This window comes from Brassica napus, chromosome C3 (assembly GCF_020379485.1).
Source record: "Brassica napus cultivar Da-Ae chromosome C3, Da-Ae, whole genome shotgun sequence".
NCBI lineage: Eukaryota > Viridiplantae > Streptophyta > Magnoliopsida > Brassicales > Brassicaceae > Brassica > Brassica napus.
The window spans coordinates 53877936-53929020 of NC_063446.1; the positions used below are offsets into that span (position 1 = coordinate 53877936).

The following is a 51085-nucleotide window of genomic DNA, read 5'->3' on the forward strand; positions in this document are numbered from 1 at the left end:
TAAACAGGAACACACATGCTCATGAATCATATCGATTAGTCTACCATTTGGTCCGGCCATATTCCATGTAGACCATATGACTCCTATCAACTATAAGGCCATGTGCCCACAAGGCCACACACCCACCTAGACCATGTGCCCACAATTATATGAACTACGAATGGCTTGATCCCTCATTGAAAAGGTACGTATAAGGAAGCTACGAGCCAGCTAATGATGCATATTGGCCCATACTCATATGGAAATAGACTAAAGAAAATATCTCCTAGTTTATCAACAATCAGAGCAAGAGAAAGCAATACGACATGTTGTCTCCTTCTTCCTACCATTCCTTAGAGCTAAGCACAAATCACTTGTACCAAAATTACCCTTAACAGCAGGTCCTATCTTCAGAGAACAAGATTGTCATGCTCAATTCAGTCTTATCGGAGATTCCAAATTACACAATCACTTGCTTCCAGATCCCCTTAAGCCTTTGTAAGAGTATACAGTCAGTCCTCACACGTTTTTGGTGGGATACAAATATAACAAAAGGAAGATGTGATGGGTTGCTTGGAAGAAACTAACACTACCAAAGCTGATAGGAGAGTTGAGTATCCAAGATATTCAACTTTTCAATATGGCTCTACTTGCGAAATAAGCTTGGAGAATTATTTCAAACCCCGGCGGACTACTAGCTCGAGTCCTTCTATAAAATATTGTAAACATGAGCACTTCTTAACCGTCAAGCGACCTTCTTCTTCCTCACATGGTTGGAAGAGCATCCTAATAGGCCAGACCTCCTCGCTCCACACCTGGGTAAAGCTATAGGCAATGGTCATATGACGAGAGTGTGGCGTGATGCTTGGATAACCCTTTCTACAATCTCCACACCACATGGTCATGCAAAAGAAATAAACCAGGACCTTTCCATTAGCGACCTCATCATCAATGGATATAATAAATGGCATAAGAATTAAGTGGAAAAGGTGTTTCCACTTATCTCTAAGGACAATTTAAGTCTCAAACCGAGCCTCATGGGAGCCAGTGATTCCTTTGTTTGGCGTCATACAAAAGATGGCATATATTCTATAAAATCTAGCTACATCATTGCAGCCTCTTTGCTCGATCCGCGCCGACGTTTCTGCAACTAAAACAACCACCATCGACTAGAATAAGACAATACGGGCAGCAAGTGTGGTATAAAAAATAAACCTATTCCTTTGGAATATCGTGCAAAGAGCTATCCCACTTGGTCTAAACCTACAAAGTAGAGGCCTACCAAATAATAATTCATGTCAACATTGTGGAGATCAGAATCAGCAATCACATGTTTCTTCATTGCCCTCTCTCGATGATGATATGTGAAGCTATTCTTTTCAAGCAGTGTTTCAACCAACGATGTTCTCCACCTTGATGCGGCTCTTACTTTTGGTTTTACTCTCACTGGACTACCTTTGACTAGTGTTATCTTTTCATTGATATTTTATGGATTTGTTGGTGAATTTAGACAACGATAAATAAACTATTGTTTGAAAACAGAAGCTTCTCATTTGACAAAATCATAACTTCATTTGAAATTCCTGAGAATGGTAGGATGCACAACCATTAAAGCCGACCTCTAACGTAAACCGGAAACCCCGCCCCTTGATCAATGCCGTGCGAAGGTCCACATGGGCTTGAGGCAAATATAAAAATGGGGCCCTTTACTAAAAATTTGTAATATATATTTGAAATAATAATAAAAATTAAAAAGCAAATCTGAACAATAAGACATAATCTTTTTTCTCTCTTTTTCTATAAACTGTTTCACCAAACTTTCATAATTTAGACTCCCAATTAGTTATCTAAATATAGATATGATTGCTAAACATTCAACTATTTTGTGACATAATTAATCGTACATTATCTTTAATTTGGATATATTATTTTAGCAGGGGCGATTGAAGTTGGAACGTCAACGTGACTTTATAGATTTTTTTTTTTTTTTATTTTGGAAACTTGACAATAAAACAAAAGAATATAGCTTTTATGTAAAAGCATCGAAAAGCAACTTGGGGGATTTGAACTCTGGATGATAAAGAATAGTGTTGACTAAAATCACTATGCTACACAAGAATTTTGGAAATTGGAGGCCCTAAAACGTATATATATTTTTGGAGCCTAGGGTAAAAGTTTTTTTGATTACACATGAAGCACGCCTCTGCCCTTGATCCATGCATGTGATAGATGATGACATTCTCTGTTTTAAGCATCGTAGAGAGCATCTGACAATGTTGCAGATTGTTGATGTATTTTTTTAGGGTCAGAAGAGATTTCATGAACAAAAGGATCATGTCTCGTTAACTTGGTTGCATCCCCTCTTGCGGCAAAAGCCTTAACAGTATATGCAGCTTATCGCATGCTTTAGAGCTGGATGTCTCAAAAATTTGTATATTATTAGATTGTCAGATGTTTGTTTAAATAATCAACTTGTTGTGCCATCTGGTGGAGATCTACGAAGTTATTCGGGACATCAGAATCCTATCTTCTCGCTTCGTTTTGCCTTTCTTTATTTTTATTCCAAGAAATTTAAAGATTGTTGTTGATGCCATTGCAAATACTATCACATGTTCTACAAATTCACATATGGCCTAATTTATTGGGTTTTTGGGAGCTTACTTTAATGTAATTGGTGTTAAGAAAAAATATAATAAAGTTAAATTTTTGATGGTGTTTCAAAAAAAAAAGTAATGATTTGAAAGGTGATTATTATTATTACTGTTTTATAGGACCCTTGTTTTATTATTATTACTGTTTTATGGGACCCTTGTTTTATTGTTATTTTGATTTTGTATGACGCTAATAATTATAAGTACACCCATGCATATGTATAAGCACGTTTTGCTATCAAATAAACAAAGACAGAAGGGAAGACTTTTAACAAAAAATAACGAAAAATAGACGGGAAAGGAGGCTTATTTGGTTAATTGAAGATGACTTCTTTAAGAAAGAGTAAAGACAAAAACAATGACGTTTGCTCATTTGCTCACATAATTGTTTAGAATCTAAACCGTTCCTTTGTGAATCTCCTCCAATTGAATCACGGGATCCTCATCCATTTTCATTTTCAATTATACACTACCATCACACACAAACATATATAAATATAAGTATATGCGTAAAAAGTTAAATTTGAAATTTCGTTACTCTTTCTTTTTAGCAACTGAAATTTCGTAACTCTAGTCTATATTATACCCGGTGTTTAAAATCCTTTTCTCATGTGGGTGTCAAAATCTTTATTTTGTTTTTCCTATCTAGCTTGGGACATCATTATTAGCATATATATATCTTACATAATAAAAAAATGTGAAAACCTTGCAAGTGCCATCGCACAATTTTGGTGGAGCTCAAATCCACCAAAAAGAGGTATCCATTGGACTAGATGGGAAAATATGTGTGCACCCAGAGAGGAGGGAGGAGTCGGTTTCCGTATGATACACGAATTCAACCTTGCTCTTCTAGCGAAGCAGCTTTGGCGTCTAGTTCAATTCCCAGATTCACTGGTGGCGAGAGTTCTCCGGGGAAAATACTATCGTCTGAGCTCGCCTTTGCTAGTTGGTGCAGTGGATAACCCATCTTATGTGTGGACGAGTATTATTGCGGCGAGGAAGTTATTACTTTTAGGTATCAGAAGCAAAGTGCACTCAGGCTATGAAATTGATGTGTGGCAGGATCCTTGGATGCCATCTACTCCGGCAAGACTGGCCCGCCCCAGAGCCCCAGTAGTACATCCATAGATGACGGTCAGTAGTCTTATTGATTTTGAATCAAAAGAGTGGGACGCTCGGCTGCTGGAACAATATGTTGACCAAGAGGATATACAGATGATTCAGAGTATGGCCATAAGTCATACTCATCGACGGGATACATTTTGCTGGAGCTACACCAAAAATGGGCAATATACAGTCAAATCAAAGTACTGGGTAGCTACAAATATACTGACAGATGTCGAGGAAAAAGAAGTAATGGAGCCCAGTATAACCAAACTTCAAGCCTTTGCTTGGAAAGTGAATGCACCACAAAAGATTTCTCATCTAATATGGAATTTAATTTCAGGGCAGGTTGCGGTCACAAGAAATCTGGTCCGTCGTAATATGCGATGTGATAACTATTGTCCGAGATGTGGAGAGCCTGAAGAAACTGTTACTCATGCGATCTTTGAATGCCCACCAGTAGTACAATCATGGGAACTATCATCAACACCGTCAAGCTCTCAGACTTTCCCTACTTCGAGTATCTATACCAATATGGATTATCTATTTTGGAGGAAAAACAGTATTATGCAGCCAGCCGATGACAGAGACCCTTATCATTGGATAATCTGGTACATATGGAAGGCTAGAAATGATAAGGTCTTCAGAGGTATAGATAGAGATCCACTGGAATTGGTTAGATATGCAGAGAGTGAGTGTCAGGCGTGGTACAATGCAAAGGATGCAATACCTGCACCTCCACGGCACAAATTGTTCAGGAAACACAAGCCTTAAGCTTGGAGAACATCTGTATGGTGGATGGATCATGGACTTCCACTGATCTTTTCAACGAGATTGGATGGGTGTGGAAAGATAGCATGGGGAAGATTCAACTTATGGGTACAAGGAAAATAAGGAGGCGAGAGACAGCTCTACATTCTGAATTAGAAGCGTTGAGATGGGCAATGGAAAGCATGATTCAACATTCGACATGTCAGAGGTTTGGGACGGATTGCAAGGACCTGATTGCAATGGTAGCGGATCCACAAGCTTGGCCAAGCTTCTCAACTGAGCTGGAGATCATTCAAATTCTCAAAAGATGTGTTTTCAAGACTTCAAGATTGCTTACTTTCTAAGGGCGCAAAATGAGATTGTTGATTCGCTAGCCAGGAATGCTCGTTCTTTTCATAGACCCCTTTGTTTTATTGGTTGTTCTATTCCGGTCTGGTTATCCAGACCACCTCAAGTTTGGGTAATAGAACAGCCGTTTGCTGCAAAAACAAATGTATACTTACAATTTCCTAACAATGCGAATTTGAATACAATTAGAGACAAATATAAATAAAATCGTCCAAGAAATACTCATCCTCAATAGTTCTGTGAAAGATACAAAAGTATTGAAATTGGATGGAATACTATAATCTGAATTAATTATGCAGCGTTTTCCCAATCGTGTACCATTGCATCTTTGCTATGCGTTTAGACATGTTAATTAGAGCCGAAATCTGAAATGTGGAGCCCGAATTCTTTCAGCTCTATAAATTATCGGATTACGGCTTAGTTTTATAAACATGAACATGAGTTTTTGGACAAGCATATTTGAACTTTAGATGTTAAGAACTTAAATCTATTTGGACTAGAGCCAATCCAAAAAACCCCGAAATTTTATTATTAATTTAAATATATCATTTTTGTAACTATAGTCATTCTTGATACCGACATAATTTTAAAAATTATGATCCAAACTATAGCAAATCAATATCGAAGATGTGAATGTATTTTACTATTTGAATATTACAAGAGTCACATTATAAGGTTAACAATTGTTTTTTCTTGTTTTTCATGTAAAACATGTTTTCCAGATTACAAAATGTAAAACGTTTGACTGTGTTTGGCACAAATTTTGTTTCCTGATATAATTTTAATTTATTTTAGTCTTCTTAAAAAAATTTTTGTTAAGTTTGATTTGTTTACAGTATGCTTTTAAAGCATATGAAAATCACACTTGTTAAAAATAAAATTTTAACTGGTTTTAAATTTGGAGACACAGAGTTGATACCAATTTATTTATGAAAATTAGATGTTTTAAATGATGAGAATGTCTGATATAACACATTCCAAGACATTATTTAAGATGTGATTTGTTTACGTGTCTTCACGACATACATTCGCACAAATTAAAAATGACATTGCTTCTAAAAAGTGACATGGCTTCTAAAAGAAAATGACATGACATCATGCTAATTGTGACATGGACAATTTTTTTTTTTGTCATCAACTTTATAGACTCATATTGACTCTGTAAACCACGCTGGGAGATCTTGATCCATGTGAACTACAAAAGACGTTTCCTTCCTAGCACTGCGGGCTAAGCTATCCGCCTTCTTGTTCTGCGTTCTTGGTACATAGATAATCTCTGCGCGGAAAAAACTCTCTTTCAGGCTGTTTATATCTTCCAAATAACTTGCAAATGCTAGCCATTCTTCTGGTTCTGAAACCATCTTCACCAATTGAGAACAATCCGTTGCAAACGTAACCTGAAATTGTCGTAAGTTTTTCATGCATTCCATAGCCCATAGTAAAGCTTCCATCTCTGCATGAAGAGGAGATAGTGAAGCCCGGACATTCCTTGCCCCTATCAAGGCCTCAAATCCTTCTAAGGTACTGTACCATCCTTGACCTGAAAAAATATCATTCTCTTTTCAGGAACCATCCGCAAAACACCATCTTCCTGGAATTGACGGAAGAATTGTAGCCTCTACCTGTGGAGTCCTCTTTTGGTCATTCAATATTTGTGCCTCAGCCCAGAGTTTTGATTCCGTTTCTGCCAGTTTAAGAGTATCCAAAGGATCCACATCAATATTACTAAAGACTTTATTATTTCTTCCTTTCCATATGTACTATAGTATCCATGCAAACTGATGATCCTCCATCTGTGGAACAATTCTCCAAAAGAGATGATCTATGTTCACAAAGAGAGAGCTTGTTGGGAACATAGCTGGATTTGTTGGAATCTTTGAAAGAGCTCATGCTTGAAGAGCCCCTTCTTAAATCGCTTTATCATAAATGTTTCTGATTTGTAGCCCCTTTGTAAACCCTATATATATGATTCTCATCTTTGATGAATCCAATCTGCATCTTCTAGAAAATGTTTCTTTCTGCCTCTCCAGTTTCTCAAACCGGCGTTCCGGCGTCCGTCACTCAACCTTTGAGTCTCTCCGTCTTGGTCATAGTAGTCAGAGCATAGCCTTTGGCTTCCTCCGCTTCTGGGATTCCCTGAACTTCAAGAAAGACAAGGAGTTTGTGGGAATCACGGTTCTCTTCCTTGATGAAAATGTAAGTTAATCTTCGATCTATCACACTTATTTAACATAATTATTTTAATTGATTTCCTAATTCTTTGTTGAATAATATTATTTGCAGATTCCGTGATTTATGAGTTTACTCCCGTCAGACGTGCTAATCATTACATGCCATCTTTGAAAGAATGTTCCATTGTGAAAGTCGATCATTTTGAGGTTGCTAGGTGCTCAAGCATGTACACGATAACTGATCATCCATTCCTCATTCGTTTCATCTCACTAACCATTATTGATGAAGTCATCACAGGTGCTCCTCAGATCAATCTCCAGTCAAGATTAGAATGTTCAACAATTGCCAAGTGATTGCGAACACAAACCTAGAAACTGGTAAACTAGCATATTTGGCAGCTCCAAGCAAGATTACAATCAGGAAAATTCAGGTGGAATGACATACCAACAACTGAAACTGGTAATTAGTCAACAACTTATCCCATATTTTCCTTATTCCTAAAAAAATCACTATGTTTCTGATCTATTTTTTCATCTACGCAATTTTAGCCTCTGTCATGGATAGCTCTCTCCCAAGGATTGCATTGACTATGGTTTCTGGGAAGAAAAAGATCTTACTCCTGAAAAAAAGACTGTGACAACCCTGTTGTAAGATTTTAGTTTGTGCAGAACAAAAAACCTTGATTTCTTTTCTATTTAGTATAGTGATAGTTGTTGACAATCATTAGTCATTTGCCAATATGTTTTTTGTGCGGCATTTCAGAACTAATTTCTCCATTCCAAGCGGAACAGCAGATGAAAGCTAATTTTTCTTGAAGCTCCTCGACTTCAAGACAAATCAGAAGATAGATGTTGGTGGGAGGTTGATCAAGGGAATACTTCAAAGAAGTGAGACGGCCTAGCCAGACTTCATCTTTTGTACAACCTGAGCAAAGAGTGGAACCTACAAAACACAAGAGAAGAAAAAAAACACGAAATTAACATATTCAGACTTTCTCTCTTGCATGTCTAACATCTGGCGCCGACAAAACTCAACACCCACGGCAGACGAAGTTGATGCAAGTAAACCTCTCATCAATCATGCTTAAAATCAATCTACGTTTTTCAATCTCACAAACTAAGAAACAATTTTACCTACATGAATCGGGAAATTAGTTCCCACATTCCCAACATAAAAAAAAAGAGGAGTTGAAGTCCTAACAATTTTCTCAGTATCAGACTAAACCACAGATTCAAGGCCCAACTATTTTGAAACCCTAACATCTTAAAATCATGCTTTTAAAAAAAAATTATATTTGGCCTTATTTCAGACTTTTTTGTCAACCCCAAATCATCTATAACAAAGTCCAGAAAAAAATATATAAAAAAATAATTTTCTAAGTATGTAATTCTAAAAATGTTATAAGTTTTTTTAAATATATTACAATTCTATTTTTTTTTTCTAAAAACAATTGGTGAAATAAGAGGAAAATTTTATTTTATTGTTATTTAAATTGTTAAATTTCTAAATCCAAATTTATTATCTTTTTCCATGCACTATTTGATTTATATACAAACAACTACCTAAGTAAACACTAACAAGTTCCATCACCTTCAACTTTGAACATATAAGATATAAAAATATCAACATATGACTTCGTCATTCATTCTTATATCAAACTCATCAACCTATGTAATTTCCAAAGTCTCATCATCACATTATAGACAAAAAAACAAACAAACAATAAAATCCGGTAAACAAAACTATACAATGCATCTATAATGATGCCGACTCCGCGACTATGCACCTAGTATAAATAATTGTAAAGTGCGGTTTTGGACAAAAGCAGCTGGTTATCGTTTGCTAGAGAATTACTGATCGTCTTTCATATAATTTTCAGTACTTTGAAAGCCTCATGCGGTATTGCCTTTTACTTTGAAAAAAATTGCCAAAATAGAATGAAAAACAACTTTTTTATTTTTTTAGTATACAACTTTTTGGGTCCCATTCTTGTCTCAGTTACCATTTTCACATATCAAACTTAATAAAATAAATAATTTTATAAATTAAAAATTATAAAAAATAGAAACAATTGATAAAATATTCATATACACATACCGTATTTTTAGGCTCTAAATCTTGTTAATTAAAAATTTTTAATTATGTCGTACGGAAAAAAATGTCATCGTCTATAAAACATTTGTTATTCATCAAAAGATGATTTCTTCATAATTTTTCTTGTGATTTTCACAAACTTTTATTCTATGATAAAATCTTATCAAGGATTAATATTGGAGCTTTTGTTGTTTAATTTTTTTTATTTTTATATCAAAAATTATTTTTAAGTTTTATTTCTTTTTATTCTTAATACGCTTTAGTATTTAAAATATTTTATCAAGGGTTAATTTTGGGATTATGAGAAATTTATACTATAAGAACAGCTATGGTTAGTTTTATATTATAGGGACAAAGAGTATTTTCTTTATTCTATTTTGATAATTTTCTCTTTAACTTTTACAAAACTGCAAACTTTTTAAAAAAATGTGATTGGTGTAATAAGTGCAGGTTTTGTCAATAATGCATCAAATTCCGCGATGAAAAGTTTACAATTCGAATATGCTGAGTCATTGGAGTTTACACACTTTTTAGACAAGCCATCCAAATATGGTGAGTTATTGGAGTTTAGGTGCGTTTTTCTTCCTTTTTTTTATTTAAATTATTATTATATACTTTGTAATAATACAGTTTAATTAATCATATTCATCAATTTAACTGATGTATGTTAATATATTTACAAAATTGGCAGATCAAAGGGTATGAAAGTTGATAAACTTTACGCATGTAATATACATTAGATTTTATTTAAATAAAAATTTAGTTTTTATTTATAAATTCAAATGAATTATATTGCATTTTACAAAAACTATAATAATCTTTAGGAAATTTTAATTTGATAAATATTTATTTTGACAAACTTTACACATTAATATATTTTATATGTTAATATTATTTAAATGAATTTATTATTTTTCATTTATAAATTAAAATAAAGCTATATTTTTCATTTAACAAAAGTATACAAAGTTTACAATGTCTTTTATTTTCTGACTGAATCAGTCAGCCAAGCCGTAATTCATTTATGTCCGGTGACATATATTGTTAAAAATTGTATTCCAGTTAGATTTAATATTGGTCAAAAATCAACCAAATTCATCAAAATTAGTGACATGGTTTAATAACAAAACTCAGTTTTCTAATTTGGTTTTTAATTGAAATCTTTTATAATCACATTAATATTTAAGAGGTTTTGCAAAAATTACTCAAGAATTGAAGTCAAATGCAAACAAACCCCTTTTTGTCAAAAATATTTTTTCATAGTCTCTCCATGCAATCCTTAGGTTTTTCCAATATTTACAAAAAATGCTATTATAATTTATTTATTTTTATTTTCAAATGATACAAAAAATTATAAACATCCTAAGCAGTTCTTCATATTTACAACACTGACACTATCATCAATTTCTCCAACTACCACAAACAACCATGTTGAAGCTCTTAAAGTCCAAGCATTCAATTTACATCTCCTTTCTTTTCATATTACACCAACAAAACTTCATTTTCTCTCATTTTCTCACCACTTTCATCTAAAAGCTCCCATAAAGTTCATTTTTCATAAACCCAACTTTCATATTCTAGTAATTCTTCAATAAGAATCGTCAAAAAACTTCTTTTTGCTCAGAGACTAGACGTTGGAGAATTTTGAGCTTACACTGAAAAAGTAACTATTATATGGTTTTCATTACTATTCAAATGTGTGTCACGGTAGTAGATTGTTTTGTATGTCTACGCGTATGTGTAAACTTAATAGGTGGTTTGCTTGTCAATGCACAAGTTAGTTTTACAATTGACCGAATTTATATTTTTCAACGTAAACTTCACCTTTAAAAACAAAAAAGTGGATATGAAATTAGTTTGGCAGTTGACCGAACTTTTGATTTTTCATAGTAGACTTTATTGGAAGTCTGCATCAAGTAAACTGCGTTGAAAGTCTGCAAGAGGTCAATTTTGCATTTAACCAAAACTTTGACTTTTTATGTAGACTTCGTACGAAGTTACTGTACAATAAAAGGTTAGTTTTGTGGTTGACTAAAATGTTAAAAGATTGACCAAAAATAATGAAAGTGTAGACTTCATATGATGCTTACGTAGAAAATTCTGTTGAAAATGAATTTGTGTATTATTCGTTAAGATTTTACACGATTTTATTGTTTTACAATGTGTTAGTGAATCCTAATGATCTTTAATGAATTTAAAAAGTTTGTTATAATTATGGAACTATCAAATTTTTGGTTTGGCTATGTTGTTAGCTAATAAGTGTAGACTTCTTTAAAAGTCTATTTCTGTAATTTTTATCAAACATGAAATATTTGTTTGCTAATTTTGTACACCGTTTTTTACATGAAATTGTTAATTTACATATTCTATACAGAGAATGAGTGGTAAAACTCTTTGTGGGAGTTTGTGGTCGATAATCTAAAAGGAGAGATAATGTTTTTTTTCTGCATGATTGTTGTACACATGGTGAACTTCTTGAAATTGGAGAAGAAGATTATGATCTGGAAAAAATCGAGATGGTAAAGTTAACATATTTCTTACCAAACCTAATGTTACAGGAAATGGCTCCGGATACTCTTCATATGCATGTCACGAATGATAGACAAGTGTGGAACTTGATCGAGTTATCTAAGACGCATATTTTATGCCTTTGTGTATCAAGCCAATGCCAAAAATAAGTTGGAATTGATGAGAATATGGATGTGGCTGATGGTGATGGTAATAGTTTGCGGATGAATATTCTGATGAAGGGTTAGTTGAGATAATATTGCTGATGATGCTCAAGCAACTGAAATATATTCATGAGACTTATTGAAAAGTCTTTGTGAGTATTTTACTTTCGAGACTTTTGAGAAGCTTTAATAGATTTTCTTGTTATCACGTATGTGTTAGTTATTGTCTTTTTGCTGATAGTGGATTCAATTATTATTTTTATTATAGTATGGTGAGATAAATTTGATAGCTAACAAAAATTAATAACTTCATACATACAAGTGAAACGCAACTAAAAATAGTAATTTACAAACAAATACTTTATAATGATAAATTTATTTCAAAGCAAATTTTATAAGATTGTTCTAGAGTTCTCATAATTTTGATGGATCATACAATAAAGCAGAAATAGAGTTTGAGAGGTATTTCATTGAGTTATAAGATAACAAACAATGAGAAGTTTATAACTTTATATTGTTGGATATGAATGATTGAATAAGTTGTAACCTGCCTGCAAATGAAAGAGTTATGTTAGACCAGCATAGCATTTTTCCTCGAATATTGTCTGTCAATGGCTCATAATCATGGCTGGTAAGGGATTTTGTGGTCAACGACATATTCATGTACCATATAGGCAAAGCACCTACTCCAATACACAAAGCCGATGTTGTATTTAAAATAGGGGACATATTTCTTCCAGAAGCATAAAGTGAGGACTTAGCAACATTGATACGTAATCCTGACATACTTGCAAACCGGTTCATGACCCCAATGACTCACAGGAGCGAGTCTGATATGCCATTTGTGAAAACCAGAATGTCGTCGGTAACACTTAGGTGAGTGAGTTTGACCCCATGTCATCGGCATATCCAATACAGTTAATTTTTGGAGTTCTACATTCATCTTGCATGCTAAGTCTCTTGACACTATAGAGAGTATGTGTAGTGTTTTTTCTATGGTATGGATCGCTTACACAAACTCAAAGGGCAAAGGTGTGCTGGGGGATCTCTGGTGTCCGAAGGACGAGGGTAGACTAGGGATTCAGAAGCTTTGGGACTCATTCACTATGACGCTCATATGGCAGATACTCCCTTAACCGTCCTCTCTTTGGGTTAGCTGGGTAACTCATTATCTACCCATGTACAACTCTTTTGGGATGTTAGAGATGATTCAAAAGGATCCTGGATATGGAGAAAACTTCTCAAATTAAGGGATATGTCATATCACTTTCTAAGAATTGACACTAGAGATGGTAAGAACTGCCACTTTTGGTTTGATAATTGGATGGAGAAGGGCCAATTGATTGATATCTCAGGAGCTACTGTTACTACTTATCTAGGTGTATTGAGACATGCCCGAGTCAGTGATGTAGTGAACTCGGAAGGATGGAGCATTAGAGGTCAAAGAAATCAAAGTTTTCACGAGCTTCACCGTAGCATAATGGCGATTGACCCTACTAAACCTAAGAACGGTACAAATATAGTGTTGTGGAAGCATGGGGATAAGGATTATCAACCTACATTCTCAGCCTCAAGAACTTGGGATCAGCTTCGAGTAAAAGGGTCAGAGTGCCATGGAGTAAAGTGGTCTGGTTCTCACAAGGAGTCCCTCATTTTTCCTTCATCACTTGGTTAGCCATTAAAAACAGATTATCTACATGGGACACAATGAGGCAATGGGGTATGGTGCATGGATGTGAGCTTTGTGGAGAAAGAGATTAGACAAGAGACCATCTCTTCTTCGCTTGACCATATTCATACACAGTTTGGGAAGGGCTTGCACGTCGGCTAGTTGGAAATGGAATCAATCCAGATTGGCAATGGACAATCAAGTGACTGCAGCGTATATGAGAGAAGGGAAGGGAAGGGATATCATTCTAGCAAAGTTTTTGCTTCAGAGTACAATCTATTATGTGTGGAGAGAAAGAAATGCTAGGCGCCATCCATCAGACATGAACAGCTACTGATCAGATGCAACGATTGATTGACAAGGCCGTAAGGAATATGCTCGTCTCACTTCCATATAAACCGGATCACAAATATGAAGGACTACTAAAGAGATGGTTTCAGGTCACCATCTAGCTCAGATCATTCTTTTTACTATCTATACCATAAGATAGAGAGTTCATATTCTATAGATTGAATTTTGTATATAACATTCTTTTTGATAGATCATCAGAAAAAAATTTATTTCTCTTTTTGATTTGAATTTTGCTTACTATAATTTATAGAACCATGACAAGTTTTCGTGGTTTCATTGTCTTTGTGCATTGATGGTAATTTATATTTATTAAATTATGAAAATATATATTCATCTCTTTATCTATTGATCTGTTTGTTTACCATTGTTCAAATTTTTCTTACGATTTGTTCTTCGGTAGTCAATATTTTTTTCAGTTCAATCCTTTAAATGAATTTTGCTCAACTTTATTTTTCATTTATTTTGTTCATGAGGTGGTCATTTAATAAAAAAGTAATATATTGTTACGAAAGTCAAAAGCAGCGGCCACCGAAAATGTTGAAATAATTAAAGATGTGGGTCCCCTGCACTATTTGCACAGTAGATTTTTTCTCTATATATACGATCGAGTTCGATCGTTTAGAAACACACCATTTCACTCTTCTCTTCTCTCTAATAATAATCTTTCTATCAGTGTTAAAATTTCTACGGGTATAAAATTTTGCCCTTATTTAAATTCCTGCGATACAAATAAATTCCAGTTCTTTTTATAACACGTTATCAGCACGATCACTCTGCGATTCGGTAAAATTTATTTGTATCATTTATACCCTATTATAATGGTCGGTATACCGCCTCTACTATTACTTATATCATGTTATAATGGCCGGAATACAGCCTATATTATTTACTAGTAATTTAAATTATTTATTGGTCGGCCGAGCCGCCTTATATTCTGTTTATTATTTATTGGTCGGCCGAGCCGCCTTATATTCTGTTTATTATTAATTGGTCGGCCGAACCGCCGTATAATTTATTTATTATTCTGCATTGATCGGCTGAGCCGTCGCATGATTTGTTGTCATAACATAAATATTTCATTGTCATAATTTTTACTTTTATGAAATTTTATAGATTTGATTGACCGTTTAATACGATATTTTCAGACTAATTTTTGGTGCACTCGATTTAACCCCAACGGTCACAAAGAAAATTTTTCAAAAATTTCCCCTTTCTCCAACGGTCATGAACAGTAATTTTCATCTATAAATACAACTCATTTTCACTCCATTTCATCATCCAAAACATTTCATCTTCTCTCAAAAATTTCAAATCGCTCTCCTCCGATTTTTCATTTCAAGAAAGATGATTCGCGCACTTTTGTTTTTATGTGTCATTTTTATTTGTGTTTCTATTTATGGTTTATTCGTTGGAGAATTTACTCCAAGTGAATTTAAGATGAATATCGGTTTAATTTTTTTTACATCGCTTCTCCTTGTAATTGCTTGCATGATCAATGTAAACGGTTCCTTTTAATATTAATAATATTCTAATAATTTTTATTTATGTGCTTTAGAAATACAAATGGCAAAAATCGAGAAACTTCAGTTTCCGGCATTGGAAGTAACTGGGACAAACTACACGGCATGGGTTACAAACATGGAGCTTCATCTAGATTCCGAGGAAATACTCGGAACAATAAAAGACGGCAATATATCAACCTCTCATGAAAAGGCTAAGGCCGTGATATTTCTGAGAAGGCATCTAGATGAAAATCTTACGCATGATTATGCGAGAACCAAAGATCCCTTAGATCTTTGGAAAGCTCTGAAGGAGAGGTTTGATAACCAAAAGAAAATTACTCTCCCCCATGCACTCGATGAGTGGAAAAATCTACGATTTCAAGATTTTGAAAAAGTGGAAACGTACAATTCCGCTATATTGAGAATAGCGGCGCAATTAGATTATTGCGGTAAGCCTGTCTCGGAAGCAGAAATGCTCGAGAAAACTTACCAAACGTTCCACAAAAATCATTATGTTCTACAAGAACAATATAGAAATTGTGGGTATACGAGGTTCTCTGAACTCGCTGTGGCGCTTATAATAGCGGAGAGAAATAATGAACTCCTCATTAAAAACCACAATGCCCGACCCACGGGAACCAAAGCATTTCCTGAGGTAAATGCAACGGATATAAAAAATCCGGAAAAAGGAAATTATTCCTATCGTGGGCGTGGTCGTGGCCGTGGTCACAATCGTGGTTTTGGTCGTGGTCGTGGTTATCGATTTAACCGCAACCATGAAAGGAGTAACAACCCAAGAGGAAGGGGATCCAACACATGGAATCGATCTGATCGGGTAAAAGGGAAAGAAACCCAAGAAAACCCTACTCATAAAAATGAGAACGTCTGTTACAGATGTGGATCGAAGGGACACTGGTCTCAAGTATGTCGAACTCCTCGGCATCTATGCCAATTGTACCAAGAATCTATTAAAGGCAGAGCAAAGGAAGTAAATCTCAATGAACACCTTGTGGGTACAACATCGACATACCTCGAATCCTCTGACTTTATGGGAGATTTCGACGAGGCCACTCATCAAAATAATTGAAGTGCTTGTACTGATCAAGCTTAATAATGCCTAGTGATGCCATAAAATATTATGTATTTCACTTTCAAAATAATGTTGTATTTCAAAATATCTAATGTATAATTATTGTGTACTTGTTATTGATGAATAATATGTTTACTTATGAAAGTTTATTTTCTTTATTAATATTAACTGTGTGTTACAGAAATGGATAAGAAAGCAAATGGAACAACAACTAAACAAATTGGTAGAGAAGTTTGCATACCAGATAGTGGCACAACGCACACTATACTGAAGGATAAGAGATATTTCTCTACTTTAAAGTCAGTAAAAATGACTATAAACACAATATCAGGTCCTACAGACCTGATCGAAGGAATTGGCAAGGCGAACTTTATGTTGCCTAATGGAACAAAGTTTTCCATAGATAATGCCTTATATTCTCCAAATTCTAAGAGAAATTTGTTGAGTTTCAAAGATATATACCGTCAAGGGTATAACACTCAGTCTGCAACTGAGAATGGAAAGAAGTATTTGTATATAACTTCTGAAAAATCAGGCAAAGGCCTTGTACTGGAAAAATTTCCAGAACTTCCTTCTGGATTGCATCACACTTATATTGATGCTATAGAATCACATCTTGTGATAAAAAGAAATCCAGAAGATGTTACATTATGGCATGATCGCCTTGGTCATCCAGGCACTACAATGATGCGAAAAATCATTGAAAGCTCACATGGTCATTCAATAAAAACCCAAGATATATACCAAAGTAATAAAATGACATGTGATGCGTGTGCTCTTGGGAAATTAATCATAAGACCATCACCAACCAAAGTTGACAAAGAATCACCAAAGTTTTTGGAAAGAATCCAAGGTGATATTTGTGGACCAATACATCCACCGTGTGGACCATTCTACTACTTTATGGTATTAATCGATGCATCGAGTAGATGGTCACATGTTTGTTTGTTATCATCTCGAAATATGGCATTTGCGAGATTTCTAACTCAGATAATCAAATTAAGAGCACAGTTCTCAGATTATCCAATTAAAAGAGTTAGATTAGATAACGCTGGTGAATTCACATCCCAAGCTTTTAATGATTATTGTATGGTATCAGGGATTGAAGTAGAGCATTCTGTTGCTCATGTTCATACACAAAATGGTTTGGCAGAATCATTAATTAAACGGCTGCAACTAATTGCAAGGCCATTGATCATGAGATCAAAACTCCCAACCTCTGTATGGGGACATGCTATTTTGCATGCAGAAGCACTAATTCGGATAAGACCAAGTGCATACCATAGATATTCCCCATTACAGTTAGCATTTGGAAAAGAACCAAATATCTCTCATCTAAAAATCTTTGGTTGTGCGGTTTATATTCCAATAGCACCACCACAACGTACAAAGATGGGACCGCAAAGACGGTTGGGAATATATATTGGCTATGATTCTCCATCAATAATAAGATACCTAGAACCACAAACTGGTGATGTGTTTACGGCACGATTTGCCGATTGTCATTTCAATGAGAAAGAATTCCCAACTCTAGGGGGAGACAATAAACAAGTAGGAAAAGAGATCAAATGGAGTGTACCATCGTTATTACACCTTGATCCTCCTACGAAACAGTCAGAACTAGAAGTTCGACGTATCATGCATTTACAAAATATAGCAAATCAGCTACCTGATGCATTTGCTGATACCAAAATGGTAACTAAATCACATATACCCGCTGCAAATACTCCTGCTCGTATTGAAATACCACAAAATGGTGGAACGGCAGTTGATACACGTGAATCAGGAACACGTTTAAAGCGCGGTAGACCTATTGGTTCAAAGGATAAACTTCCTAGAAAACGTAAGGAATGTGAAAAGCATGATACTCCCAAAATAGCGGAAAATATTTTGGAAGAAGCGAATTGTGAATCGAACGACAATATAGAGCATCATGAATCTGATGGAAATCACGAGATTTCTATCAATTACATCCATAATGGAAAGATATGGAAACGAAATGAGATGGATGATATTGATGACGTTTTCTCATACCTTTTAGCAAAGGAAATAAATGAAGAAAACGAAGATCCAGAACCAAAGTCTGTATATGAATGTCAAAAGAGACATGACTGGATAAAATGGAAAGATGCAATTCAAGTCGAATTAGATTCGCTTAACAAACGAAATGTATTCGGACCTATTGTGCTCACACCCAAAGATGTAAAACCTGTTGGGTACAAATGGGTGTTTGTCCGAAAAAGAAACGAGAAAAACGAGATTACAAGATACAAAGCTCGTCTCGTAGCCCAAGGTTTCTCTCAAAGGCCAGGAATTGATTATGAGGAAACTTATTCTCCTGTTATGGACGCAATCACATTTAGATTCCTGATGAGCCTAGCGGCCAATGAAAATTTAGAAATGCGTCTCATGGATGTCGTTACGGCATATTTATATGGATCATTAGATACTGATATCTATATGAGAATCCCAGATGGATTTAAAATGCCAGAAATGTTAAGTTCCAAACCTAAAGAGTTATGTGCAATAAAATTGCAAAGATCATTATATGGGTTAAAACAATCTGGACGAATGTGGTATAATCGTCTCAGCGAACACTTAACAAAAGAAGGATACACGAATGATCCTATATGCCCTTGTGTTTTCATAAAGAAAACAACATCCGGATTTGTGATAATCGCGGTGTACGTTGATGATCTTAATATTATTGGAACTCAAAACGAAATCCAAAAGGCATCAAACTATCTGAAAGGAGAATTTGAGATGAAAGATCTCGGGCAGACAAAATATTGTCTAGGATTACAAATTGAGCATTCTCGAAAGGGTATATTTGTACACCAGTCTACATATACCAAACGAGTATTGAAACGCTTTAACATGGATAAAGCAACTCCTCTTAGCACCCCGATGGTCGTTAGATCACTTAATGTTGAAAATGATCCGTTTCGACCATCTGAGGAAAATGAAGAAATACTTGGTCCTGAAACTCCATACTTAAGTGCAATTGGAGCTCTTATGTATCTTGCAAATTGTACTCGACCTGACATATCTTTTGCCATTAATCTTTTAGCGAGATTCAGTTCGTCTCCTACGCGAAGACATTGGAATGGAATTAAACATGTCTTTCGTTACCTTCAAGGAACAACTGATTTAGGCTTGTTTTATCCTAAAAGTTCAAAAGGCCAAATGATTGGTTTTGCAGATGCAAGTTATTTGTCAGATCCACACAAAGCTCGATCCCAGACAGGATATGTTTTTACAATTGGAGGTACCGCCATATCTTGGAGAAGCAGACACTTGTTGCTACTTCTTCAAATCACGCTGAGATCATTGCACTCCATGAAGCAAGTAGAGAATGTGTATGGCTAAGATCAATAAGCCGACACATATGTTCAAGCAGTGGGATTGACGAAAATACGGAGCCAACTATTCTATATGAAGATAACGCTGCATGTGTTGCTCAAACGAAGGAAGGATATATCAAAAGCGATAGAACCAAACATATACCTCCGAAGTTCTTCTCATACACACAAGAGCTCGAGAAGAATAAAGAGATTGAAGTAAGATATGTTCGATCATGCGACAATGCAGCCGACCTCTTCACAAAATCACTCCCTACCTCGGTATTCAGAAAACACATCCATAACATTGGGATGCGCCATCAGAAGGATCTATGACTGTTCATTCAAGGGGAAGCTTACGTAGTTGCACTCTTTTTACCTTACTATGGTTTTTCCCATTGGGTTTTCCTGGAAAGGTTTTTAACGAGACAACAAAGACGTTAAGCGAGAGCGGATAGTGACACCGGCCCCCAAGGGGGAGTGTTACGAAAGTCAAAAGCAGCGGCCACCGAAAATGTTGAAATAATTAAAGATGTGGGTCCCGCTGCACTATTTGCACAGTAGATTTTTTCTCTATATATACGATCGAGTTCGATCGTTTAGAAACATACCATTTCACTCTTCTCTTCTCTCTAATAATAATCTTTCTATCAGTGTTAAAATTTCTACGGGTATAAAATTTTGCCCTTATTTAAATTCCTGCGATACAAATAAATTCCAGTTCTTTTTATAACATATATCAATTTTTAGCAACTTCTATCCAATAATTACACCTTTTTTCGGGACTCTGCAGCAGACGAGATGGTACGTTCTTCAAACACATCACGTTTGGATGTATATCATGACTAGACAATGAGTAGTACTACTTGCTCCTCACTTTCATTCAATAGAGACGTTTACAGGGAAACTTCATGTTTGAATTTTCATCACCATTAAAATCTTTTATCCTTATTATAAACTTAGTAATTGACAGGCAGACAATGAATTGACATGTTCTTGTCGTGCTAAAAAAGGTTTAGTCCTGGACCAAAAATTCCACAAGCAAACAGTCGACAGTTAAAACGCCGAAACCAATACAGTATTGCGGTTCATTGAGACAAAGTCCATGAACAATGGGCCGTTCTACTAAAGAGAATCGTAATCCTACAATTACAGCCCAAGGTTACTTTCGTCATTTACACACTGTTACACTGAAAACCCTAATCCTTAGGGCTTCAAGCACCTTACGGAGACTGCACCACTATATAACAATTACACAAACGCTAACAATCTCAACACACAGTTCTTCCTCCGATTAACTAGTGTTTTGATCGAAACCCTTTTTTTGTTTAGGTTTTACTTTTGGCTTCATCAGATAGTCGATGGGATTTGTCCGTTCCCGTATGATTCGTTCCCTTGAAGCAATATCAATCGTGCTGCTCTCGTTATTTCATATTCCTCCCTAATCAATTCACAGCATCATACTGTTAATTTAGTTTGGTGCCGATTCGGGATCGAAACTTGAGCGACTACATATCTTGTTTAAGTTGTGTCTAAATCTCTGCTGCTTTGTTTTGTAGTAGTTGTTTGTGGGGAAGAACAGTGATGAGTCAATTTACAGACCTGTAATGATAGCGGTAATGATCGCATTCATTATGAACATCTAAGGGACTGAGTTCTTCAAATTTTTATAGTAGTGGCTTTTACATCTTTTTATATTGAATCATGCTTTGAATGATTAATATGTGAAGCATTGTTGTGAATGTTTTAGCCTACATTGAATCTAGTTCCCCTCGCTATCCTGTTCGTCAATTCTAATGATGTACTTAGGACGTCGGGGAACAATATGTTATAAGTTTTATCTTTTAATAATTGCTTATTGATTTGATCAAATGAGGAACACTTTGCCAAGTTGTTGAATTCTCAGAAGATAATCTGAGTATTATGATTCACTTGTATAGGAAGATCTGATGATTTTCTTTTGGTTACTCGTTGTTTGTTTTTTGTCTTTATGTCTGATTACTCTGAAAAGCCTGTGATGATTAGATTGAATGGTTACTGAAATTTCAGTGTTGAAAAGCATCTAATGGACTAGGACGGTCTGAGGCTTTCTCTGTGTTATTAAAATCTTTTACTTGTTTGCTAAGTTTTTTGTAAAACTAATTGTTGTAGAATGAGAATGTGGATGATGAGAATCAAAAATCAAAATACAGTTATCCCTGGCTTAGGCTTTTAAAGCCGTTGCTGAGTCTTTTGTAACCTGACACATCACAAACAACATTTATCTTTTTCTTTTTGTTTTGGTTCTATACCGTTTGTTAAATATGGTTATTGAAAAGCATCTAATGGACTAGGACGGTCTGAGGCTTTCTCTGTGTTATTAAAATCTTTTACTTGTTTGCTAAGTTTTTTGTAAAACTAATTGTTGTAGAATGAGAATGTGGATGATGAGAATCAAAAATCAAAATACAGTTATCCCTGGCTTAGGCTTTTAAAGCCGTTGCTGAGTCTTTTGTAACCTGACACATCACAAACAACATTTATCTTTTTCTTTTTGTTTTGGTTCTATACCGTTTGTTAAATATGGTTACACAATGTTAATAATATATTTTGTAGCCTGTGTAGATAGTCAAGACCTTTCAGAGTACTGATGAGAACATTAGAGCTTACCTGTGAAATAGCAATATTTGATACTTAAAAAACATTTTATTTTCTTTTATTTTTAATTTTTTTTAAAAATTAGCATTCAGAACATATGCTAACTCTCGTATTTTAATATGTTATTGCTGTTGTTTAATTTTCTAATTTTTCATGTTTCATTATATAATGAATATAATTTCCATTTATTTAGGAAACCGTTTTTGTCCAACCAAATTGGCAACAAGATGCCTCTTTTGGTGAAGAAGCTACAGGTTCATTTACTTATTGGTCAGTCATATGGAATCAGTAGGTTAGCTTAAGAATTTTCTCTGGAGTAGTATGTTTATTTTTTGCGTTAGTAGTTGTTGGTCGGTCAAATGTAGGTGTTGTGTTTTTGGATGGCATAGGAGCTAAGCTTTCGGACCAGTTGTCTTGAGTACAACGGACCAGTAGTCTTGAGTACAGCCAAGAGCTTCACCAAGAGGTGATGAGGCTTTGGTCCGGTGCAGCAATCAAATCCTTGGGAGACTGATGTCAATGAGTCAATATGGTGGCTGATGAGTTAAATTTGTCAGCTACACAAGTAGTGATTCTAGATGATATTGATCTTTTTTTGTGTTTGTGGTTGAAACACTAGTATGGTGTAAAATTGGTTAATGAAAAGTTGACGATTAGTTAAATAAAAAGAAAAGTTTTTGAACTAATAAGGTAGAAATCATATAATATATGAGAATGTCTTAACCGCATAAAATTTATGCTAATACATAGTACGTGTACGAAATAAATAATAATAATATGGTAGTAATATCATAATTGAGTTTAATTGATTCTCAGTTAAAGTAATGGGGTTGATCCATAATTTATTAAACTTAAAAAGCTTAATAATTTATTACGTTTAATAAATTTAATTGATTTTATTAATAAATTTAATAAATTAAGTAAATTGATAAACATTAACTTAATAAATTTATGAAATTTAATAAACTTGATAATTTAATAAACTTAATAATTTAATAAACTTAATAAATTTATTATTATTAATTTTATTTAAATATATTAATTAAGTTTATTAAATTATTAAGTTTACTAAATTTATTAATTTTATTAAGTTAAATAAATTAAATTAAGTAATAAATTTATTAAGTTTATTAAAGAAGTTTAATAAATTATTAAGTTTAATAACAAAATCCATCAAGTTTATTAAACTTAATAAATCATTAAGTTTATTAAGTTTAATAAATTACAGATTGAATCCATTAATTTAGCTTAAAATCAATTAAATTTGATTATGATGTTGCTATCTTATTATCATTTACTTCGCACATGTGACATATATTAATTTAAACTTTGTGTAGTTGTTGACACATTTTCATACATCGGATAGTTTCCACCGTATTAGCGTAAATTTCGTGTAGCTAACAAATTTTTTTTCCTAAAAAAAATTGGAAACAAGGTGCTGTGAAAACGTACTATATTTTGTACAAATTATTTTAAAAAATTTGTCTGCTACACCAAATGTAATATAATATGATGAAGAACATCCAATGTATAATGTATACGAATATGTCAATAACATCACCACGTTTACATTAATTCATGTCTTATATATGAAGTAAAAATTAATATGGTAAAACTCCCCAAGTTTAATTGATTTTAGCACTAGTTAATAGGGTCTATCCGTAATTTTTTCAACTTCAAATTTAATTTAAAAACAAATTAACCCGACCCAACCCAAATCTGTTTACCCGCCCGACTCAAAAATAATCTCATTTCCCCCACTAATCTACATCCAGTTTTTTTAGGGTGAAAAGTTACATCAATCTACAACAAACCCCACAAAGCCAAGAACATTAATTCGAAAAACACAAACCAACAACATTTACCGCGTAATGGATCTAACCCAAATCTCAAAATCTAATCTTGCAACACAAAAGATAAAGAATGTACTAGCTATTTTTAACTCCTCTGTTTTTTTTTCTTGCAGAAGAATGAGGAGAACATCGAGACAGTGGAAATGGACACTCAATCTAATTTTTACACTTTGGCTAAGAGTCCTCGAGAGTGGAGTTGCTATTTTTTTAAGATTGTAACACGTTCAACACTACAGCTCAAAGCAGTCCTATGTGTTTCAGATTCAAAGAGTATTACAATAGAGATTCTTTATCTTCTTACGATTACTCTGTCTTCTCAAGTTACATAGTTAATACTCAGTTTTCTAAAGCCAAAGCTCTCCATTATGAACCCTAAAATCTCGTGGGTAAACTAATGGGGAAGATTATTGTTGGGTCGGGCCGGGTAAATAGATTGGAGTTGGGTCAGGTTAATTTGTTTTTAAATTAAATTTTAAATTTAAGAAATTATGGATTGATCCCAATAACTAGTGCTAAAATCAATTAAACTTGATTGTGCAGTTTTACCATATTAATTTTTACTTTGTACATGTGGCATAGATTAACATAAACATGGTGATGTTATTAACATATTAACATATACTAGATTTTGATCCGCGCTTAAAAGCGCGGGATTAATATTCGGTTTAAAATTTTGTTTATGTAATAAAAATAATTTTTTCATACTTTATATATTTTTAAACTTTTTATATAATCTACGTTAAAGTTATTTATATGATTTATTTTTTTTATTTTAAATTAGACTAAAATTTTGAAGATTTCATATAATTTTGACCGCACGTTTATTTATTTAACCCGTTTGTTTAACTTATTTTACTTTGCTTTATTTTTAATAGTATAATTTAAAACAAACTATTATATATTTTAACCTGTTTTTTTTAACACTTTGTATCTATTACATAATAAATTGAAACGCAAGCAATACAAAAGAGCATGGTGAGTACCAGCAGGACTCCAAACCCACAAAACAAAGAAACGTAAAAAAAATAAAGGAAAACACACCCCAGCTCCCCACTGCAAAACCATCCCAGGTGAGAGTGACATGATGTAGGTCTGACAAGCATGATGTGTTCCAACAAACCGAATTAGTAATTATCATACGCTCCAACCGCATCTTCAAGAATCATCTGTAGCAACCAACCAGGTCCATCCTTCGCAATATAAGAAGTATAGCGATGATCTCTTGTAACACTAAGAGCGATGGCATCGGAGCATCGGTTAGCCTCTTTGTGAACATAAGCTATAGACCACAGCCTGAGCAAGGAGAACTTCTCTCTAATAGCTCCAATCAAACCACTCAAATGAGGAAAATTTTCAGGATTTAAAACTGCTTCTCCTGCCAAGTAAGAAGTAGATTCAAAACCCACTTTTTCATACCTCATTGTTGAGAGACTTTCTACGGCCCAGTAGAAACACAATAGCTCCACCTCCAGTGGCGATGGTACAACAGAGTATGAGCGGCGACTGTGAGCCAAAGATACTCCATAATGGTTCCTTGTCAACCAAGCTACTCCACAGTTACGGCTTGCATCAATCCAGGACGATCCAATATTACACTTGATGAAACTTGGACACGGCTTCTGCCAGCCTGCAAGAGAAGCTACTCCCGACATCTGGTTAATGACTTCCCTGTCAGGTACGTTAGCAGCCCGCCAAGCTTCAGCATCTAGTTGAATTTTCTCCCATATCTCCTCTGCCCCTGAGATAACTTGTTCAAAAACACATTTATTCCTCGATTTCCATAGATGCCATAGAATCCATGGAAACACCAAGCGAGTTTTCTCCTCTAGACGACTCTTCTTGCTAGTCTCAAGCAGGTGATGAAAATTGAGAAATACAGAGTTGCGTGCAAAACCTGCAGGTGGAATAAGGTGCCCTGATATTCTCCACACTTCTTTGACAACAGGGCAGTGAAACAGAACATGGCTAATGGTCTCTGGCTGTGCAAGACACATCTTACAAGTGGCGTCAATGTTTATACCCTGAGTCCCAAGCCTCTCTGATACTGCTAATGCTCCAGCTAGTGCCCGCCACATAAAATGTCTGATTTTAGGTAATGTCTTTACCTTCCACAGGTTCGACCACAGCTTTGTCTCAATAGGAGGTAAGGTCGGAACAGTCATCGGGTTCTCTATCGTGTGAAGGAGGTTCAAAAGCTTATAGCCGCTTTGTGAATCATAGGTCCCACTCCTGCTGCAACCCCAGACCACTGCATCAGATCGTTGCAAGTTTGTTTTCATTCCCAGGATGTGGTTAGCATCTTCCTCTCCAAATAGATGACGGATCCTCTCCGCGTCCCAAGTACCATATCTCGCATCTTCCTCCATATTTTAACCTGTTTTTTATTGATAATTTTATTATGTTTTAAACATTTTTCTATAATTTTTGTTAAATGTATTTATATTTTAATACTACCTATCAATTTTTTTTGAGTATGTCATATTTTTCTATAATTTATGTTTTAATACTACCTATCAATTGTTTTTGAGTATGTCATATTTTGTGTCAAATTTAAATCTAGAAAATATTAATGAATAATTAAATATCATAAAATAATATTAAAATTATTTAAGAAGGTTAGATTGTTATATAAATCATTTCGGATGGTTATAATGGTTTGGTATACAAACTTAGAATGGTATACTTTGTTGTGATAGTTTTTGTTATTGGTTACATTTAAGATGTGCATATTGTGTATGAGAGATTTTCAGATAGGGAAACACATATATTTCTCATAAAATTAATATTGTGTAATTTGGTTATGATGGCTAGCATCGGATTGCTTGAAACTTAGAATAGAGTATGTGTTAGTTTGATAATTATGCAATGTGTGGATTAATAGATGTGTATTGATGGCACAAGTAAGATTGTGTGGTATGAACTAATGGAATCCATATGTAGACCCACTTATGAGTTGACGGCGATGGGGCATGTGATTGGTGATTAACTAAATAACATAGACAAAAGCATAACTAATTCAACTGATTACGACATTAATTTGTTGGATACAGAAATATTGTAGGAGTAATATTAGGAAAGATCATATTTTAATAATATTGATATATTTTGACTGATTAAGGTAAATATCAAATATTAAATTTCTAGTAAATAGGTCCAACAACCTTTCATAGGTAGAATTTTTAAGAATCCTTCCCTTTTAATAGTATAGATTGAATGTTTTCCACCATATTATATGATTTTTGGTGTAGCTGACAAATTTTTTTCCTTATAAATAATATTGATATTATAATAACTTTTTAATATATGATTTATGTTTAACTGTTATTTTTGGGAAAAAAATTTGTCATCTATACAAGTATAGTCCAATATAGTGATAAACATATCAAATATAAGAATTGTAGTAACATCACCACGTTTATCATTTGCCATCCCTCATGTACGATATAAAATGGGTGGAAATTACATAATTGCCTTTAATTGTTTTTAATACTAATTGATAGGGTCAATTTGTAATTTCCTAAAACTAAATTTGATTTGAAAATCAAACAACCTAACCCAACTCAAAGTCTATTAACCCAACCTGATTCAACAATAGTATCAGAACACACTTTTTTTAAATTTCATATATCAACCTACACTTTTAGGTTAATTCATATATTGACCGTCTTGCCGTTAATCAGATTATAACGATGTCTTATGTGAACTTAACGGGTGATTATGTGGATTAATAGGTTTATTACGTGGATTATTATACTTGGAGAGAGAGAGAGAGGGAGGGAGAGGGAGAGGGAGAGGGAGAGAGAGGGAGAGGGAGAGGGAGAGAGGGAGAGAGGAGAGAGAGAGAGGGAGAGGGAGAGGGAGAGGGAGAGAGGGAGAGAGGGAGAGAGAGAGAGAGAGAGAGAGAGAGAGAGTGAGAGAGAGAGGGAGAGAGAAGCGCTAATGTCTAGTTCATCTAATCCTAATTCCTTGTATGGTACAGGTAAATACAATCAATTTTGTCTCCAAGCAAGCTTTGAGTGTATATTTTCTATTTAATTGAGTGATAACTGAGCAGCGATGAGCGCAAATTGGAGTTGCCGAAGGGTTGAAAGAGAAAGAGGGTTTCCGAGTTCTTGTAGGAAGCATGGAGAAGCCGCTGTGATTTTTACATCTAAAACCTTGAAAAACCCATAAATACTTTTCCATGGTTGTACTAATGGCAATGAAGAAGTAAGAAATTGGACTTTGTTTAATTATTTGTGTTTATTCTAAGATAAGTCTATTTAACTGTGTTTGGTTTAACTATAGTTAAGGATTTTTTCTGTAGGATAAGAATCATTTGTTTAGATGGACAGATGAATCAAGTAAAAATGATTGTAGAGTCTCAATATGCATGTTTTCCTCTTCTTTCTTTCTTGTATTGTTTCAGACGCTCCTTGGGGCTCATCTGAAGCCTTAGAGTAAGTCAAACGGATGTGAAAAAAGCTCGAGTCTGATTTAGCATAACCACAATCGGGAAAAGACAAGTGCTCTGTCGCATAACCACATGCCCAAATGCGGACCACAAACACCAGAAGCAGGAAAGATGGAAACACTGAAACCCGTCCCTTCACCACTCTTCAAACAGGGGAGAGTGAACCGTAAAAGAAAATAGAAGACAACTAGATAGCACAACGCCGAGGCTCGAAATCAAAGCAAACACGAAATCAAACCAAGAATACATTTCCTCGGTTTGAGCTCACTATCGACTCAGACCTCGCTTTTGAAGATGGAAAACGCGATGAATTGGCGGATGGGAGAAGCGATTTAGGGTTTAGGATATGTAGAATCAAGCTCACTTTTCTTAGGGTTCTAAGAGAAAAAAAGAAAAATGAGAGAGATGAGAGAGGAAAAATGAGAGATCACAGAGATGAGAGGGAACTTTGTGATTTTCACTAAGTGTCTGGCAGAAAACTTGATTTAAGGTCTCTGCTTGCTAAATTTTTTTTCATAGCGTTTATCTAATGATGTTATAGAGTACAAAATTTTTAATATTATCTACGATAGCAGTTCAGTAAAACGAGCTATGTTATTGTGATATGAATGTGGGATTTTTTGTAGTGATAATAAACAAGAGAACCTGAAAAAGAGACAAAAGAGACAGTGTTACAAGTCTAGTGATGAGTGAAATCTAACTAAGAGAGCAAACCTGAAGTTAGTTGGATGTTTGTGTTGGTTGACTTGGTCCCAGAGCTTCACCATGGTCAATTGACATTGTCTCTCCTTGTGAGGGCTGTTGCTTTTTCCTTGGATAAGTCTTTCTCGGTTTGTTAGGGACTCCATCATGCTTACAATATAGAGAGTTATGCCCTTCCATACCACATCGATAACAATGAATCATCGGAGTAATTGAATCATCGGAGTAATTGAATCACTGTATTGCTTCTTCCACAAAGTGGTCAAGTAACAATCTGCCACAAAATCCTCGACATGAAGCTTTTTATCTTTAATCAGCTTTAAAGCATGACGACACGGAATCCCGGTGAGGTCCCATCTTCTGCAGCTACATGTTCGCTTGTCCATATTGACAGTGTAGGAAGCATTGTTCTCATGTACTTGTGAAACACCATTCGGACCAGGTGTCCTTTTCTTACACCATTTGTGTTTTTCCTCCTCTTCAGTGATGGTGTTTGCCACCTTTTCACTCTATTTCTTCCTATACTTCACCAAATTCTTCTTCCTCACTTCAATTCTAACCATTGCTTTTCTCCTCATGGTCTCAAGCATTTCCACTAAAAGCAGAGAACGGGCTTTCTTCAGACCGCTATTGTAAGACTCTGAGAAATTGTTGAATCCATCTTCGCAAGTAGAAGTGATGCTGAAGAATGCACGGGTACAAGTTTTAGGATCTCTCACCATCAAGTAATCATATATCTGAAAGTCAAATGCTTTAAGCTCTTTAAGTGCCGCTTTATAATCACCATCGTTGAAGCTATTTGCCACTGTGCAATACAGTTTCTTAAACTTAGGCATGTTGGGGTGTAGCTTCTTAACGTTCCCGTATACGTGTCTAGTGCACATATGGTGCTTTATGTGAGGAAGCTCTTCATCGACAACCTTTATAAGACTGAAAATAATGAAAATAGTAAGAATATGTATTTAACAATTCAGAAAAAAACAATTAAGAAGCTTACCTTTTGTTTGTCAGAGATAAGTGTGAATCCTTGACCATGTTGGAGGTTTAAATCATATTTCACCCTTTGAATGAACCATTTCCAGTTGTCGGTGTCTTCAACTTGAACAATGCCCCACGCAACATGATATATTTGATTGTTTGTGTCTCGTCCCACAGCTGCAAGGAGTTGTCCTTTTGAAGTGTTTCATAAAGTACCCATCAATCCCAATAATGGGTCGACAATAAGTTCCCCATATTGTCTTCAAAGCTTTAAAACAAACATAAAACTTGTCGAAGATCTCAACACCATCATCTCTAATGGTTGTTACAACATCACACGTAGACCCAGGGTTTGTTCTGTTACAGAAAACGAACCAATAAGTCAGAGAAAACCTCAATTGAAATTAGAACAAAAAATTAAAAAACAAAACGTACTTTAGGATTTGCTCTTTGTAGTCTTTTATCCTTGCAATTTTTTCATCAAACTCATCGCTTATCATCTCCAATGCTCTCTTTCGGGCCTTTCTAGCTATATTTCTTCTACACGCTCATCCCACGGGTCAGGTTCACTATTATCTCGGGCCTCATTCCTTTCTATTCCCGAACCAGCATCATCCTATGGATCAGTTTCACCATCTTGCGCTGCTGATTGAGCATCTTGCGAAGCTGATTCACTCTCTTCAGCCTCATTGTTAACGTCCTGGTGATCAAGATAGATTTCCACTGTCGTTACATATTGTGTAGCATCACACATTTTTTGGAAGTTTAAACCACCATCATACAACACCTTCAAATCTGATAATCATTCGCAAGGAAACTTGAACCAAACTCGCTGCCCATGCATATCAATAATATCTGCCGAGATTATCCCACCACCAAATAGACTTTGAGGAGCGATTTCAAGATGATGAATTTTTCCACCAACATAGGTTAGACCTCCTTATAAATTCTCAAACTTCCCGTCGTAGTATATAATAAACGTGATATCATTATTCCCACTGCAAAAATTATACAACGCATCAGTTACAGAAAAAAATCATAATAATATATTCATTGACACATTTCATCGAACACCTTGTGTGCTCTCGAAACCCATTTTCTCAGATAATAGGATTGAACTTACCTCAGTCCAACTATTCTCTCTTATGCGTGCTTTCAGCTCCTCTGAATCGTCTTTGTCACACCTAACCTCGCAATTCTTCTTCACAATTTCGTTTCTCCCTTTCTCAAACTCTGCTTTTTTCCCTTCTATCGCGACATAAACGAGAAAAATGGGTTTTGTTTCGAAAAAAAAAAACAAAATGACACAGTTTAATTAGAGCCAAATACGATGTCGTTTTTGGTTAAGCTGTGTATAATAATCCATGTAATAAACCTATTAATCCACTTAATCACCCATTAATTCCACATAAGACATCGTTATAATTTGACTAACGACAAGATGGTCAATGTATGAATTAACCTAAAAGTGTGGATTGATGTATGAAATTTTTAAAAAAGCGTGAGCTGATGTATGTTTTAGCACATGTATGAAGTGTATGTACTGATCGGGACTTCTGTCCTCTGTTGATATATGAATTGGCCGTTTGCCCACTTTTTCTATTAGTTAACTCACAAAAACTTTGGGAAATTCTCAGACTGAAATCAATTTATTAAAAAAATCAATTGTTTAAGGGCTTATTTGCCAAATAACCAAAAAAATTGGGAAATTAGATTTTGGGAGAGAGAATAGAGAGAGATAAGAAGAAAATGTAGGAGAGAGGATGTAGTTTTGGTTAATTAGTGAATTATAATTTTTTAGTGTTATTGGGCCTAGTTTCCTTTTTTTTTTAAATACCAGTATATAGCAAAACGTTTTGAAAATAAAGAGATCGTGAGGGTGTGGAAAATAATATTTTACCTGTGGCTCGAGAAATTGGGCTTTTTGCTGTTAATTTAACTTGTTTTTTTTCATCTATATTTTTCCTGAAACATTATATTCCATGATAACTAACAAATTCATTTAAGAATCTAACTCGTGACAATTATAGGAACAATAGAAACAAACCGAAAGAGACATAAAAAAATAAAATTGTAGAAATCACGAGGAATGATTGTTTCTTATCAAATTTAATGACGAACAAATTTGTTATATTTTCTCTACAATAAAAGAAACAAGAAGGAATGGAAATAAAAAATTATTTCTCTTAAAGGACCCTATGGATCCTTGGTATAGTCTTTCGCTTTACATTGTTGCTTTAGACTGTTAGCCGTAGAGATTTTGATTGTTAACTTAAAACTGTTATTATTTTAAATATTTAAAAATATATCATCAATAATCAAAATCATAAAAACAGTAAATAATATTTTAAATCTTTTCTTATAAATATAAAATTATGCCAATAATAAAGAAAAGACATATATGAAACCAAAACTTATCCAATAAATTTGCAGTGTCAAATAAATTTTATAATAAAATTAATATAAAGTAGAATAAATATTTTAGTTATTGTGGAGAAGATAATTTTTTTTACAATAAAAATAAAAGAAAAATCAATTTTTGTTTGTAAAGATACCACATAAATGAGGCTATATAAATTTCTTTAGAAAAAAAGAAGAGAAAGAAACAGAAAATGACTTTCAAAACTTTAGAACTCTTAAAATTAGAAAAAACCTGATTGGTGAAAAATAGACTCAGAGAACTTTAGAATTATTCCTCTGGTCACTAGTTTTTTAACGCTTTGTGTAATAAGGTTCGTACATAGCCAAATTATTGTTTTCACTATTAATTTATTAAAAAAAAAATTGTTATTGAACTTGCTAGTTTTCATCACTGTTTTTTTTTTTGTAGATTAAAAGACATGTGACTTTGAGTTTTAGATTTTGATTTAAATGTGAAATTTAAATGCAATGGTATAACCCTGTAAAATGAAAGGTACTACTGTTTTTCTGGGGCCAATTTTACGCGTGAAATTAATGCATTGGTCCAAACTTGCATGTGGACACATTACTTTTACATTTTACCATACCAAACAAAACGGTTTTCAGTGATTTCATATTCATTGATCTAGATTTTTTTTTGGGAAAATTGAAAAAAATAGACACTTTGAAGTTTGATTTGTCTTAATAAGAGTTTTTGAAGATTATTTTGGAAACTAGGATTTTATTTCCTGTTAATACCATAATACTCTTGTAATTAACCAAATAATATGAATTTTAAATATAAATTATAATTTTCGTAATTTATTTAATATTAATTAATAAAACTAAAAAAATAGGTAAAAACAAAAGGGAAAAAAAGGAACACGGTTAAAGGGTTTAGGGTTAATCTAATAACCTATTTTTTATCTCGTCTTCTCCGTCTTTTTCTCTTCACTCATTCCATGGCCATTATCGGTTACGAGTTCTTCATCAGAGTTCCACGAATCCTTTCGTCTCTAACCTCGTTTTGGTCATTTTACTCTTCGTTCTCAAACACTACATCCAACGAAATTGAATTCTTCTTCCTCAACGAGTTTCGGGTTACGAGTTCTTTGCTAAATCGAAGTGTTCTTCCATCAATTTCATCAAAATCTCACGTTTCTTCACACTAAGTATGTGATTTCTTCTATTGAGTCTCTTAAGAGATCCCTTCTCTAAACCCTAGATTTGATTAATCTGCTTTTGAATTTATTGGATTGCAGAGTTTTATGATCTTTAATCTTCTTTTGTTTTCCTCCTCCATTAACGAGTTTTTTGAATTTTTTTTTTCAGGAAAACATGTTTCATTTCATATCAGGAGAGAGTTTTAATCCCATGTAACTTTCATTTCACTACATGCTGCTGCTGTCTCTGTTTCAATTGGTAACGAACGTTCACTTACAAGATCTGTCTTCAAGGTGATCCCTCCTTTCTCTCTCCTTACAGATTCCTATTTTCTCTAGTGTTTAGTAAACAAAACAAAAAGCTCTCATAAGGTTAACCATGACCTGTCTTTGTACACAGAATCTTTGGATTCTATTTTCTTTCCCCTGGCTCTCCAGTCACATTCCTTTAGATTGTGTTTGCTTGATTTTCTCATTTCATCTGAGTTTGATCTCAAACCGTCGTTTGCTTGTGTTGTGTCGCTTTTCATCCTGCAGCATAACAATAGCATAAGCTTCAACACCAAGTCATGGTCATCTTCCTTGGCGTTGACCCAGAAAACAAGTAAACCAGGAGCTCCGCACAATGTGCGCCTTTACTCTATTGCATCAACGAGGTATGGAGACTTCTTTGACGGTAAAACAGCGAGTTTGTGTGTACGCAGAGCTGTTTATTACGATCCCGAGACTGGTAAAGAAGACCCTTCAAAGAACGGAGTCTGCAGCAACTTCCTATGTGATTCAAAACCCGGAGACAAGATTCAAATCACAGGTATGTAATCTAACCATTGAAATAAGAGTTATGTTTACTTAAAGTTTACTTTTCGAAACCAGGTCCATCTGGGAAGGTGATGCTACTACCAGAGAATGATCCAAACGTGACGCACATAATGATAGCAACGGGAACAGGAGTGGCTCCTTACAGAGGCTACCTACGTCGAATGTTCATGGAAAACCTCCCAAACTACAAATTTGGCGGTTTAGATTGGCTCTTCGTAGGTGTGGCCAACACCGACATCCTTCTCTACGATGATGAGTTCAACAAGTACTTGAAAGACCACCCGGATAACTTTAGGTTCGACAAGGCGTTGAGCAGAGAACAGAAGAACAAGAAAGGCGGGAAGATGTACGTGCAAGACAAGATTGAAGAGTATTCTCAGAGAACGAACCATGTAATGACATGAGTCATGAAGAATAATCTTATCTTAGTTTTACATGTGCTGCCATAAACCCCAACCAAACGTTTTATAGAATAATTCAAAAGATATCCGAACCGGTCTAACCAAGAAAAATGTAGGTTATTTTTTGTATGAATTTTCGAAAAACCATATAGTTGTTGGAATATTGCATTTTTGTTGTGATTTATAGACTGTTTTGGTCTTAAACCCACAAATAATCTGGCACGATTCGAGTTAGAATTTGGTATGGTGTATAAAAGCGAATGTGTGCATGCAGAAACCAAACCAAACCGAGATTTGGTTTCTTGTCTCTGAAATTCGAACAAAAGAGAACTGGTTATTCAAATCGATATTGACTCGTATGCGATATGCATTCTTCCACTTCTGGCCATCATTCTTTGTGCATACGATATTGACCGTTAAGAACTGGTTCATCCTCAACATTACTTGAATCACACGACTCCTTATTCAAATCGATATTGACTCGTTCTTTTTGATTTACACCCAAACCAGAGAACGTGACACACAAGGTAGTAGATCAATCTCACTTTGCATACGCCACAAAATTAGTTGCTTGCCGATCATTGGTGATAATAATTGGAGGATTCCCTCTTTGATTCAACATCGAATAACTGAAATCGGTATTAAGAAAATTATGGTCCACCCCATAATATTCATCACACACGATCCTCTTGAGCTTCTCCAATGGAGTAGTAGTTTCTAATGTTATCATTCGACCACGCCTTTCCTTGTCTACCACGAAACTCCACTCTTCACTGCAACTAGACACCCATTCACCAGATTTAACATAGATTAGAACCATGTTGTATTGATAGAGAGAAGAGATAACTTTGTGGATGAAGAATAGAGAAACACAAACGAAGAGAAAAAGATCGTGGGAGGAGGAGGAGGAGAAGAACGTGGAGAAAATATTCTCAAATATATTTTGAGAGATTTAGGGTAGATTTAGTTTAGATTTAGGAAACTTCTTTAACCGAGTATGGAATTTCCATATTTTCACGATTTGCCTAGAATATGTTCACTACCTAAGCAGAACACCGTATAGTAGGTGAGGAATGTATTCTTCCTGTAGGCGCCATATAAGGTAAAAGGCAGAACAAGTTATGTCGCGTAATATAACCAACCTATATCATTGAGTTGTGGCTATATATCGTTATCAAGCTGTAGGTAGAACAAAAACACCTTTCTTGATTATAACGTAACCGATTCTATCTTTGCTAGAATATACAAGAAAAGTTAGTTTACGGTATATACCCTTGATATGTCTATGTTTAAAACTTAGAATCAGACATCTAATTAAACTAGGTAGATTAACAGAATGAGTATTCTAACTGTAGCTAGAAGATAAAATAAAATATGATTCCAATTTTTTTTTTAAAAAAGTTTAAACATATATACTGTCATACTTATGTTTCCAATAATTTTCATATTTTTTTACATTTTTAAAATTCAATTTACTATTTTTCCCATTAAAGAAGGGTAAAACATGTCCATAATTGCTGAAAGTATGAGAAGTCTTATTATGACAAACAAAAGTTCAAAGTGTCCCATTTTTCCAATTCTCTCTTTTTTTGTAACTTAATTCAGATGTGTTATTGCAGTGATCATTAATCTAGATTTTTCTAAGAAGAAACTCTTACCATGTAGTTTACGAAAAAAAGGAAACTCCAACCATGTATATCTTTCATAACTTTAAAAGAATGAATTATATACATTTTGTAGACATTCTTATACTGTATAAGCACCACACGGCGGGCCCAATAAGATTATGGTTGTCCAGCAGGAATTTGGGTCGGTGGTTCAACTGCTCGCAGGAAACAGAAGGATCACTAGGGACACAAGGGACTCAAGGAACACATGGAACTCAAGGAAACTGTTAAGGAAGAGGAGTTGCTTGTAAGGAAAACTTTTAAAACTTAGTGAAACATGCGTTATATGATTTAGAGTAACTGATGATTTAGATTAAACTTTGCATCACGTTACTTTACTTCACTTCAGTTGGAGAATGTGGGCCCTGTGCTAATAAGTATATGCTGAAGATGAATTTTTCTATGATTTTAAGACTTGGTCAAACATGCGTTATATTATTGATGATTTAGAGTAACTGATTATTTAGATTAAACTTTGCTTCACGTTACTTATTCATATTTTATCAATGTGATTATGATTTAAATGCAAAATTTAAAATTCCGGATCACATTAAATGCAAAAATTTAAAATTCCGGATCACATTTTGTATACATTGGGAAGGAAATACATTACTTAATATATTTTTTTCTCAAACATTACCCTGTGGGATTAGAAAACTTCTATATGTCATGAAATGAAGTATATTTCTAACATAATCACATGAGAAATGCAGATAGCTTACATAATATAGTTGGTATAACCATAAAATTTATCATCTAAGTACATTAAAACTAAGAAAATTGCAAAAAACTGGAAAGTAAAACTTTAAAGGTTTTCGTATAACTATAAACTATGTGAAATTTGAAGCACGAAATTCTTTTACAAATTTATCCCGCTCAACTTTTAAAATTTTCCCACGTATTTTTTTTTTCAAATTTTCCCTCTACCCAAAATCGATGCGGAATCGAAGAAGACATGTATTTAAACCCATTTTTTGGGTTTCCCCATTTATCTCAACCACATCTCTCTCTCTCTCTCTCCACTATCTCCATTCATCGAACCCTCCTCTTTTTTCTAACTCAAAATCATGACTCATCCATACGAGGAGCACAACCAGATGAAGGCCTTGAAGGGGTACAACGACATGCTTGGGTTCGTGGCAGATGTCGAGTGCGGGATTCCGACCAGCTGCCCTTGTGGGGGGGGGGGGAGAATCATTAACGAGGTGTCTCAAGATCCAAAGTATCAAAATGATTTGGATACTTTACCAGGGAGAAAATACTTCACTTGCATAAATTTTGAGTTGATTAATGGATACTTTCGGGTTTTATGGGCAGATTTTGATATTTTTTGGTTTTATGTGTAGAATGATGGCTTCCATTTCCGTCAATCATGGGTCTTCGGTGTCCAGGAAGAGGCTGAAAAGTTAAGGAAGCATGTGAATGAGATGGCTGCAGAGATTGCTGAGCTTAAGGATAAAGTTACCTGTTCGAATCCTACCCATCCATGACATGTGTTGGCGCTTTGTAATCTCGTTCTATGTTTTTTGCAAGTCCTAGTCTTTCTTTTGTATGTATAAGACTTTGTTGTTAGTTTTTGCTTATGGATGATGATGTGCCCCGGTTCGTGGATCAGTCATTTGGAGCCAACCAGCATGGAGATCAGGACCTTCTGAACAATTTGACCGAGGTTCGTTCATCCGACCGTACCGATCAGACTGACCGAGCCGTCTCGCGTGCGTCCCGATTGGAGCATCGGCTGGAATCACGACCAGACGACCGAACTGACCGTACCGGAGCTCGTCTTCCCCGACCAACACGACATTCTAAGACCCACAGTCGAGCCAGACTTAGCTTGGGTCGTGAAGAAACCGAAGACGGACATGCATTCTCATCCGGCGGACCATCCGGACAGTCCCGCAAGCGTCCTTATCTTTACCCCGTGCATCCATCTGGTTTGGATGAACCTGGACATTATCTGAAGGGACATCTTTGACCAATCTGCATGGAAGACTGAGTCTTTGACTCATTAATTCAGATCTAGTCAAATTTGTTTTTCTATGCATTATTTTCCGTGTATTTTCTTTATTAGCCTTTGACTACAAACTCTATAAATATATAGTCTCATTCTATGAATAAAAGCAGTCTAAGTTTAAGTTTTTTTTTTCTTCTTTTCTCTGAGTGAGAGAGAGAGTTATTTAGCTAGTTCATTGGTGTGAACTGGCTTGTTGATTTGGTAGTCAGCCAATTCATCTTTGTGTGTTGTTTGGTGGTTAGCCAACGCACTACATTCTTTCTTAGGTGGTTAGCCTTAGATCGTGAGTATATCAAGAGTCATTCCGCATCTCTTGACGATCCTTTCAATCCATCTCAGTTCCAAAAGTGTCATTTGCCTTCTCGGATCATATCCAACACCCAGCTAAAGTGATCCTTCAATTCAGGACGTATCAGATGATCTCTCTATATTACAATGTTTCACCTACTTAGCGCATTAACGAATTACTCTAGTTTCACGAAGTTATACGAAGATGAAAGTAAAACTTTACAAAGTTTCACCTACTTGGGCATTGAAGAATTACTTTAGATTCATGAAGTTATACGAAGATGAAAATAAAACTTTACAAAGTTTCACCTACTTAGCGCATTCACGAATTACTCTAGTTTCACGAAGTTATACGAAGTTGTAAGTAAAACTTTACAAAGTTTCACCTACTTTAAGCACTCACGAATTACTCTAATTTCACGAAGTTAGGCGAAGATGAAAGTAAAACTTTACAAAGTTTCAACTACTTTACGCATTCACGAATTACTATAGTTTCACGATGTTAGACGAGGACGAAAGAAGTTTCACCTACTTTCACGAAGTTATACGAAATAACATAAGTCTTCAACCTGCATCTTCAACCTCGACATCCTTATATAATCTCCAAGAGGCGGTTTGCTCTTTCCCTTTCTACCTTCGGTCGAGTTTATCGCTTCGCGGAAATATTTTATTTTCCTTCGATCTTCATGTCTATCTTTGGAAACTTCACATTTATCTTCTGAACTTGATATTTATCTTCTCCTGCATAACATAAGGATAAACCTTCATAACGATTGGGCTCGATTCTGCATAAAATCATAAGTGGGCTTTTTTGCTGCGTTCTGGACCCTTTTGGGCCAATTTCCGACAAGCGTTTTTACGATTTTATTGAAAGAGTGTTTTCGAAACGACGTCGATTCCGAAGAAAATCTAAATTCTTCGTATAGCGTAGGCAGTTCAAGGTGTTTAGTTTAATCGTTGCCATTTTATACGATCAATCCAAATTTCCTTCGAGAGAACGAGTTCTTTGTGGTTTCCAAACTGTAAAGTTCCAACGGTGCCTTCGATCGAAATGAAACGAGAGCAAGTTTTATCAACTCTCGGGGGGAGGAGCTACAAGGACGGGATGAAGATGGCTTAGTCGATCCAGCTAGTCCATCTGACGGACTGGACTGGTCCAGCCCGTCGAACGGCCGAGCTGATCGTGTGGTCGATCCAGCTCGGCCATCTGCCGAGCTGGACGGGTTCAGCTCGGCGAATTCGCGAGCTGGTCGCGTGGTCGATCCAGCTCGGCCATCCGCCGAGCTAGACGGGTTCAGCTCGACGGATGGTCGAGCTGGTCGTGTGGTCGATCCAGCTAGGCCATCCGCCGAGCTGGACGCGTGGTCGATCCAGCTCGGCCATCCTCCGAGCTGGACTGGTTCAGCTCGGCGGATGGCCGAGCTGGTCGTGTGGTCGATCCAGGTCGGCCATCTGCCGAGCTGGACGCTGTGCTCTGTCCACCTTTCAATAAAATGGGCATAACGTCTGCTACAGGATGTTGATTGACCTCAGACCGGTGGCATTGGAAATCTAACTCAAAGCTCTATCATGTGTCAAAAGATGGACTGAATCAAACCATGGTAAGATCTTCATCCATAGCTAAACATCTGACGGGTCTGTGCAGTTCTGCACCTCAAAAGGTCAGAACGAACGAGTTGGACTGTTTGTTTGGTTCCGTGATCCATTTCTCTCGAGTCTTTTGCTCAGGAAATTTTGTCAAGAATGTGTCGAGAAAGCTTTCGTACAGAAACATGATTTTTCGACGTTTATTTCGAGATAACCGTTTTTTCCCCAACAATGTTTGCTTCTTATTGTTGATAAAATAATTCTAGAACGTCGTACAACCTTTTCAATAAAAATTATACGAAATTTATATTGCGAGAAATATTTTCCAGTGACTTTTAGACATTAATTCCATCGTGACCGATTTTGACCCCCGCAATTACCAACATTTGGTGTGTGATTTATCTCTAATGTGTATCATGAATATGATAGTTATTTGACCATTAATCTCAGAAGAATTAGGTAAGAATCAATTAACCAAGTTTTGGACCATATTGATTATGGACTGGATTGAATTGGACAATGTAGATCAGATTTTAATATTATATTAAAGTGAGACTTTTTGTGCCAACCTTTGGACGTTCGTATACTATGTTAATTACTCCTTGATACTAATAGGCAACAACCATTAGGGAGTATTTACACCTGCACCATGGAATGTACAATCAAGGTCACTAAGAACACTTTTGTCTTCTGACCATCGTCCAATGTTTGATTGTGAATTCTGAGTTTATTTGAGATTCCTTCTTCAATAATTGATTATTTCTTTGTTGATCCAATTCTTATGTTAAATTGAGCCATTTTTATAAATTTATTTTCTTTTGGAGTTTGAATACCGGTTCAAAGAACATTGAGAGTTAATAGAGCACTGGTCTGCCTTCCGCATGAACCACTTCTCTTGTTAAATAAATATCATTGTACATGACATATGTAGAGTTACCTCTAGTTCAACATTGACACATGTGACAATGCAATACTCAGAATGAAGTTCAATAATATATCTTATAAAAAGTTCACTGTCCATTGACATGTGGCGTCCATGGCTTCGTCCTTCAACATTTCGAGTAAATTAAAATATGAAGCGAAACAGTAGCAGAGAATATATATAAAGTAATCCTTTGTTTTGCTTTTTTAGTGTCGGCAGAAAAATTAGTGTGACATCTCTTATAAGAATTGAGTTTTAAATGTACCAAGGACGGATCTATATGGCAGGGTATGGACCGTGTGGTAAGTTGGTAGTACCGCAAACATTTATGGATCACGTTTACGCATCACGTGCTTTGGATTACCTTCTTTCCATTTTGATGTGCCTTTTTTGGGTGGAAGATGTGCCTTTATTTTCTGCACATATTTATTGCGGAAACCGATCCGAAAAATATTAATTGACGTTCGGATAAAGCGACACCAATTAAAAGAAGATAATGTTAATTTTAGGCATTCATGCAATAAAACAATGCTAATTCATTTAACACTAATATTTCTCTAGAATTTTGGTAAATGAATTCTCATTAACTTTGAAAAATTTTAGATTCCATTGTTATTTGGTTCTTGGATTTCAATTTTTTTTAGTAGAATCCATTGTTATTGGTTTAAGAATTTTTAAAATCCATCAAATCCATTTTTATTCAAAAATTTTAGCTATTATTGATTCTCTAATTTTAACTAAATTTGGTGTTACTGGGAGATAAATTCTAATCATTTTTAATCATAAGAGTCAACTTTCAAAATATCATATGTATTCATTTCATTTTCAAAATTCATGTGATAAAAACTAGAAAACAAAATAATTATTCTTACCAAATATCTATTGCACCTTAAATTCACAAATTTTACACAAATTCATCTCCCAATAACCTCCTTGATATTTTGATAGAATTTTAAGCTCTCGCTACACAAGTGTGAAACTCTTAAATTTGAAGATTGAAATAGAGCATTGAGGTAAAGTATGAGTTGACCAAAACAGAGGTATGTTTGAAACTGCACGTTTGAAAAGAGAGCAGTGTGAAAGCAAAGTCAGAACCTACATTGTTGAATTACCATTATCACTGGCCGGGCAGTGTTGAGTCCACTCGGAGAAATAAAACTGATTTTTGCTTACCAAATAAATTAAAGTTAGAGAGTCCATAGACGAATATTTTAGAAGAATTAAACATTTAAACTAAGACTCGTAATTTCCATACCTATTGCCAATAACATCGTTTCCTCTATCATTAAATGTTCATTTGTTTTTTTTTTATCACGATGATACACAAGGATAAATTTTAGTACGAATCAGCGAAAGTCGAGTTGTGAGTGTCGATCCAGTGTGGCACACACGTTTTAACATATGAGAAAATACGCTTCTTTATTCGAGCTTGTTTTGCAAAGAAGTCTGCTTGAGTGTTACTAGATCTGTCCTTATAGACTACTTATCTGTCTTGGTAGAACGTCCATAGAATTTTAAACTCATTAAGTTCAGCTATAAAAACTGGCTAGTCTTCAGGTGTAGCTCATTTTGACTAACTCTTCGGAGTCAGTAACAAAATAATTGCAGTATCGCTGATGGCGAGATAAACATTTCAGAGCTCATACCAAACTTTTTAGTTCAGTGTACAGTGGCAAGAGTTGCTTATGGCAGTCTTGAAGCCTGAGAAGATCTATTGATCCGTCTTGTAGTTGTAAGATCCATCATACTCCACTCATGGTTTCATCATTCTTCCACGATCCATCCACCCTACATATGAATGTAGTTGCTTCAGGAGGGGTCCTTGGTATGCTTTATATGGTGCTTTCACCTGGGTCAATCTCCTCATTGGCCAAAAACCATGCGTTGCATTCTCGTGTCGCCAGATTTTCATAGGTGAGAAATCACGTCCATTAAACAACTTTTTGTTCCGAGCTTTCCAAATATATCAAATAATTCAAGGGAAAACCATGGTTAAATCCTCCTTTTTTTACCCGTATTGGTTCTTGAGAAGAGGTAATCTACAATGGTATAGAGATTTTCTGAGAGAAAAAACTCCTGGAGCCGATGGAATCATTGAAAGGGCTCAGCATTGCATAGCGGGAGGGCATGTAAAAATTGTATGATTAATCGTTTCCTCAGCATGACCACATCTGGGGCAGCTAGGATCATTCCCAATGTGTCTTTTGAAAAGTCTTTCATTGACTGAAATTGCTTCCGATAAAATCTGCCACAAAAAATGGCAGAATTTTTTTCCGGTTTTAACTTTCCAAATTTTTTTCTTTAGTGGGTTGAGGGAAGGTATCCTAAATTCAGTTTTCTCATCTGGTTTTGCTCTTGCAAGCATATAGCCTGACTTAACCGAATATTTATCAGAAATTGTCAGGTTCCAGCAATATCTATCCCGAATGGGATTCCTACTGAGATTTAAACTTCGAACCAACAGTATGTCATTGCGGTGGAGCAGGTTCCTAAGTATGGTGGTGTCCCACTCTTTTTTTCACAGGGTCAATTAGATCAGACATTTTAAGGTTTGGATCATAGTCCTGAATTATCGTAGGGGGTCTGGCGGTCTCATCCGGTATCCACGGGTTTTGCCAAACAAGTGTATCTTCCCTGTTCCTATTGTATGTCTAAGACCTTTGTGACTAGATATTTTGCAGCCATAATGCTTCTCTGACCATAAGATGGTCTCGAGGCTTTTGGTGCTTTGAACGGATGTGAATTTCGAAAGCACCTTCCTTTAAGAACTCTTGTAAATAAAGAATTTGTGTTTTGTTCCAATCGCCAAAGTTGTGCAGGCAATAAGACTATATTAAACTCTTCGAGTGATCGGAACCCAATCCTTCCTTTCTTTTTTGGGAGGCAAAGTTTTTTTTTTTATAACAATGTCAAGAAAAAATATGATTTCACCTTTTTTTATTACAGCCCAAGCATTGTAAATAGTTTTTCCCATCGCGAATTGAATCCAGGTGGCGGTAGTTATAGCCGCAACCCTTTTGCTACTACGCTAACTTGATGTTGGTTAGAGAGGCAAAGTTTGTCTCATGCTATCCAATACATAGCTTTTGAGTTAGGGCCAGAGCCTCACCAAAAATTAAATGCAGCACTAGATATTTTTTTTACATAATCTTTTAGGGTGGAAATTGTCGGAATGGCTGATGCTACATTTGTTTCTTTTAAATTAAAATGTGTAATGGAATACACTAGATACAGTCGCATAATTTGGTACATGGTATCATCTGTTTGTACATGGTCCGTACGAATTAAGAGTGTATTTATAATTTGGTTGGACCAAATCCACTTCATTCTCCCATTTCAATGATATCAGGTTTAGATCCACTCACTTTTTTTTTAACGAATAAATCCACTCACTATGTTCCTTATCTTTATAACTTTAATAGTCCACTCTAACTCCTCTCTTTTTTTTCTTTTTTTAAAGAATATTAAGCATTAGCCTCAGTTACAAAAAAAAAAAAAAAAACATGTTATAAATCATATTGTGGATGTCTATAATCGGCCCGATTCATAACCGGCCCAATGCTAGAGAGAGAGAGAATCGACATCTTGCTTTTTCCTTATTAGATTATGATTTTTACTCTTTCCATATTTGTATTTCCTTTCTTAAGTCTTTCCATTATTCTATGACGGTGTAATTTCCTATATATAAAGGGTTCCTTATGTTTATGAATAATACAGAAACATAGATTATATTCTCTAGTTTCACAACATGTTATCAGCACAATCACGCTCTAAACCCTAAGCTAAACAAACCCTAGCCGACGAATCCATAATTCCCTCGACGATAAACCCTAACCGTTGAGAACTCCCGATCACGAACCCTAAACCAAATTCTCATCTTGTTCCCGTTCGTGACACGATCCCAGCTCGCGATCTCAAACCGTCTCAGCTCGATCCCGAGACACGATCTCAGCCAGCTCGCGATAGACGACTCGATACCGCTCGCGACATTAGCTTGTTTCCGTTCGTGATCAGACGATCTCAGCTTCAGCTCGCGTTCCCGATACCAGCAAGGACAGCTCGCGATCCGTTCCAGCTCTAGACGACCTCAGCTCGTTCGCGTATCAATCTCAACGTTCAGCTTGCGGTTCTTCTTCTCATTGGAGGTCCATTCAACCATACTTGAGGTTAAGGTAATTCGAAACCTTAAAGAGAACCCATAATCGAGTGTTGATTGCTTGATATGAATTGAAACCATAAAATCTTAAACCCTAATCGAAACCATAGGGTAATAGATCAAATCCCCAATGAGTAAATCGAAGCTCATAATCATAAGTTTGATACCCCAATTCCTGATACCTTAGCCGCATACATGTATATTACATGTTATGCAAGAAATCGATCCAAACCCTAAAAGCTAAAGACATGATCGATTTTATATAAACCCTAATCGAGATTGATTTTTTGTTCAATTAAAATCGAAACCTTAATGGTTTTGAATCTCAAAACCCTAATGATCTAAGATCAAAATCGAAACCCTAATATCCATGATCCTAGCCGCATACATGCTTATTGCATGAATGCATGAAATCAATTTTATTTAAAACCCTAATACTAAAACACATTCGATTTTATAAACCTTAATTCAAAATCAAATTGATTGATTGAATGAATTAAAATTGAAACCCTAATCTAATGCTTTGAATCGAAATTGATTGTTTGAATGATTGTATGTTTGGATATAGTATGCTAGCCTTGATTAATTAAAACCTTATTGAATTTGATTACATAGAAATTGATTGCTAGGATTGATAATCTCATTCTTGAATTTGGTTGTTTGAATTGATTAAACCGATTGAATGATTTTCAAATTGAAGTCGTATTGATTGTTTGATCGAAACCCTAATGTCTTGAAATTAAAATTGAATACTATCTTGTTTGATTGATTAAAACCGAATGCTTGAATTGAAATAGAAATCGCTTGCTAGGTTAAATGATTTATGCATTCTCGTCTTGATAATGATCCGACTAGTATTGATAGTTTTCATACATTCTCGAATGAACCCTAATTGTTGCATTGCTCGACTGTTTGATTGCAATTACACATTGAACTTTTAGAAAACCGTTTGCTAAGATTGAAAACGAATAACCATTGTATTGATTGCATTGAAACCGTTTGCTAAGATTGTAGCCGTTCGGCTTGTTTGCATCATGCATGCATAATAGTACGAACTGATTGCATATAGAATCTGAATGCTAAGATTGAACATGTATGCATCATATACGAATGACCTATTTGCATCATACCTAGAATCTGGATTGCTTGAGCATATTGATTACATTCTCTTGAACACTTTTAAATCTAAATTATGAAACATATGATTTCAGATGTCGAAAATCAACAACTTTTTGCTGCCCTAAGTCTCTCTGGAGATAATTACTTGCAATGGGCACTTGATGCTAAGATCATCCTAAAATCCAAGGGACTCGGTGAATGTATCATCGAGGGCAATAATACAAGTGAGAAAGATAGATATGGAGCTATATTAATTATACGCCATCATCTTATTGAGAGTCTCAAAGATCAGTATTTGACTATTGAGAATCCTCTAGACCTTTGGACAGAGTTGAAAACGAGATATGATCACTAGAGAACGGTGTTATTACCAAAGGCTACGTATGATTGGAAGAATCTCAGAATCCAGGATTTCTAGTCTGTGGACGAGTATAACTCGGCCCTGTTTAAGATAGTTTCAAAATTGAAACTGTGTGGTGAGGATATAACGGATAAGGATATGCTTGAGAAAACCTTTTCCATCTTCCACACAAGCAATGTGTTGTTACAACAACAGTACCGTGAGAAGGGCTTCACAACTTATGCTAATCTGATCTCTTGTCTTTTGCTCGCTGAGCAGAATAATGAACTGTTGATGAGAAATAGTGAATTGAGATCTCCAGGAAAAAACCCATTACCTGAGGCACATGCGACCGTAGAGGCTAAGAAAGAGTCGAACCATGTCCAGAGTGATAGCCAACACAACCATGCCGAGGCTGAAACTCGTTTGGTCGAGGCCGAGGCAACTCATTTGGTTGTGGCCAAGGAAACTCTTATGGAGGCTATGGTCATGGCCGAGGCCGTGGTACATCATTCAAGCCACAAAACTCGACCAAATCCGTGTGTCATAGATGTGGTATGGATAATAATTGGGCTGAGACATGTAGGACTCCCAAACATCTCGTTGACCTCTACTAAGAGAGTTTGAAAGGGAAGAATCCTGAAGCTCATATGACTTATCAAGATGGTGAAGATGATTTCAATCATGAACGAGACGATCTTATGGATTATGAAACTTCAGATTGTTTAAAAGAATGAAGTTGAATTCAACATCTATGTTTTCGTGTTCTTTGCTTTATGTTTCCTATGTTTTGATTGCTTTGAACTTATTTTATTAATAAATGAAAGTTTTTGATATAAAAGTCTCAAAAGTCTCATAGAGGGCTACGGCCAGGCTAATATCATGTTGCCTAAGGGTACGCATCTAGAGATATCTGATGCATTGTATTCACCCAGCTCTAAGAGAAGCCTGTTGAGCTTTAAAGACATTCGAATGAATGGCTTTCATATTGTGACTAAGGGTGAAGGAAACAAAGAGTTCCTTCAGATCATAGAGATCAGCCAAGGCTATAAGAAAGTCCTAGAGTCTATACATGCGCTCTCTACTGGCATTTTACTATGCTAAGGTCGGAATGATAGAGACCAATGATGGTGAGTTCACGTCCCAAGCGTTTAATGATTAATGTATCTCCATGGGGGTAAGTGTGGAACACTTCGTGGTACATGTACATACACAGAACGGCTTGGCCGAATCATTCATAAAACGAATTCAGCTAATAGCTAGACCATTGCTTATGAGGTCTAAGCTTCCGGCCATAGCTTGGGGACACGCGGTCTTGCATGCGGCCGAACTGATTCGTATCAGACCGTCTAGTGAACATAAATATTTCCCATCACAATTGCTTACGGGTCATGAGCCAGCCATATCCCATCTTAAGACATTTGGTTGTCCTGTCTATGTACCAATTGCTCCACCACAGAGAACAAAGATGTGACCTCAAAGGAGGATGTGGATATATGTTGGATATGATTCCCCCACGATTATAAAATACCTTGAGCCAACTACGGGTGATTTATTTAAGGCCAAGCATGCAGATTGTCACTTTGATGAATCCGAATATCCAACATTAGAGGGAGATAGCAATAAGCTGGTAAAAAAAAGAAATAACATGGAATCAAACATCCTTATCTTGGCAATATCCTCGAACTCAAGAATGTGATTTAGAAGTTCAAAAAGATAATCCATTTACAAAAGCTAGCTAATCAATTGCCAAATTCCTTTGCTGACTCAAAAAGAGTGACTAAGTCATATATACCAGCTGCTAATGCACCAATCAGAATTGATGTTCAAGAGAGACACAATCAAGTTGCTACAGACTCTAAGACAATATTTGAACCGTGGTAGACCAATAGGTTCCAAAGATAAGAACCCTCGGAAAACTAAGAAAGGTGCAGAGAATGAAACCGAGGTTGTTGAAACCCTAGACACGACCACGGCCATTCTTAAATCCCGGGACTTAACCGCGGCCGATCCCAAAACCCTAATAGCGATCTCAGCCGATCATGAATGCTTAGATGCGGCCGGCCCTGATGTATCTAATACTGATTCTTCGGACGCCAAGATTCAAGGTACTGATAATAATGAGATCTCAATAAACTATGTCTTGTTTGGGATACAATGGAACAGAAAGAATGTCGACACTGATGATATATTTGCATACAAGGTAGCACTTGAACTTATGGATTTGAATGAGGATCATGAACCCACGTCTATTTATGAGTGCACTCAACGATCAGATTGGATCAAATGGAAAGAAGATATAAACGTAGAGTTAAACTCTTTAAAGAAGAGAGATGTCTTTGGACCAATAGTCCGGACACCATATGATGTTAAACCAGTCGGCTATAAGTGGGCCTTTGTGAGGAAAAGAAATGAACACGGCAAGGTCGTGAGATATAAAGCACGGCTTGTTGCACAAGGATTCTCACAGAGACTAGGAATAGATTATGAGGAGACATACTCCCCTGTGGTGGATGCTACTACTTTTAGATTCCTGATAAGTCTGGCTATAAGAAAGAAATTAAACTTGCGGTTAATGGATGTTGTAACTGCATACTTATATGGGCCACTGGATAATGAGATTTATATGAAAGTACCAGAGGGTATAGAGTTGAAAAACAAATCGAGTACTCGAGAACAACACTGTATAAAGTTGAATAAGTCACTTTATAGATTGAAACAATCAGGACGAATGTGGTACAATAGGTTAAGTGAGTACCTAGAGAGAGAAGGATACAAGAATGATCCGATCAGCCCTTGTATCTTTATAAAGAAATTCGGCCAGGGCTTTGTGATTATAGCAGTGTATGTTGATGATTTAAATATCCTAGGAACCTCTGGAGAGATTTTCCAAACAGTTGACTATCTTAAGAAAGAATTCGAGATGAAAGATCTTGAAAAAAACAAAGTTTTGTTTGGGATTACAGCTTGAGTACATAAGAGATGAAATCCTTGTGCATCAAATGGCATATACAGAAAAAGTACTCAAGAGATTCAACATGGCCGAGTCTCACCCATTATCTAGCCCCATGGTCGTGAGGTCCCTCGGCCTGGACACTGATCCGTTCTGTCCTAAGATGGACGATAAAGATGTCCTTGGTCCCGAAGTGCCATATCTCAGTGCCATAGGAGTTTTGATGTATCTGGCTAGTCACACGACCAGATATATGTTTTGACGTGAATCTATTGTCTAGATTAAGCTCTTGTCCAACCCAAAGGCACTGGAACGGGATTAAACATTTTCTTCGTTACCTGCAAGGAACGAAAGACTTGAGTTTATTTTATACTAACCAAAACAAAGAAGGTGTAGTTGATTTGCTGATGCAGGTTATCTTTCGGATCCACACAATGCTCGATCACAGACAGGCTATGTTTTCACACATGGTGAAACGGCCATATCATGGTGTTCCATGAAGCAGACGATCGCGGCCACATCTTCAAACCATTCGGAGATCTTGGCTGTTCATGAGGCCAGCCGCGAGTTGTTCAGAACAGGGGGAGTAATACGTGTTGTACTCTTTTTCCTTCACCATGGTTTTGTCCCACTGGATTTTCCTGGTAAGGTTTTAATGAGGCAATATCTAAAGCGTATTACAATCCCTGTATGGTTATGGCATCCAAGGGGAAGTGTTATAAATCATATTGTGGATGTCCATAACCGATCCGGTCGGTTCATAACTGCCCAATGCTGGAGAGAGAGAGAGTCGGCCGTGAGGAGAGAGAGAGAGAATCAGCATCTTTCCATATTTGTATTTCATTTCTTTAGTCTTTCTATTATTCTACGACGGTGTAATTTTCTATAT

The 51085-nt window shown here is 35.6% G+C and overlaps 1 protein-coding gene, 1 long non-coding RNA gene and 6 other non-coding genes across 8 annotated transcripts; all 8 read left to right on the forward strand.

The window, feature by feature from the left end:
- The first annotated feature begins 20621 nt into the window (after positions 1–20621).
- LOC111204666 lies at positions 20622–23067 on the forward strand. The gene is made up of 2 exons (XR_002657174.2): positions 20622–21360; positions 22575–23067. It is a non-coding gene; the product is annotated as an uncharacterized LOC111204666 (long non-coding RNA).
- Positions 21319–21404, forward strand: LOC125584990. The gene has a single exon (XR_007321882.1). It is a non-coding gene; the product is annotated as a small nucleolar RNA SNORD25 (small nucleolar RNA).
- LOC125584975 lies at positions 21420–21573 on the forward strand. Its single transcript, XR_007321868.1, has one exon. It is a non-coding gene; the product is annotated as a small nucleolar RNA snoR136 (small nucleolar RNA).
- LOC125584927 lies at positions 21623–21697 on the forward strand. Its single transcript, XR_007321825.1, has one exon. It is a non-coding gene; the product is annotated as a small nucleolar RNA snoR64a (small nucleolar RNA).
- On the forward strand, positions 21755–21831 carry LOC125584930. Its single transcript, XR_007321828.1, has one exon. It is a non-coding gene; the product is annotated as a small nucleolar RNA snoR20a (small nucleolar RNA).
- Positions 21901–21994, forward strand: LOC125584899. The gene has a single exon (XR_007321804.1). It is a non-coding gene; the product is annotated as a small nucleolar RNA R38 (small nucleolar RNA).
- LOC125584900 lies at positions 22160–22253 on the forward strand. Its single transcript, XR_007321805.1, has one exon. It is a non-coding gene; the product is annotated as a small nucleolar RNA R38 (small nucleolar RNA).
- A 10662-nt stretch (positions 23068–33729) lies between the features above and the next one.
- On the forward strand, positions 33730–35334 carry LOC125583172 (ferredoxin--NADP reductase, root isozyme 2, chloroplastic-like). The gene is made up of 3 exons (XM_048749774.1): positions 33730–33874; positions 34331–34741; positions 34804–35334. The coding sequence occupies exons 1-3, from the start codon at positions 33730–33732 to the stop codon at positions 35151–35153; spliced, it is 906 nt and encodes a 301-aa protein (XP_048605731.1). The 3' UTR covers positions 35154–35334.
- The last annotated feature ends 15751 nt before the right edge of the window (positions 35335–51085 follow it).

What these genes read in the sequence shown, in the direction of transcription:
- LOC125583172 (XM_048749774.1), top strand. Translation starts at nt 33,730, where the DNA reads ATGGCCATTATCGGTTACGAGTTCTTCATCAGAGTTCCACGAATCCTT. An exon ending in CAACGAGTTTCGGGTTACGA is followed by an intron (nt 33,875 to 34,330) that starts GTTCTTTGCTAA and finishes CTTTGTACACAG; the next exon opens with AATCTTTGGATTCTATTTTC. An exon ending in AGACAAGATTCAAATCACAG is followed by an intron (nt 34,742 to 34,803) that starts GTATGTAATCTA and finishes TTTCGAAACCAG; the next exon opens with GTCCATCTGGGAAGGTGATG.